At 43.8% G+C, this 72,089-nt stretch overlaps 1 protein-coding gene across 1 annotated transcript; it reads right to left on the bottom strand.

Moving 5' to 3' along the window:
• Positions 1-52,473: 52,473 nt before the first annotated feature.
• Positions 52,474-54,937, bottom strand: LOC128114077 (heterogeneous nuclear ribonucleoprotein R-like). Its single transcript, XM_052743944.1, has one exon. It carries the CDS (start codon positions 54,714-54,716, stop codon positions 53,118-53,120), a length of 1,599 nt encoding a protein of 532 aa, XP_052599904.1. The 5' UTR covers positions 54,717-54,937; the 3' UTR covers positions 52,474-53,117.
• Positions 54,938-72,089: the final 17,152 nt, after the last annotated feature.

The following is a 72,089-nucleotide window of genomic DNA, read 5'->3' as shown; positions in this document are numbered from 1 at the left end:
ATGTTCCGTCCCCCAAGGAGCCATCACCTGTCAATGGTTCCTCAGCTAGAGTTGGGGGTCTTTTGAGCATCTCCCGTCTCCAAGCTTAGAATGTTAACTGGCTTGATCTTGTGCAGACAACGACGGCTACTTTGAGATTATGCCCGAACTGGTCTTATCATGTCTAGAAGACACAGATTCACAACAGTCTTTCCTAGCCTATGGTTCTTAAAGTCTTTACATCACCTCTTCCGAGATGTTCCCAGAGTCTTGGGTGCTAGCAGGTAGTGGTGGTGACACAGATGTCCATTTAGAGTTGAGACTTGAGAAGTCTTTCTTGCTCACGAGCCACAGCGGCATCTCACAGGCTTGCTCAATCTCTTGGTCTGTAAGATCAAGGTGTGGTGGCTTTGAAGATTCTTCTAGCCCCATACTCTAGGACAGTAAAGGGGCACCACATTCAGCAGCTTTGAACTATTACACATTTGTAAGATATGATTGTCTTGTTACTGCCTGAAGCAATAAAGATTTCAGAGAGGCTGTGAATCTTTACTTAGACTTGAAGGAAGAGTAGGCCTTGAGCTGACGGGATAGTGTATAAAGGGCACAGACAGAAAAATACAGGAGAGCAAATAGGTCTGGGATTTGATGAGGGCCAATCAGCTTGGCCATGCTTAGGATTCATCGGTGACATATTCTAGGACTCAGGCAGAGACTAGTGTCCTGGAAATATCATGGGGACCTTGTGAGCAGAACAGGTTTGTCTGTCTATTGAGATAACACATGGGCTGAGAGCCAATGCTAAGCCCTCCACAACCAGGCAGTATAAGGCGAGACTAAGAGCCTTTGGTTAACTGTGCTTAAGATCCACCCTCGTACTGAGGATCCATCTGACTATCCCAGGGCCTCTTCTTTCTAGGAGTATGATTCCCAGGACAGCAGGCTATAGCCTAAATGGATACTTGGCAAAATTCAAGTTCTTGGCACATGCCCTGAAAATTCCACAGACCTCCTTGGCATTGCAGAAGTCACAGAGTTCAGAGTCAACAGTGCACCAGGAGTTTTCTCTTTTGGGGGGAAGCTGTCCTTGGTGAGGGAGTTAGCCACAGTTAATTACTACTCACGGACACTCCTCTGAACTGTTCCTGGATGCTCCAGCTATTATTATTCTGGTTGTTTCTAAAATAAAGTCTGCTGATGACTTTATGGTGTTTGCAGACTGCAAGGACTCCTATCTTGTCTTCATGAAGTCGGTTTTTCTAAAGAAAATTACAGAGCTCAGAGGGAAAGGGACACTTTTTCCAGATGAGCTCAGAGTATACTTGATGGTCAGGAGCAGGGACTATGTCTGGGTGAGTCATGTATAATTTCTGGGGCTACCAGTCAGCTTGTATCAACACCCATGGAGTATACTGTCATCCCTCAGAGGAAGTGGCCCAATTCTCATTCTTCGCAAGATTTCTTAAATGACCTTCTAAACTTGGGCTGTTTTGAGTTGCTGCTAGTATTGTCTTTGTAGGTTGTTCTGTTTTATGTTGTTACAACAAAATACTGGAAGCTGTACGATGTATTTTTTTTTGTTTTTTTTTTTTTTGTTTTTCGAGGCAGGGTTTCTCTGTGTAGCTTTGCGCCTTTCCTGGAACTCGCTTTGGAGACCAGGCTGGCCTCGAACTCACAGAGATCCGCCTGGCTCTGCCTCCCGAGTGCTGGGATTAAAGGCGTGCGCCACCACCGCCCGGCCTGTACGATGTATTTTAAAAGAAGAAAGAGGAGGAGGAAGAAGAGGAGAAGAAGGAGGAGGAGGAGGAAGAGGAGGAGGAGGAAGAGGAGGAGAAGAAGAAGAAGAAGAAGAAGAAGAAGAAGAAGAAGAAGAAGAAGAAGAAGAAGAAGAAGAAGAATTATTATTCTAGGGCAGGTAAGATGGCTCAGTAACTAAAAGTCTTTGTTAAACAAGCATGTGGTCTGAGTTTAATCCCTGGATTTTATATCACATTGGAAGCAGAAAAAAAAAATTCCAGAGTTGTCCTTTAAGCTCCACATACATACCACAGCACATACAAGCCCCACAACAAACATCACGCATACACACACACACACACACACACACACACACACACACACACACACACACACAAAAAGATAATAATACAAGGAGTTAATTTAGATCACAGTTCTGAAGGCTTCAGGTCTAGACTTAGGTGGCCCCCACTGTTCAGTCTCTGGTGATGGGTGCCCTGGGCTTGGTCACATTTTGACAGATGGCACCATGACAGGAGTACATTTCAGAGGGAGATGAAGAGACAGAGAAATTCAGGAGTCAAGTTTGCTCCTCCATAACACCTTGAGTTTGAGGGAACCAAGCTCCACGGGCACATGCTTATCCTCTCCAAAGAGCAGCTCCCCCTCTGACCTAACCACCTTCCACTAGGCTCCACTTCTGGGCCAGGAACCAGGAAGGAAACTGCCGATAAGGCAAGGATTCTGTGGCCAGCATCATGGACATGTGATGCATCTGGAACCCGGTGACAGCCAAAGAAGAATGCTGATAATATGGAAGAGGGGGATGCACTGGAATCAGACTTACCTAGCCTACAATTTTGCCTAAAGCCAGCCCTGCATTAAGGCCCCAAAATGAACGTGTCAGCAGACCAGGGAAGGACTGTGTGTTATTTGCTGGACTTGCAGAGGCCCAGGTGGGCAGAGCCGAACCTTTGCCCTGCCTGCCACCTGCTCTCAACTGAGTACATGGTGGGTTCAGGTGCCCTCTTGGGTGGGAGTGTGATGGCCAAGGGTGGAGTTGCAAGCCAGAAAAGACAGCTTTGGGTGGGATCCCACCTTCTCGGCAAAAAAAACACCTTAGTAGATGTTCCTTGAGGACTTGCTCATACCCAGAAAGCCTTTCCTGCATAGAATTACAATTTACTTTGCTACCTTCTTATCCAGTCTTATTTTGCAGAGGGAGAAGAAACCATTTATCAGGGCCTCACACACACAGCCACGAGTGAAGAAGCCAGATTCATTTCTGCCTTGTTGGTCATTCCACTGGAACTTCCAGTCTCCCCCACCCCACCCCATCCCTACCCCCGCCATGGCAGGGGTCCTGACTCTACTCACTGTTAAATTAAAGACTTGCCCTCCAGGAAGGCTCCAGAAGCTAAAACACAACAAAAACGAACCCCCACGAAGTGTGGAGTGGCCTAATTGATTGAGCTCTGGGTCTAATGACATCAGCCTCATTAGCTGAGGCTCTGTGGTCCCCTCCGGTCTGCCTGACTTCTCTGCATTTAGTGTCCTCGAGTATGAAATGAACACCATATATAACAAAGTAAAATGAGTTAAAAAAAAACAGCATGTCAAATTCACCCAGGTAACCTCTGGATTTAAGAAGAAAATTCAATAACTGCTTGATGTAAAAGAAGTGTACTTATTTATGGAATAACATGTGAGTTTTCAGTAGAGGTAAAGGTGGTGTATGGCATACATCTCTCCCTCACACACATCTCTTTTGGGTGAGAAAACTCAATTCGTCTCTTCTGAGCTAGACTTGGGGGTGCAATCTTGGGAGGTCAAGGAGGAAGAAAGAAAAGTTCTAGGCTGCACGTACATCCGTTCTTACTTTTTGAATATGCACAATATATTGTGCTTACCTACTGTCACCCTGTTGTGTAATAGAACACCAGGACTTGTTTCTTGAATTTATCTATGACTCCATGGCCGTTAGTCAGCCTTTCCCATCCTTCCCCCGTACTGGCCCCAACCTTGGGGACTCACCATTTGATTCTCAGCTTTTATGAGATCAATGTTCTTAGACTCCACATAGGAGGAGACAAATTGCATTGTCTTTCTGGGTTTTATTTCCCTTAAGAGAGTAAATTTTGATTTTTGCTACTCCAAATTCTTTAGATTCCATCTGTTGGAGATCACTGGCCATCCTGGACCATTTACAAATGGTTGATGAGGCCAGTCTCAGACAGATCTATCCACAAATCACCAATGAGACCTTCTGGATCCATGCTGCTCCTTCAGTTCAAGGCAGGATAACACCTGGAATATCTCAAACAGCATACAGTCAGTCCAATGTGAAATCCCAAAATACAATAGCTGCCAGGTGTGGCAGTGTACCCCTTTAATTCTAGCACTTGGGAGGCAGTGGCAGGAGGATCTCTGTGAGTTCCAGACCAGCCTGGTCAAGTTGCGGGTCAGTTTGGGCTATATAGTGAGACTCTGCTTCAAAAAAAAAAAAAAAAATCAATCATCCAATCAATCAATCTATCACCTATATCTATCTATAAATCATCTATCATCTTTCTGTTATCTCTATCTATCATGTGTTTCTATAAATCTATCATCTATCTACACTCCTGACTATACTCTTGGAGACCTGTAACTACAACCTTCCATAAATACCAAGGAAGGAAGGACAAGAAAAAAAAAAAAAGGAAGGGTTAAAAATCTCTCCAGAAGGATGCAGAAAAAAATACCTAAAGAAATTCTTCTAACTCTCCTCTGAAACAGACTTGAACAATGGGAGGCAGCCTTTGCAAGGCTGAGATGTAAAACATTGCCACATCTTTAAAAAATTGCTCCTTCAAAAATCTTTATTGCATTTTATATATTTATTTATATATGTCTATATGGTGTACTATGTATATGTATTTATTTAGTGTGTATGTGTGCACTCATATGCCAAGTGTCACAAACAAGGGTCAGACAAGCCTCCAATATACTAAAAATACCCTGCACCACACAGTGAAATGTATAGTATCACAGTGGAGGCTTATCGGTTGATTCCAGGCAACTTGCACGTACATGCTTCTTATCTAGTCACATAACAGGAACACATTCGGAGAGAGAGGCATCACTAGGTGATCTCATCACTATGAGGGTGTCCCTGCTGGGGACCGTGACTTTGATTATAAAGCAAAGCTCTGTCATAAAGGCTTCTTCACAATCGGTTCTCCTTCCAGGAAGAGTTGCTTGAGTCTGAGGGAGACAAAGTGGAGCTCACCTCTCTCTCACACAACTTCGCAGATGACATGGAAGTTTTGGGGAGGAATCTAAATGGTTCCATGGGCAACTGTAGCTCCTTTAACTGTGTGATAATCCGCTTTCCTCATCATCATCCCTGGACATGGACATCTAGGAGGCGTTTTCTCTCTAAACTCATTTCATATCTTCAGAGCGACTTCTGTTGACTTCCACTGGTGTGGCTGGTGAGGGAGGAGGACAGCGTGAGGCCCCATCTCATTCATTCCTTAACATTTTGGGTTTGGAAATTGGTCCTGGTTTGAAAATCCTTACAATCGAGGAAATACCTCAGAGCAAGTCTAATTTATCCAACGGAAAAGCAGAGAAGCTGTAAGTGGAGGGGAATAAGGGAATGACTGGCGGTCTGCAGGCTCCCCTGGACCACCACTGCAGCCCCTGTGAGTCTTTGGAAGTGTTCGGCAACTGCTGTGGGAATGGTTTGCCTTTGTACGAAAGCTGACAACTTGCTGTCTGGCGTTTTGTTTTGTTTTGTTTTCTTTTGTTTTGTTTTGTTGTGTAGTCTTGAAAAACATATGCATACAGACATACAAAAGCAACATTTTAAGGATTATATCAATATTTAAAAAATTCTGATTGGAGGCAGTCAAAAGGCAGATTCTGTTTCCATTGCCATTTGAAGGAAAGGCAGGGGGATGACTTTAACATAGCAGTGTGACAAGTCTCCTCACAGTGGCTGGTGAGAGCTGTGTGTTACATTTCTAGGAATTTTCCAAGAAGATTCTTAACTACATGTTAAATTAAATCACACACTTCAGTATTCAAAGTAGTTGAAAACTTAAGCCTGTGCAAAAGCCTACACATGGATATTTATAGAAGCCTTGTTCATAGGACTCAAAACCTGAAAGCAACCAAGATGGCCTTGAAAGAGCAACTAATGGATAGCTAATGGACTTTGGTACATCCAAACATCAAGATATTACACAGCAGCAAGAAAGAAGCTACCATGCCATGACAAACATCTGAAGAAATCTTAAAGTCAAATCACTAAGTGAAAGAAGCCAGTCATAAAAGGTGCCAAAGTAGTTGTTCGCAATTACATTGCATTCTGGAAAAAAAGGAAAATTACAGAAATGGTGATATCAGTGGTTGCCAGAGACAGAGAAGGAGAAGCGGGGGGTAAGCAGAGCACGGGTGATTTTTAGGAATTGAACATACTCTGTCTGATACTCAAATGGTGCAAGTATGTTATTACATCTTTATAAGATGCATGAACTGAGAAAAATCTGCATAAATCCTAACATAAACTGTGCACTGCATGGTCTGGGTGCATCTTCCAGAGCTCCTGTGCAGGGACCTCCTTTCCTCAATGCGGCATGTTGGAAGTGGAGGTCTACTGCATGTGTTAGGGACATGAGGTTGAGCTCACATGAATAGTAGAATGGGTAAGCTATCTTGGGGACTCAGCCACCTAGTTTCTGATAGCCAAGTTCCCTCTCTCCTTTTAATTGTCCCATCACAAGGCAGCTGGGCACCCTCCACAGAGGCTGAGTACATACTGACAAACATTGTAGACCTTCCATTATTCAGATCCATGCTTAAAACAAACCTATGATTAGACATTACCCAGGAACTGGTACTCTGTTGAGAGAATAGAAAACAGACAATGATGTGCATCCATTCTAATTACCACATGGTGTAGGGAATTGGTGATAAGATGGCTAGTAGCTGTGTGATGAGTACCAAGAAGGTTTATGAAGACTCTCTCTCTATATTTTCCACCCAGTTGTTCTGTGAACTTAAAACTGTTCTGAAAATTGGGGTTTGTTGAAGATTAAACTGCATTACTCTAAATTTAATAATCATATTAAAAACAGAAATTATTCATAGTCAAAATTCATTACCCCCTCTTTAAAAAAAAAAAGATTTGTTTATTATGTTTAAAGTGTTCTGCTTGCATGCCAGAAGAGGGCACCAGATCTCATTACAGATGGTTGTGAGCCACCATGTGGTTGCTGGGAATTAAACTCAGGACCTCTGGAAGAGCAGCCAGTGCTCTCAACCTCTGAAACATCTCTCCAGCCCCCACCATGCCCTCTTATTTTGTTACATTTAATGACTATCCATGCTCTGTGTGTTCATACAGAGGAACACAAGGAGTTGTGTTGTGGACCTCAGTTTAATAGCTGAAGTCATATCATCTATGGAGGGAATGTTGACACTCTGCAAGCACCCTGGCTCATTCTCCACAGAGAAACGGTTATCAAACATCTACAGGCACCTCTACGTTAGGTGCCTTTTTGCTACTATGGTTGATATATATGAGATAAACAGCTTACCAGAGGAAAGGCTTATACTGGCTCATAAAGGTTTCAGGGCAAAGTTGCAAGAGTCCATCACATGGAAGATATGACAGTGGCGTGTGAGAGAGGAGTCTGTTCATTTCACGCCTGAAAATGAAAGAGAGAGTATTGAGGTGAGCTTCCGACACCCCCTTCAGAGGTACACCCCCAAGGATCTAATTTCCTTCTGCTAGTCCCCACTTCTCAAAGGTCTCACCACCTTCTGGTAGTGCCAGAACAGGGTGATCAAGCCTGGCACGGCAGTCTCTGGGAGACATTCCAGATCCCAGGGAGATCACTAACAGTGGGTTTGGCTACTGAGTTCAGAAATTAGGATGTGATCAAGGTGCAGAGTAAAGTACGACTTCTGGAAAAAGATTACAGAAATGTGGGTCTTCGTATATGATTAAATTAATTCACCTGGCATTATCTCAAGACCTCATTAGACTGGTTCCGAGCATTCTCTCTTCTGGAAGCCAGGAACCTTCAACCAATCTAAAGTATTAAGTTGTTCAAGTTTTGAAGACGGAAAGTATGCCTCCAAAATAGCTCTCCTGCCATCAGAACTGCACACACCATGTTCTGGGTGATGGAGTTTAATTGCCAAACAGTTGTAATTAAATCTATCACCAGTTTTCTCCTGGCAAGGATAAAGTTTAGCATAATTACATCATTGCAAAAGACTCTCATCTCTCTAAAACTGTAAATCTGGTATCCCCAAAGAGTTCTTCTTGAATGTGCCTGCTCTCTCAAAGATATAAAGGAATATAATAAATCAATAATAGCCCCCAAGAGAGAAGCTGGTTGTTGATTCCTCATTTCACTCAGACGTTATTGTGTCCTGCTCCATCTTATCAAGAACGTGTAAGTGGGTCAGAAGAATATCCACTCTTCACCAACATTGACTTCCAGCAATGAACTACATCAGTTTGAAGTAGATTCTAGAGAGTCAGTGCGTCTTTCCAGTCAGTGTGCTAGTATTGCCATATGAATTGGAGCTGCGGGGAGAGGCTGACATGGAGGCAATTCACTTCTACTTCAGGATAGCACAAGTGCCTCCTTTCAGCCCCATGTCCTTCAGCATGGTCTGTCTACAGTGGCGTCATTGTGTGGAGGAAGGAAGCCTCAGGAGATGCCAAAAAATTGTTTTTAAGAGAGTGGACAGCATTGGCACATTTTGAAAGTGTCACGGGTAATTCTACTATACTGTTAGGATTAAAAATTGCTCTTTCAAGAAGTAGGGAGGTGACTCAGTGGTTAAGAGCACTGACTGATGTTCCAGAGGATCTGGGTTCAATTCCCAGGCCATCTGGTGCCTGATCATGCCAGGATTTAAAAAAAAAAAAAAAAAAAAGAATTGCTCTTTCAGTCTATATAAAACCCACTTGTAAAAGTTGATGTAAATGTGTTGTTTGTCCACTTGAGATATGGGGTCCAGTCAAATTAAATATCCTTATACTGACCAGCCTCAGTGCTTCCATGTCAAAATACTGTGTTTGTTGGGTAATTTCTAAGGTCAAGAAGGCTCATAAAGCCGTGTCTAATGAGGGTCCATTTGGCAGTCCATAAGCAAGGAGGAAAAGGTGACAGCAGCCCCTTGGCTGTCCCTGACTGTGTTTCGTGCTGCTCAGTCTCCTGGCACTGCCATGCCAGATCCCTTAGCCTTGCGCCAGTCCCACGCTATCCTGCCTGCTCATTCCATTAGCCTAAATTGGCCTGAAACACCTCTTGTTCCTTACAGGATGATTTCTGTTTCCTTAAAAGAAATGGAAGCTACTGATAATAGTGATTAGCTTTCATCAACATTTTGAATTTTATGAACAACAGCAACAAAAATTCAAGAAGAAAAGGTTAGGTGATATGTTCTTCAAAAACTATGGTATTTTCGGGTCCAGGAAGACAGCAAAGATACTTACTGCCTGTAGGAATCCCCAGGAAAAGCAGCCAGCTTCTAAGGGGTGTGCTGTCCAAAAGGCCCTGGAATTTCAGCAGCAACTAAAGGAAGACAGTTTTTGAAACAAGTGTTAACAGTGTTCTAGTGAGCTTTTCTGCTGCCGTGATAAACCGCTCTGAACAAAGGCAGCTTGGGGAGGAAAGGGTTCCTTTTGTCTTATAGATTATACCGCCCATCACTGAAGGAAACTGAGGAAGAGAGTCAAGGCAGGAGCTTGGAGCAGACACCGTTGAAGGAATGCTGCTCAGTGGCTTGCTCTCAGTCGCCTGTCCAGCTTTCTTTCTTTCTTTCTTTCTTTCTTTCTTTCTTTCTTTCTTTCTTTCTTTCTTTCTTTCTTTTTTTTTTTTTTTTTGGAGCTGAGAATCGAACCCAGGGCCTTGTGCCTGCTAGGCAAGCACTCTACCACTCAGCTAAATCCCCAACCCCCAGCTTTCTTCCTTACGTGGCCCAAAGAGACCGTGACTAAGAATGGTACCACCCTCCATGACATGCACACACTCATGAACATGGAAACATGTGCACACTACTTAATGAAGAAACCCAGAGGGAAATTTTTAAAAATCTAAAATCAAATGAAAATGAAAACACAAGATACAGAAACCTGCAGGCTATAATAAAAGGAACTCTGAAAGTTCATAGCTACAAATGCCTATGTTTAAAAAAAAATCAGAGTGAACTTAAATAAATAATGATGCACTTCAAGTTCTTAGAAAAACAAGAGAAAGCCAAACCAAAAATCAATAGATGGAAATAAATAATAAAAGATCAGGACAGAAAGTAATGAAATGGAATGAAAAGAGTAATAGAAGAGTCAATTTTAAAAAAGTGGGGGTGCTCTTTAAGACAATAAATGAGGTTAACGAATCCTTAACCAAAAGGATGTCAAGGTGGTCCCTAATTAACAAAAATTGGAGATGAAAATGGAGATTTTACAACAGGCATCAGCAAAACTCGGAGGGTCATTAGTGTACACTTTGAAAAAAAAAAACCTATGTTTTAATAAACTGGAACACCTAAAAAAAATGGGTAGATTTCTACACATACATAATCTATGAAAGTGAACAGACCTATTACAAGCAGTGAGATTACAGCGATAATAAAATGTCTCTCATCTACCAGAAGCCCATTGCCAGAATGAGTTCACCAGTGAACTTTCCAAGACCGTTAAAGAAAACTGGTCTGGCCATCCTCAATAAACACACACACACACACACACACACACACACACACACACACACACACACACACACCTCCAATAGAAATAGAAGAAAAGTGAGGTGCCTAATCTTGATCAAATCTTCATGGGGTTAGCTTTTGAAGCTTTAGCTAGAGCAATAAGACAAGAGAAATAAATAAAATGGGAAGGGAATATATATAGAAAAGGAACAAGCCAAATTATCCACATTTACAAATGATATGATCCTATACTTAAGAGATGCTAAAGACTGACAGAAAACTCTTAGAACTGATAAAAGTTTCAGCAAAGTATCAAGATACAAAATCAACACACACACACACACACACACACACACACACACACACACACACACACACACACAGTGTTTTTCCTATATACCAACAACAAAGAGAGAAATCAGGAATAAAATCTCCTTTACAATTGCTTCAAAAATACCTAGAAATAAACCTAACCAAGGTGAAAGACCTCAAGGATGAAAACTTTTAAAACACAAAGAAAGAAACTGAAAAGCCCAGAAGCTGGAATGACCTCCCATGCTCATGGAACAGCAAAATTAATATTATGAAAATACTTATATTACCAAAGTAATCTATAGATTCATTGCAATACCCACCAACATTCCAATGCCATCGGACTTGATAGATGGTTCAGCAGTTAACAGTCCATACATAGCCAGGCAGTGGTGGTACATGCCTTTAATTTAAGTGCTTGGGAGGAGTTCAAGGCCAGCCTGGTCTACAGAGCAAGTTCCAGGGCAACCAAGGCTACACAGAGAAACCTTGTCTCTTGAAAACAAACAAACAAGGAATCTATACTCCACTTCCAGAAGATGTGAGGGCAATCTCCAGTACCCACACGAGGTAGTTCCCAACCATCTGTAACTCCTGCTTCAGGAGATCCAATGAGCCTCCAGCTTCCAAGGACATTTACATTCATGTACGCATGAACACACACACACAATTAAAAATAAATCTTTAAAATTACAATGACATTCTTCACAGAGGAAAAATGTAAAATTAATATGAAAACACACTAGACCCTGAATTGCCAAAACTATTCTGGAAAGAACAATGCTGGCGTTATCAGCATATCTGATTTCAAATTCGACCCCAGAGCCAACATAATAAAAACTCCATTGTTCGGGCACAGAAGCAGACATGGGGACTAATGGAATAAGATAGAGGATCCTGATACAAACTCATGGAACTCCAGTCACCTGATTTTTGGCAGAGATTTCAAAACATACAGTGGACTAGCCTCTTACTAGTAGACTAGATAGACTAGATAGACTAGCCTCTTCATCAAATGATTCTGGGAAAACTAGATCGACATGCACAGAGGAAATTCCATGCCCAGTACAAAAATCAATTCCAAATGGAACCAGAACTTACTCTGAGACCCCCATACTCTGAAAGTGTTAGAGGAAAACATTACAAGGCACATGTCTAGCCACGGACTCCAATAGCTCAGGAAATGATATTAATTATTGGCTAATGGGATCATACCCTATAAAATTGAAAATTCTGCCCCACACAGGAAACAACCAGCTGAGAAAAGAGACTGGCTACAGAAAGGTAAACATTACCATCGCTAGCTCTACATCTGACAGAAGATTGAAGTGGAGAATATACTTTAAGAACTCAAAAAAAAAAACACCACCCCAAACCAAAAAATCAAATTAATAAATTGACAAATGAAATGGACAGTTCTCAAAAGATGAAGAACAAATAACTAATGAACATGAAGAGGTGTCCTCCATCCTCAGACATCAGAGAAATGCACATGAGAACTACAGTGGTTCTATTTCACCCCATCACAGTGACCACCACTAAAACCCAAGTAACATCAAATGTTGTCGAGGATACAGGGAGAAGAAACCTCTATAGGCTTCTGATGGGCGTGCACACTGGTGCAGCCACTGTGCAAAGCTGGAAAGCAGGTCTCTCAAGAAACTGAGAAAGGAAATGCCTTCTAACCCAGCTAAGCCACTTTTGATATATGACAAAAGGACTCTATGGAAACACACCTCAGAGGTATCTATGTTTATTGTAGCATTAGTCACAAAATCCAAGGTGTGGGATCAGCCAAGGTGTCCAAGAACCGAGAAATAGGTAGAAAAAAAATGTGGTGTAGACACACAATGGCCTTTCAGTCAGCCATAAAGAAAATTTGACACTCAGAAAGACAAATGTGTTCTATCTGATACGTGGAGTGTGTGTGTGTGTGTGTGTGTGTGTGTGTGTGTGTGTGTGTGTGAGAGAGAGAGAGAGAGAGAGAGAGAGAGAGAGAGAGAGAGAGTTGAAGCAAGGTTATTTGGCACAGAAAAGAAAAGGCAAAAAGAAAAAGAGACGAGTAAAGAAAAAGATGAGTTTTTTGATAGTTGGGGTACTGGCAAAGATGAAAAGAACTGCTTGGGTAGGGCGGCAGGGGGTGGTGGGGCAGGAGGGGGTGGGGGGCTATCATTGGCTGATTTTATTGTGTAGTTTATTATAGTGATGGAAAACTAACACATCCATAACAAAGCATGCATAGAAGTGCTCCTTGTGGTGTCGTTTATATCGGAAGGAGGCATCAAATGTTTGCTCTTGAGAGTAGAACCAATTCTAGCATGTTTACGCAGTGGGATATACACATACCGCATAGGTGTGAAAGTTAAAGAACTAAGACAATGTCATGAACTGTATTTAAATTAATTAAAAGAAAACATAACATCGAGCTGCAAAAAGCATCAGCTGTATCCATACCGATCATTTTAAACATTTTATCTGTAAGGAAAAGATGATTAGGATGCCGATTCACTCCCTCTGCTGTAGTTACCTCTAGTGAGGGAAAGAGTGAGTAGAACAGAGTTTCATTACATCCATAGTTTCTGTTCCTTAACAAATATCTCAATCCATTACAGTGAGTTTGGAGCTGGCACAGTGAGATTGTGTTTTCTGTGCTCACTTCTCAGAGTCTTCAGCATCTTATTTCTCTTGTTTTATTAACACATGTGAATTGTGCATGCTGGTGGGACTCATTGTGACAGTTCCATACATACAGTATGTATCAATCAATCCGAGGCAGGCTTTTCTTCCACCCGGACTATGCTTGAAGGCTTTTTGTCTCATGTCTCATACCCAAACACATCACTGTTTCAGTTAGCTTCCCTGTAGACCCTCATCATCATTGAGTTCATCACTCAGGTTATTAGGCCCCAGACAACAGGCCATGACAAACTCCGGCCTATATGGCAGGAGGGCAAAGCCAGTGATAGAATGACTAGCCTAGTCTCCTCTGCTCATTCCGGTAGCCAACCAATATATGTGACTCTCTTTGACTTGCAGACCCTGTTACTTCAACTGCCTGTCTTGTCGGTCTCTTCCGGATGTAGTTGCTCAGTTCAATGTTGGCCAGCTCATGTTTACGCGATTTGTGGGCACTCCCTCTTGGTTCTATTAATCTGCAGCTGACCCCACTGTTTCTGAACCTCTTCTGTCCTTTCCCTCTCCTGCATGCCGGCTTTAGGAACAGTTTTATGCTCTTGGATTATTGATGTGAGTGATAAAGTGGTTTCGATGCCACACCATCTCATCCCCAAATTATGCCCCATAGGCCAATAGCTACCAAATAGGAGAAAGTCCGTGGATCCACTCACCCAGCTCTTAGTGCCCTCACCACAGTTGTCCCTCAGCGTAGTCACAGAGGATTGGTGAGGACCGCTGAGGACACTAGGCTCCACAAATGCTCACATCGGGTAGAGGGTGCAGTGTTGACATGAGACCTGCGTACATTGTCCCGTATGTGTACAGCATCACTGTGCTGTTTGTGGCTCACACGCTCTGCGACAGCCGTGGCTGCTCTGCTGTACCGTCTAGGGAACGACAAGAAAAGAAATGTGTCCATGTTTGGGTCAGGCAACACGTTTCCTTCCTAAGGTTTTGGATCCACGGATGGTAGAGCTCATGGATGAAGAGCCCGTGGATACGAGCTCACTGTGCTGCGGTGTTTAGATCTCTACTGTTTATATTTCTGCATCTATTTTCGCATAACATTCCAGCAGCGAGAAAAATACTAATTATTGGGGGATTGTGTAGACAGTATAAATAACTTTATAATGGAGAAACCAAAGACCACAGATTTTTGCTGCACACATTTTATGATTTCCCAGTGTATTTTTTTTTTCTTAGCCAAAACTGGATTGTGCTGCTCATGGTACTTTTAAAACCTGCCATTTTCCTTTAAATTTTTTTTCCTTCTTCTCTCATATATTACATCCTGACTGCAGTTTCCCCTCCCTCCTCTCCTACTAGTCCCCCCACCCCCCTCTTTACCCCGCACTCACTTCTCCTCCATTTCCCTTCAGAAAAGGGCAGGCCTCCTAAAAATACCAACCAAACATGGCATATCAAGCTGCAATGAGACTAGGTACCTCTCCTCATATCAAGGCTGGACATGGTAACCCAGTAGGAGGAGAAGGGTCCCAAAAGCAGACAAAAGAGTCAGAGACAGCCCCTGATCCCACTGTTAGGAGTCCCAGAAGACTAAGCTATACAACCAGAATACATATGCAGAGTGCCTAGGTCAGTCAGTCCCAAGCAGGCTCCCTGATTGTCAGTTCAGTCTCTGTGGGCCCCTATGAGCCCATGTTAGTTGCCTCTGTGGGGTTTTTTGGGTGGTGTTCTTGACTCCTCTGGCTCCTATAATCCCTCTTCTCCTCTTTAGCAGGATTTCCTAATGTTTGACTGTGGATCTCTGCATCTGTTTCCATCAGTTGCTGGATGAAGGTTCTCTGATGGTGAATATGCTAGGCTCCTGTTTATGAGTATAGGAGAACATCATTAGGAGTCCTTTCATTGATTTTTTTTTTCCAGTCAGTCGTGCTTGGTTCTACCCTAGGTCTCTGGGCTACTCAACCTCTGGGTTGTGGCCCTCCAGGCAGATTCCGGGTGGGCGCCCTCTAGTGGCATGGGTCTCAAGCGGGACCAGTCATTGGTTGGCCACTCCCACACTTTCTGAGCCACCTTTATCCCCTCTTCGAGGTAGGTGGAAGATTTTGTGGCTGGGTTGGCGTCCCGATCCCTCCACTTAAAGTCTTGCCTGGTTACAGGAGATGGCTGGTACAGGCTCTGCATCCTCCATCTCTTGAAGGTTCCACCACCACATTGGGGACCAAGCTTCCAGTACGGCAACCTTTGAGGGACAAACCACACCAAATTACAACACTGTGTCATTCTCCCATTAACTCCCTTTTAGATCTACGGAAACATCTGGATGTGATTCTTCACTCGGGAATAGTTTACTCTGGAAATGGTGTCAGGTAGGGTGAGTACCTTTAACTTCTTCCCTGTCCCACATCAGTTTCTGTCTCCATTTAGAAGGGATGTAATTGTGCCTCACTTCAAAATTCAGGGATCTAATGGGCTACCTGCTCACACGGATCTAAGACTCTTGGATTGAACTCCTATTTTCTGGGATCAATCCCAAAGTCTTCAGTTCATGTCTGGCTTCTTTGGTCTAACTTGTATTTAGACTTTGTCTGTATACTGCTCACTTGAGTTTGTTTTCCATAGACACCATCATTGGAGCATCCTTGACTGCTAGCATCTACATCTTAGCCATGCATCTCCATAGCAGACCAAGCTTGTCTGTACCCTACAAACCAATTGTTCAGACAGAGATGTTTAATGGATATAGACTGGGCCAGTCAGCCAACCAGCCGTACCTTCATTTGCCATTTATTGGGTATTCTGGACATGTCCGGTACAGTGAATCAGACAAATGAAATTATAATCCTGAAATTCAAGGAAGTCAGTTCAGAAGTGAAGATCAGGGAACCAATGAATAATACCTGTAAGTTGAATAATTGTCATGTCAGTTTTGGAAATATTAAAGGGGGTGTCCTCAGCTCTACCAAGGATGAAAATGAGAAAAAATACAAAAGCCCAACACACACTCAAGGGTGACCAGAGGGTCACATCTGTGCCTGTGGTCTTGGAGGTAACTGACCGGGCAGTTGTTAAGACTCCCCTCATTGCAGGTGGGCTAAAGAGAAAATATCCCTCTGCCCTGAAGAGTCCCAAGAAATGTTCCAGAAGAACAATAGAACCCCTGTGTGGTGTGCAGACACCCTCTCAGTGGGCATCCTAGACAGACCTGGCAGGTACTGAATGGCTGCACAGCTTTTCCAAGCATGGCTAAGGAGCCAAGACCCTCTGAGGTAGGGACCTCTCTTTTGAGAAAGGCACAGTCTCCTCCCACAAGGACAGGGACACACTGCCCCCATCATCCCCACCCTGCCCCGCCCACGCCTTCGGCCTCTTCCATCCCCTCCTGGCCCCATCAGAAACTCTTGCAAACAACTGCTTCTGCACGTGCTTCCCTAAGAAGCCTGGAACGAGGATGTTGGAAACATGCAGGGGGTGAAGTTCAGGGGAGGATTGAGCTGGAAAGTGGCCAGAGTTCTGTGTGAGTGGATGCTGCTGACTGCTGAGCCACTTGACCTGTGACCCGAGGCCTGGGAAAGCTTGCTTCCTCTCTTTCATTTTATTTATGGATCCATGCAAGCTTCCTCTTTATACAAACATTCTGACAGGAGCAGGCTTTCACTTGGCCACAGCTCAAGGCTGGGCGGCTTTTCCCTCTGCCTGACGCGCTGCCTCTGCCCAGGGCCTGCTACTCAGCCTCCATGACAGTCAGGCTCCCACGTTCTTTCCATGTTAGCTTGCCCATGCGCTGAGATGTTCCATGCCCGGAACCTTCTGCAGCAGTGCGGTTTGGGAATATTCATGTTCTGCAGCATCCATTTGGCTATTGATAGCTGGGACGTTGTTAATTACCAGTTGTTAGATGGAGACACTTGTTCATCAGCGCTAATGGGTATTTACCCTCTGTTTGGATATTGTGTAAAATGAGAAAAGGCTTTAGATCATGCTGGTGCACGGTTGATTATGCGCCATGTTTGACTGGTCAAACTTTCACTTGTACGTAGATTTTCTGAAGGAGGAAGGGAAGCAGGTCAGAGACCAACATGCAGACCAGTGTCTCTCAGGACACAGAAGGGCAGCAAGAGACAAAATTCACCCAGCAAGGGTGAGGAGGCCCTCCACACTAATGAACTCAGCCTGACCTTTCTGGCGTGTTCCTATGGACAGCAAGGTATTGTATAGACCAACCCTGAACCTTCCAGAAGCGTGAGGACCAATGACAGGCTTTGCTTCCAAGCTACACGACACAGGGCAACCCTGTGAGACTGTCCTCTGACAAATGTCCAGGACAACAAACCAGAGATGTCCATTTTTAATCAGCAAAATGGAACAATTAAGCTTTCAGGAGCAGGAATTTGCTAATATAAGTCCAGTCATCATAAAAGGGCTGAAATCAGCCCTGGAGATGGAAGGCACCAAAAATAACTTTGGGGTCAGAAAGAGAAGACTCTCCACCACCACAGCAGCCACCCTCCATCAACTCTAGCCAAGAGTTCAAAGGATGGCTTCTTACTCCCAGAAAGAATTGTTCTGAGTTGGTTTTGTTTGTTCGGCTTAAATTCACGCAGCCCTCCGCGCAGGCTGTGGGGCAGTTTCTGATTATTCGTTTCTGCGTCTTTAAGGCTGGTGAGTCCACTTTTCAGAGGAAGTTGGGACCAGGAATGAAGGAGCCTGCCCAAGCATGAGTCACCTGGAATAGTAATTATAACTATACCACGATAGCCAGCACAGAGAGATCAGGAGGAGGGAGGATTTGCGTCCTCAGTGTCCCGGTGTCCTCATGGCTGGGCTTGGCCGCTAAGACCTTCCCTGGCCCTCAGCCCGCCCGCCCCCACTCTGGTCTGTCTCTGTCTTTGTCTCTCTGTCTCTGTCTGCCTATCTCTGTCTCTGTTTCTCTCCTCGCACTTCTTCTATGCATTGGACAAAAACCTGCTGTTTGGAAGCAATCTGGGAATCAAGACAAGCCTTGGGTCTGGACCCATTGGCCTAGATAAGGAGAAATATGGAAATCCGAAGTGAAGATGATAAGAGATGAGGAACAGTATTTTTAAAGATGAAATGAAGGTAGCCAAATGTTGGCCAATCTAGTTACTCCAAAGGCAGTGTGTCAGAATACTGCAGAAAAACCCTATTATTGTAGCCAAGTGGATGGGGTACACAGGTATGACAGACAACCGTGCAAGGGAAGCCTACACGTCACCAAAGACCCAAGACATTTTAAATGTTTTCAAAACATTTATTCACTGTCTAGAAATATTCAGTTTCTGAAAGACTTGTGTAACTCACTAGTGAACGATATTCCAATTTCCAGCCCCAGTTGATAGGTTTGAAATGAAGAATATTCAAGAAGTCCTTTTCAAAGCAAAAGAATGCTGTTCATTATTTGACCTGTACAATTTCCATGGATTTTAGTAATAATGTAATACAGAATCTCTTGAAGTCTGGCAAGATTCAAGGTGAACATATTATTCAGAGTTTTAGACAAATATATATTCTGTGTTATGTGTGTGAGTGCCTATGAGCCCATGACATAGCACATGTGTGGAAATCAAAGGAAAAATCTCAGATATCAATCTGGCCTTGCACCTTGTTTGAGACAGGGTCTCACGTTGCTCAGGTGTACAGCAGGCTAGTCCCCACCTCCTCTCTAACCATAAGATTTCTGGCTGGGCGGAGGTGGCACACGCCTTTAATCCCAGCACTTGGGAGGCAGAGGTAGGCGGATCTCAGTAAGATCGAGGCTAGCCTGGTCTACAAAGCAAGTTCCAGGACAGCTAGGACTGTTACACAGAGAAACCCTGTCTCGAAAAACCATTTTATATATATATATATATATATATATATATATATATATATATATATATATATATATTTCTGGAATTACAGATATATGCTATGATGCCTGGTTTTTATGTTGATTCTGGGGACTCGACCTCAGGTCCTCACATTTGCAAAGCTGAGCAATCTCCCCAGCCCTATAACTGTACATTTTTGAAAGCTATATTTTGGTGATTCGCTTTCTATTTCTTGGTATACCTGTCAGTTATAAAGATGAGTACCTCTGCCTGTCAGGTCCTTATGTGTCTAGGAACTTCCTGAAGGTGAGTTATGGCTTGTCCCACCCCTTGATCTTGAACCCTGATAAAGTCAAGACTTGAAGAGCCTTCAGAACTCATTCATCTATGCTTTGTCACTTGTACAAGTGATTTCAGGCTTCAAATTCAAGAGCCGGGGACCTATAGGAACACAACTCCAAATGAGACTTTAAAAGCTGGGTCTCAGAACACGACACATTGCTACCTTGTCTGTATGGCTTGGCTTGCTAGGAAACTTTCCCTCACAGAAGCAAGAAAAGAAATAAAGAATGAGTAAGCATTTATTTTTAAACTGGCCAGATCTCCTAATTGTAGAACTCATGGCAGATGAGCCATGGGGATGGGATGAGGATCTCCATTTAGAACATCACCTTCTATGTCATGAATCCCAGGAATCCCAGGCTGTGCTCTGTATAAATAGAGTGTGTGTCTTGCTCTTTACTGTGGCACCTAACACAGTCCATGGACCAAAACCATGTTCAAGAACTATTTATATGGCCCATTTAGAGAGCCCAGTTGTTTTAAAACTACTGGCCTCAAAACAACTTTCTTAACTAAAAAAAAATAGTTAATGAGGGGGCCTAGTGGCTCACAGTTGTAATTCTAGAACTCGGGGAGGGAGAGGGTGGGGGCAGGAAGGTAACAAGTCTGAAATCATCCTGAGGTCCAGTGTGGGAGCTTGTCTTAAAAAGCTGTCCCCTCACCAAGTTCTGTATCTCTGTGTCTAATGTCAAAATGCTCTTCAGATCTCTAACTCCTTTCAACTTTGTTGACTGCAATACACTTCTCTTTCTTGGGCTGGTTCCACTCCAACATATTGGGGTCTCCAAGGCAATCCAGGCTTCACTTTCACATCTTCATGCAATGGCCTTTCTAAGCCTCCATTCAGGCACACCCCTGACACATGCCTGGTCTCAGCAGCTTTCCTTCGTCACGGAGGAATACTCCATAGCCCTTTCTTCTGCCCCTAAAGCCAGAACCATGTGACTGAAGCTTCCAAGTTCTGCTGCTTACTGGGGCTGGAACATGGTCCCCTTGTTCAATTACATCTTTACCAACTTTAATTTTCAGTGGATTCCTTCACTGCCCAAGCTTGGGTGTTCTGAAACTTGCTCTGTAGACCAGGCTGGCCTCAACTCAGAGATCCACCAGCCTCTGCCTTCTGACTGCTGGGATTAAAGGCATGAACCTCCACACCTTGCTTTAAACTTTTCTTTAATTCCTTTTCATAAGTTGGAAGCTTAGCTGGGTGGGATCCTACCCTGAGGTCACCATTCCTTTTATTCCATTTCTTAATCTGTTTATCTCCTTGAATGCAGGACTTAGCTCCATTCCACTTCCTGGGGCTCCATTTCTCCTCAAATTGTACATTTAATATTTTTCCTTTCTCAGCTTTCTCCTTTTCATTATAAATCTGTATAAGAGGGACCAGTAGTAACCACACAACAGAGTCAATACTAAGCTGTTTTGAGATTACCAAACAAAAACATGGTCCAGCCTGTCACAGTAATACTACAGTCCCTAGTATCAACTTCTGTCTTAGTTAGGATTTCTGTTGTTCTGAGGGGACACCGCAGCTACAGCAACTCTTATAAAGGAAAAATATTTAATTGAAGTGGCTTACCGTTCAGGGGTTCAGTCCACTATCATAATGGCAGGACATGGTGGTGTTCAGGCAAACATGGTGTTGGAGAGATCACTGAGAGTTCTAAGTCTTGTGCAGGCAACAGTAAGTGGTCTCAGATACTGGGTGGTATCTTGAGCATATATGAGACCTCAAAGCCCGCCTCCACAGTGACACACTTCCTCCAACAAGACCACACCTCCTTTAGCAAGGCCACACCTCCTAATAGCGTCACTCCCTTTGGGGGCCATTTTCTTTCAAACCACTACAACACATGATGCTTAAGTTGAACACTCCACAAGCAAACACAATCTTGAACAAATCAACAAAGATAATGTTAAAAAGTGGTTCCTGAGAGGACATGGATGAGAAGGTCCACATGGTCTGTCTAGGTGAGCAGTGCTTTACAGTGGCCTATATGAATCCATGGGCTTCAGATCTGTGGGTTCAACCACCCACGGGTGGAAATATTTGAGAAGTGTCTATACTAGATTCAACTTCCTTCTACCCCTTCTTCATGGTGTCTGTGTTAGGTGCTACAACATGGAGATATAGAAAGTGGAAAACAGAGTGTATGGATTCTGTGACATTTACACAACAGATTTGAACACTGTAGTTACTGGTGTCCATGGGGGTCTCAGGACCAGTTATCTAGGGATACTGGGCAATGACTGCTTTGTTTAGATGATTGGGGAAGGTCATGGACACATATCATGTTTGAGTCTCAATTTTTCCCTGAATTTTATTAGAATTCCTAGCCACTACCACAGCTACATGACCACTCATGCCCTGGCAAAATACTTAGTCATCCCAGGGCCTTACTTCCTCGTAATCTGTGTGCTGTGTGATCACATACTTTGCGCTCAGAATGATCACATAATCTATGCACATATGTGGCATAGTTACTTAAGCCCGTATGCTCTTGTGCAGGATGGTGGGGTGGGGTGGGGGACATCTATAAAAGCAGGTTCCATTTATTCCTCCCCTCTCTTCCTGCACATCTTTCCTATTCCCTTCCCCTAATAAACTCTTATAGTGGGTTTTGTTGTACCTTGTGGCTTTTCTCAAATGGTAAACAGCACTGCTTAATGAATAACATTGCGCTGCTTAATAAATAACATATATACTTTTTTAAAAGACCTCGGTTTGCCTTCCTACCCTTCTGAGCGCTCCCTGGTGCTGAGGCCAGGAGCCCATATAGATGCTGGGCTATGCTCTAAAGTTTCTGCCTTGCTGTTTTGTGTTCTCTCTACAAGACTCTCACAAAGGGAAGGACACCACAGATCCAATGTCTCTATTCTCTACTGACCTTATTTAAAAAGACTGTTTCTGGGCCCATACCCTGGTTTCTTAAAAGACTATATATTTCAAAAGTGTGCAGGCCCCAAACTGTGGAAACTGCTTCTAAGAAGCCAGGTGTGAGGCCTTCTGCTTGCTTGCCTTCGCTCATGCTGGCAAGTTCATCTCTCCTGTTGCTGTTGTATTCCTTTTCAGTACTAGAACCACCTTTTCTCAGGGTTGCAATGTAGACTGAAGACCAGGGATTCTCCAGGAATCCTCCAGGACTCCAGCACCAGTTTGAGACTGCTGAGATATATCCGGCCTTGCTAACTGAACAACAGCTGCATCCTCAGCCTTGCTGGGATGAGAAATACATGGTTGCATTACCTAGATAGCAGTCTGCAAGCCAATCTAATAAATTCCTTTTGAGTAATAATAAAATAAAGACCGGATGCTCAGGGGCAGTGAGGCTTCCAAGGGCCTTCTCCCACTGCTTTATGCAGTGGCCTCGTGTATATTTGTTTGCTTTGGGTTTAGATGTAGGGAAAGTTGTACTTGGTTTTTGTTTTTTTTTTAACTCTTTGCTCTTTGGGGGGCCTGCCACCCAGTTCCTAAATAATCACACAAGGACTTATTTTTTCTTATAAATAAAGGCCCAGCCTTCACTTGCTTATTTCTAGCCAGCTTTTCTTAAATTATTCCATCTATCTTTTGCCTCTGGGCTTTTACCTTTCTCTATTTCTTTATGTCTTTTCTTTCCTTCTTATTCCATGTCTGGCTCTGTGGCTGGGTGGCTGGGTGGCTGACCTCTTGTATCCTCCTCTCCTTCTCTTGCTCCTCTCGCTTCTTTTTTATCCTTCTATCTATTCTTTCTACCTGGCAGCCCTGCCTATCCCTCTCCTGCCTACCTATTGGCCATTCAGCTCTTTATTAGACCAATCAGATGTTTTAGGCAGGCACAGTAACACAGCTTCACAGAGTTAAACAAATGCAACATAAAAGAATGCAGCACATCTTTGCGTCATTAAACAAATGTTCCCCCACATAAACAAATGCAACACATCTTAAAACAATATTCTGCAGCAGAAGGTGATGGCTATCTGCTCTCCTGCTCGTTCCTTGGTTAGCTGATGCAGCAGAGCTACTGAGCAGCAGGGGCGGTGATCCAAGGCAAAGACTATAAGAGGAGGTGCGGCCCAGTGGCTGCATCCCAGAAGCATTGTGTGCTTTTTAGCTTGAGCAGCCGACCAGACTGATGCTCTCAAAGGTCAGTCTTCAGGACTTTCTTTTTTATGTCTCATTTCCATTATGACTCAGCACTATCCATAGCCGCACACGGAGCAGAAGCCATGATCCCGTCTGAGTTGCTCTTGACCACAGGAGCCTTCACCACAGTAAACTTTCCCTTCTGCCTTACTGGAGAGTTGGCCCGTATTGATTTTTTTTCCCTTGGAGCTCAGTTTTAGCTCTTTGCTGTGACATGTCATCCCTTGTTGGGTTTGCAACTGCAACTTACAATCTATCCAGGGTGAGATGGCTTCTTGGAGGAGGGAACTTGGCATTTCTTCACTTAATAGTGTGCATGGTATCAGCAGACATTCAGTTGTGCTTACAGGATAAGTGTATCCATGGCCAGAATTCACCCCCAATTTTCCTCCTTTATCCTTATCACTTCTGCTATGTGCCTGGATAGCATTTTTCAAAACCATTTTGACCACAGTGACCTCTGTATAAATGCAATATATTAAGACTAATCTGGTAAGTGACAAATACAGTGACTAGTGTTCTCCAGGTCCCAGGGTTCATAATGCAAAGCCTGGCCACTCACTGGCTCCAGCTTCACCATTGCAACTGGCCTGGGAGAGCTCAGGTGTGTCCATCCTGCTGCCAGGAGTTTTCCCAAATGGGCCTATCCACTGACCAAGCAGGATTAGGAGAGAAGGGGACCGCTGTCAGCCAAGGGCATCCTCTCATTTCGGCTTTCAGAGCCACTGTTCAGAGTGCTCCATTCAGTTCCCAAACATGGCAGGACTTCACACCTGACACTGGGTCCTGTGCCTGGCACTATGACACAACCTCCCAACCTCAACCTTCCCTGCCTGGGTATCACCCCAAGGCTCAGACAGCTCTTCTTTTCAAGGCCATCAAATCCCAAAGCATAACTGACTTCATGTCCTCTCCTAATCCATAGCGCCCCCCCCACCATCCCTCTTCAAAGGGTAGCCCTCTCATCAGTGACCCCAGCATGACCAAGGAAAGGAAGTTGTTCACATATTGACTGGGACACCAGAAAGCCCAAAAAGCACAAACAAACCAAAGCCATCTGTAGAATTGGAATTGCTTGTAGCTATAGCTCTTTCTAGAAAATTCCACTCTTTATTGCTACTGGGGGAGTGCTGTAAACTTGACATCTTGACACAACACAGGGGGGTGGGGTGGGTGTCTGATGTGGAGCTCACCTGGCTAAGACCAAGGTGTTAGCAGTTCATACTGGAGACTAGAGGGGGAAACTCCCTTCCTGCCCTTTTTTAGCCACCTACAGTGTGGGAGCCCACAGAGGTTTCCTAGTGAGATCTGAGCTTGCTTTACATAGCAGGGCTGCATTAGGGGATGGCTTGACCACATGCATGGTCACCAGGTGTCTGCGATGGTCTGTACTTGGCTGTTCTGGGGAAAGGTCTTTTGCTCCACCCCTTGGCATTCCTTTAAAAGCCCTTTAGCAGAGGCAGAAGGGGCTGGTGGGTTTTGACCCAGGCTCTTCTGAGGCTATCCTGTGTTTCTATCTGTCTCTCTCCTTTCTATTTCTATCTAAATATTTCTCACTTCTCCCTGCTCAAGAGTACAATGGGGGAAAAAGTGGGGACAGGTCCCCGACACTACGTCCTTGATTCAGGGCTTTTCAGGGTCTCTAAAGCCATCAACATCTGTGGAACTCTTTACACCACTGTTTATCTGGCTCCATTCTTCTCTTGTCCTGCTCTTGTCTCAGACTAACTTCCAGCCTCATTGCTACTGATGCAAAGACTCGGTGATAATAGCAAGATCCAAGGCAGAATCACCTTCCTCTCTGTCACTCACTCAGTCGCAGCTGCAGGTCAAATGCTGTACAAACTACTCTTCAAAAGTTCTCAGTGTTAGCACACAGACATCTTTAGCATGGATGTTTGGACTCATGCTGTGTCTACCCACCACACGCCAAGCTTGAGGCATAAGCCTGTGCTTTCCTTGGGGTACACAGAAAGACGCAGGCCAGCTCCTTGGAATCCCTGCCTGGCATTGTAGCAGTGTGGGGAGAGCTACTCTATACTGGGGGCCCATTCTAGTTCCTGAGTAGACAAGTGGGTAGTGGAAACAGAAGGTGGTCACAGTCACTGTGATAAAAACATGTCATTTTAAGCTGGGCAGTGGTGGCACACCCTTTAATCCCAGCACTCGAGAGGCAGAGACAGGCGGATCTCTGTGAGTTCCAGGTCAGCCTGGGCTACAGAGTGAGTTCCAGGAAAGGCTCCAAAGCTACACAGAGAAACCTTGTCTCAAACAAACAAAAAATGTCATTTTAGTTCACATGCTTCTGCCAACAGGACAAGTGACATTTATCTGAAATTCCATTCCTCTTATGAATCCATAAGCTTGAGCACTTCTAACAGAGTGCCTAGTCCTTAGATCCAGTCTATGGCTCAAACATCACAAAGACTGGAACTCAAAGTAAATCATGACCCATCCCAGATGTCTTAGTTTTTTTCTACTGCTATAAGGAGACACCATAACCATGGTAACTCTTATAAAAGTAAGTATCTAACTGGGGACTTGTTTACAATTTCAGAAGGTTAGTCCATTATCACTATGGCAGGAAGCAAACAGGTGTGGCACTGGAGCAGTATCTGAGAGCTTTACATCCTGATCCTCAGGCAACAGGCTTGGGGTAGGGGGTTGCCATGGGCTTTTGAAACCTCAAAGCCCACCCCTAATGACACACCTTCTCCAACAGGAACACACCTCCTAATCATTCTCAAACAGTTCCAATAACTGTGAACAAAGCACTCAAACATATGAGCCTATTGGAGTGGGGGAGGGGTGTGTTGTCATTCAAACTATCACACTAGGCTTGCAGGTTCACTAATGAAAACAGACTGAAAATAGTGACAATGTGCCCCAGAGCTGAGAAATGACTTTGTAAGACTGTAGCTGGGAACCCTAAGCCATAGGTATTAGAAATAACTATTTCAGTTAGAAGCATCTGGGAGAATGAGAAGAAACGGAATTTGCTTTTCAAGCTGTTAACTTTTCATTCTGCGGCAATGTGCATGTCTCCTAATTTGCTTCATGATACTGTGACCTTACCTCATGAAAATCACCTCCCAAAGGCGCCACCTCTAGACACCGTAGTTGATTATATTTCCATACTCTCAGTGCCTCACAATAGGGGTTTAATTACAGCAGGTGAAACTTGGGGCACTGTCAAACCGCATCCAACCACAGCTCCCAGGAGGCCGATGTCACGGGAACGCACCAGATCCTCCTGAGGGAGTGCCGGACTGTGTTCAGCACAGCTTAGGGCCAAAACCTTAGAACCAAATACCGGTGTCAGGAGAGGAAGGACTGAAAAGAACAGCAGCAACATTAACATCTGGGCCCTGGGTGGGTGGCTCAGTGGGTAAAGGCACTTGCCACCAAATCTGACCAGCTGAGTTTAATCCCTGGGATGCACATGATGGAAGGAGAAACCCGATTTCCTCAGATTGTTCTGCAACATCCACATGCATGGGTGGCACAAGCATGCACACATGTAAAAGTAAATCGATCAATAAACAAAAGATTAACACGTGAAAGAAGCCAGTTGACAGAACAGACTAGGCTGGGCTACATGCAACAGAGCATACACTCAAAAAGCCCTCATGTAAGTGACCTACGAAGGACCATGATGTAAAGAGGGTCCCGGACACTTGCTGAAGGTCCCAGGTCCACTGTTGCTGTGCTTTGTGATCCATTAGCCCTTCCAACAGTCTGGAATTCCGTCACCCATATTTTATAGACAAGCAGGCTGAGGCTCACATGGGCTCCCAGCATGTTACACCTGGTCTACCTAGAGGTTGTAAACCTGAGGTTTGGGTTTTTGCACAGAGTGCCTATGGTTCCAGAGCTCACAGGACTTTCCAGTTCTCCTCTGTGGCCCAAGTGTCTCAGTGGCGGAGCAGAGACCAGCAGAACAGAGGGGTTCTAAGGTTCATGAGGCCGTCCTGAGCAAGTTGGCTTGCTTTGGAACCACAGAAAATCCTGTAGTAAGAAAGAGGAAATAAGTCTGGTTCACAGGCACCCTGTGGGGTGAGTTCCTTCTGCTACTTGGGTGTTATTCAAACACAGGATTATAGGCCACCTCGGCCACTTCCAAATGCAAAAGCAAAGAAGTGACCCAGTGTTAAGACAAGGGATTTGATATTTGACCATTAAAAAGAAGTCCTTCTTAATTCAAAACAATGGAAACTTGGGTTTGGAAAGCATTAGAGAGAACATTCTAGACTAATCCTTTTTCTTTGCTTCTCCTCCTACCCACACAAAAGCACAAATCCCTTCCCAGGTACCTCTGACAAGTGACCTTGCTCCTTCAGCGATGGGAACAGCTCTTTCCCAGAGGCATTGCTTCCCTTTGGTTTGATGGTTGAGCCAGCCTATCATGACTGTTTTAGCCATTTAGTTAGCCGGTAAAGCTAGTAGATTTGATGCCCTTACTTCCACTCTGCCCCTCTCCAGGAAAAGACACTCCCATTAGTCTCCTGTTGCTCTAGAAACAAATCAGCACACATTTGGCTTTAAAACAATCTTATACTTGAGGTCAGAAGTCTGAAACGGGTGTCAGCTGGCTGAAACTGAGGCATCAGCACAGCCATGGAGCCCTGTGGAGGTCTCAGGGAGAGTGTTTCCTGACTGTTTCTAGGCCCTCAAGAGCTGTTTGCAGTTTATAGTCTTGCTGACACCCGAGGTTCTCACTCCACACTCCATCCTAGGACCCGTTCTTGGCCTTGCTCTACAGCATGGATCGTCTAACCAGGGAGCCCTTTTCCTCTGTCTCTGCTCCCTGCTCTCAAACAGAGACCAAACTCTGCCCTACAAAAAAAAAAAAAGCCCAAGATCAGGCCATAGAATCCTGCCAATCCCTGAGCTTGTCCTAAGATCAGGCCACACAAAATCTCACCAATCCCAGGCCACTCTGGAAAGCTTTGCCCACCCCCACAAGAAACCCTCTATGAAGCCGGCCTCCTGCTCAGTCCTCTGCTGCTTCTCTACTGAGCAGAGGCAGCCACCTTCTTGTGTCTTTCCCAACAAATCTCTCGTGTGAGGTTTCTTGTGCGGTGTGACTTTGTGATAATCCTTGGCTCCTAACTGCCAGGATACCTCTCCCTTCTGAGCTGTAACACGTACACTTGCAACCCCACAACTTTGCATGCCACATATTTCCTCAGGATCATTCAGAACCCCCTTGTAGGGTGCACAGCCCCTCCTCTACATGTCACTAGCCCTAACCAGCATTCTTTGGACAGCTCAGTGAGTCCTGGAAACATTGTGTTACCATCAGACACCTAAGAGGTCAAGAGGTCTGGGACCACTGAGACTCTGTGTTTCTTTTCTGGATTTGATTTAATTAATTTATTTATTGAGATGGAGGTACATGCCTCAGGTCCCATACAGGGTCAGAGGAAAACTACCTGGAGCCCATTATCCCCTTCTACTGTGTAGGTTACAGGAATTGAACTCAGGTTGTCAACTACCACCGTTACCCACTACTACACCACCTCCCAGGTCCCACTCTGCCTTTCTAATGAGCTCTTGGCAGTGCAGTGCTGAAGGTCAAGGTGCACGATGAATTATCAGCCTCTGTAGATCAAACAGGGCCTTAGAGCTCTTCCCATCATGCATTTCTGTACAAACACGTCGAGGGTGCTTGATCTTGCTGTGCCAACTTGATTGGATCTGGAATCAGCTATGGAGCACATTTCTGGGGGGTTCCTGGATGGGTTACCTAGAAGAAGACTGTCCCTCAGTGTGGGCAGCACCTCTGGCAGCAGCCCTGATGTGAAGATGGAAAAGTGGTGCTCCTTGCTGCTGCCCGTGTCCCAGCCATCACAGCCATTGTCATCATTGGTGCCAGTGGAACCCAACTGCTTTGGCCTCCCAACGTGGACTGAAGGCCGGAGGCCCTCCAGGGATCCTCACGACTTCAGCACCCCATTGGGTGAGACTTGTAGACTGAGCAGCTACCAGGATCTCAGCCGCTCCTGCGGGCATCCAGCCATTGCCGGTGTTGCCAATCTAGAGAAGATCTTCACCTTTTGTAGTATACGGTCATTCTATTGACTCTGCTCTTCTACAGAACACTGACTATTCACTATTCTACCAGTATGAGAGACTCCATTGACAGAAAGCTGGATTTCCTGAAGTTCTCAGGGAATGTTTGTGAAGGAATTACAGTGTCTGAAACCTGGTAGCTAATCATTCGATATCTATTTAACAGATGAACACATGGACTCCTCAGGATTTTACAAACAGCTGCCTTAAAAATAGTTGGAATAGGGCTAGCTAGATGGCTCAATGGCTAAAGGTGACTGACCACAGTCCTCAAGACTTAAGTAAGGAGAGGATCAACTCCTGCAGAGGGTTCTCTCACCTGCAAATGTACTCCATGGAATTCGTGCCCACACACCTACACACAATAAGTAAACGAATAAAATGTAATTTCAATAAGATGTATTAAAAATAAAACAGCTGAGTTTCCTTCATCACTGCTTCTCAAATACAAGTGTCTGGGAAAACAGTCCTATGGGACAACATAAAACCTACTTGCCATTTCAAACACCACCATTAGCTCAACTAGCATATTTTATACTCACTTCTATCAGTGGATATTATAGCAGTTTTAAACCTCCAAGTGACAAGCATACTGGTAAATATGTGCACATTTCCCACAGTTTCATTTGAATGCTACATTCTTTGGCCCTGAAGGGTGGGATGATAGGATGCTCCCTTTCGGGGAAGCTTTGTCTGGTGCCTGACAAAGCATGATACAGTCAGAAAGGACACTGCTGAGGTTGTTGCTGCTCAGAATGAACCTCCTAGTATAGAGAGATTTTTCTTTGGGTTGCCAGCTCACAAAAAAAATGACACAGAGACTTATTATTAATTAGAAAAGCTTGTCTTAGCTTAGGCTTGTTTCTAGCTAGTTTTTTTTCCCTCTAACTTAAATTAACCCATTTCTATTCATCTGTGTGCTGTCATGTGGCTTATGGCTTTTACCTCTCCTCCTGTATGTCCTGCTTCCTCTGCTGATAACTCTGCCTTTCTTCCTCTCTGAGTCCTCTCTGTCCCCAGAAGTCCCACCTAACCTCTTCCTGACTAGCTATTGGTCATTCTGCTCTTTATTAAACCAATCACAGTGACACATCTTCACAAAGTGTAAAGGAATATTCTGCAACTCTTTAGGGCCCATATAGCGCTACTGGGAGGTTGTGGAATCTCTAAGAGGTGGGGCTGAATGACAGACTTTCGGGTCATTGGGGGTGTGGCCTTGAAGGGGCTGCTGGACTCTCAGCCTCTGCTTCCCCTCACTTTCTGGCAATGGGGGTGGGGGTGGGAGTATAACAGTTTTGCTGAGTCATGCTTCCCGACTGGATGCATTGCTTCACCCAAAGTGGTGGGCCAACCTTCCATTTCCATGAGTTGGTCACCTCAGACAGCTAGAATGGAAGCTGACTAACCGAGGGGCAATAGGTTCATCCCCCGATTAGGATACATGTTAGTTCAGACCTGTTGGTTCAAGCCAGAAGAAACTCTCCAGCTCACACCCACAGAGGATTAGGAAGTGCCTGATAATCTGGAAGGAAGGCGAATGGAAGTTGCCCATAGCAGATATGCGCCGCAGGACCCTGACCTTATCTGCTACCTGCCATTGCTGTTGAGAGTCAGCTTCAACCAGCTTCAACCTGGCATTGCCTAGCTTCATGTGCACATTCCACAGGCTCTCTGAGGGATTCAGCCTGGGTGGCACAACCATTGGCCAGCAGATAGCAGGATCTGTGACTGAAACACAGAATGCCCACTGTGAAGTTTGGGAGTGTCTCAATACATATATACACAAACCAACCAACCAACCAACCAACCAATCAATCAATAAGCAAGCTCGTCAGGAAATGGAAGGATGAAGGTGAAAGTCTTCCACTGAGAAAGTGTTTGCTTTTACCTGATATGCCTAGAAAAAAAGGCAATACCAAAGTAGAGTATCTAAAATGTGGCTTTTCCTCTTTATTTGTGGATTCTGTATGTGGGAATTTATTAACTCATTAAAATTTATGTGTAGCCCTCAAATTCATACTTCTTCAAGATTAAAATTAATATGTGTCTAAGGTCATTTGCACATATAAAATGGTGGAAATTTTAAGTTGCACATTCCAGGCTAAATGGGATGAGCTCTCTCTCTCTCTTTCTCTCTCTCTCTCTCCCTCTCTCCCTCTCTCCCTCTCTCTCTCTCCCCCACCCCCTCTCTTTTTATCTCTCTCCCCTTACTGTGTAGCCCTGACTGGCCTGGAACTGACTATGTATAACCAGGCTGGCCTTGAACTCACAGAGATCAGCCTGCCTCTGCGTCCCCAGTGCTGAGACTAAAGGTGTGTGCCACCATGCCTTTCATATTCTGTCTTCTTATTACACCTTTCATGCTGTAGAAAATGTTCCTCTTCACTAAATCATTCCTACCATTCACTGTTTTTGTTGTGGAATATTGTTTTAACTGGGCAAAGATGTGTTACATTTGTTTATGCTGTGAAATATTACTGTAACTATGTGAAGGTGTGTTACATTTGCTTCTGCTCCCTTTGTTAACAATGTAAAGACGTGTTACATTTGTTTGTGCTATATTTGTTTAGTTACAAAAAGTGTTGCTGTTTCACCTTGCCTGCCTAAGGCACCTGATTGGTCTAATAAAAAGCTGAAAGGCTCATAGCTAGGTAGGAGAGGAATAGGCGGGGCCTTCAGGCAGCGAGAATAAATAGGAGGAATCTAGAGGGAAGAGAAGGAGAGGAGGAGAGAAGGAGAAAGAAAGAGGGACACACCTGAGAGAGAGGGAGGCAGGGGGGAGGGAGGGAGGGAGGAAAGGAAGGAAGGAAGGAAGGAAGGAAGGAAGGAAGGAAGGAAGGAAGGAAGGAAGGAAGGAAAAAAGCCCCGAGGCAAAAGATAGGTGAAGAGAAACAGGTTAACTTATAAGAGCTAGTAAGAAATGAGCTTAAGCTAAGGCCGAGCATTCCAAACTAATAATAAGTCTCCGTGTCATGATTTGGGAGCTGGTTGGTGGCCCAAAAGGAAAAGCCTGGTACACTGTTTTAAGTGACCTCAAAGCATAGTGTTGAAATATTGTCTCTACACACAAGAAGGGTGCCATGAGCCTTACAAAGAAACTACGTGTTAGATAAGCCTTCTGTAGGCATGAATTATGACATTCTTGGCGATGACTCAACTATTAATGAATCAATGACAGGTTTTAAAGTAGGTCACTTTATGGAGAAACATATATAACATGCAGTTATATATTGATCAACTGACAAAACTATGATCAGAATTTCATAGGAACCTCTCCCTGTATTCCCTCAAGGAGCAGTATTCAGTATTTGCTAATGTAGTGTTGATGGTGGCTTTACAGAATTCAAGTACTATGAATTATGAAAATCAAATTTACATATGTTTAGATTCTTAGACTTTGGTCTTCTGATTTCTACATGGCATTTTTTTAAAATTCTGAAGTATTTCACTTTAAACCAGCCGTTGACTGCAGTTCTTACATGGTTGCGAACTTGTTGCCGTTTTATTAAATGTCTTGCCAATATCCTGAATCTTTTCACTGCAGTCTACAGAGGGGAAAGGTTGACTCTGAGCCAGGCCTGGTCTTCCTCGGAGAGCATGAGCCTTCCTATCAGACTCAGAAGATGACAATCTTTTTCCCATTTAAGGAAAGCAATCAACTCAGCCTGCGGAGGCACTGTATTTCCCTTGCAAATGAGCTTCATTACCAGCTTGTATTATGACTCTTCTCGTAGCTAGAATGAGAGGCTCATGGCTCTGCATCATAGTGGAAATTGTCTCAGCCCTGAATTATGTGCTTGTCTATAACCAGGTTTAATTATGAACGTCACCGTGAGGTTGTGTTGTGAATACTCTTGTGAGTGCTTAGGAAGCAGCTCTTGGGTACAGTGGGATTTGTCTCTGCTAAACACTTGTCCTGGGTTTACAGAAAATGTTCTTTTTGCATATTTTATTTATCTTCAGCATTAAACTGATTAATGCCAGTCTTATCATTATTAAGAAACATTATCTAGTGACGACTTGGCTCAAACTAAAATCAAAGCTCAAGTGAGTCTGAAACTTTGAATCCATGTAATTATCCCCTAGTGGCACCGTGTGACTTGCTTATTAATTCTCAATTGTGGCCTAAGGCCATCATACAGAGAACTTTGTTTGCTTGTGGGGAAATTTTCTCACAGTTCTGTTGACAGAAAATTTACTTAAATAACAATATTTAAAGTCAAATTATCTCATTCTACAAAAAGAACAGAAAAGACAACCTAGATGCATTAATAATTTGCAAAATAAGAAATATGAGTGATCAATAATCATACAAATGTGAGTGAACTCTTCAATAAAGAAATAGCATGCAAATTTAAACAAGTGATAATTGTCTGTCTATTAAGTTGATAGATACTGTTTATTAAGTAATATTAAACCAGCATCAATGGAAGTCCAAGCTAGAAGGCCGACTCTGGAGCTGTCAGGCAGTGACATGAGAGGAAACACATTAAAGCATTTTGAGCAATATCTTCACACATTTATCCCATAGAAGAGTCTTCAGCCATTCTATTAGAGAGTTTTCTTTCAGGATAGTCAGTGAATCTTTGTTCACGTGTTGAAAGTTTGGAAACATGTATGTATAACAATTAGGGGAGAGTCAATCAGCTGTGGCCTTTCCTTATGATGGCCTATCCCTATGATGGTCTATCCCTAAGATGGCCTATCCTTAGGACGGCCTATCCCTATGCCTCCATTAAAGACAGTGCTTTCACACAATGGGTAGATGCTAATTAGAACCACAGTAATGCACCGTTGAACCCCACCAGACTGGCGAGAGTTTCAAAGTCCAGCAGGCTCCTGAATTAATAAGGACTCTCAGTAATGGGAATTCTAGGCAATGCCTGTGGCAGTAAAACTGTAGAGTTTAGCACCGTGCAGGAGATGGAAGATGTCTCTGCTCCACAATTACTCTGCAGATTTACTCCCAAGAGAAACTCTCAAGTACGTGAAAATAGAAGACATATTCAAGAATGCTAGTAGCAATGGTGTTTGTTAAGGAAAAAAAGAGTTAGAAAAATAAATATGCCTAATTCAGTATATGCAGTACATTCATATAGTGGCGATTTGTGTACCAGTGGAGATGGCTGGCAGGGGTTGATCTGAATCCACAGGGACCAATTGCCCAAACCAAAGATGTATTGGGGAGACAAAATGCAAATTGAGGGCAAATATATGACAACCATACTTAAGGTTTTATTTTGCTTTGAGATGAGATCTCACTATATAGTTCATGATGGTCTGGAACACATGATCCTCCTGGTACATTCCCCCAAGTAGTGGAATTACAGGGTGGTACCACCATGCCTAACATATTATTTCAGTCAACTTATTTAAGTTTCAAAGTCTTTACTGTATGTTGCTTAAAAGCATAAATATGTGAGGGGCCAGTGAGATGGCTCAGTGGATAAGGGTGCCTGCCAATGAGCCTGGTGACCCGAGTTTGATCCCCAGGATCCACATGGGTGTAGGACAGATCAACTCCCACAGTTGAGTTATCCTCTGACCTCTGCAACATACACATATACATGTAAATAAATGTATGTGGGTTTTTTTTTAAAAAAACATGGCTATATGAGATAAATGTACAAATAAGATAAATGCACAAATAGGAAGATAAATGTACAAAGAATGTACATCATAGGGATAGGGATAGGAAAGCCACTCAAGTCCAAAAGAAAGTTGACGGCTTGGAGGGCCACATGTGGCATTCAAGCACTAGGAGACTATTTCCTTCCCAGGAGCAGGGGCAGGTATAAGGATGATGTTCTTGTCCCATTTTCAAGTGTGAGTGTGCATGCATACACTTATGTTTGTGTGGGTACGTGCATCGGTGTGCATGTGTGTATGCAGGGGTCAGAGGACAATGTTAGGTGTGAGTTCTCAGGTCTTTGTTTAAGATAGAGTCTGTCATTGACCTGGAATGTCATCATATAGGTCAGACTAGTTGGCCCGTGTGTGCCCCAGGATCCACCTATCTCTTGTTTCCTATCTTGCTGCAAGTATGTGCCACCATCATCTGCTTAGCCCATGGGTTCTGGGGATCAAACTCAGTGAAAAGAAAGCACTTTACCAATGGAGACACCTCCCATGTATGTTACAACAGCATGGGAGGTATCTCTCCTAAGTGTTAGGAATGCATAATATTGTTAAAGGAATAGATGGTCTTTTGAAAAGACCTAATGTAGAACCAACTGGACAGATACAAGGCAGCATAGAACCGTACACAAAGTAGAATTTCACAGTGCTTCCATTGGGCTCCCATAGCTCCTAACACCACTTTTTCACATAACCGCCCCACAAGGCACAGGGGCTGAGTACAAAAAGGAAGGACTCTGGGTCACTTGCTTCTCAACAAAATCGGCCTAACATGCACTCTGATCTTATCTGATGGGGGCTGAGGTGACTGGGCAGATTCACAGTCAATTCTCCGGGCTTGGCCCAGACCCTTTCTGCAGAATTCTGTTTCAGAATATGTAGGTCACACCACCCAGCTGAATAATAGCATTTGGTGAGCTCTGCGCATGCGCTACACAGTGTTTCCAGCCGCTGAAAGGATATCATGCATAATTGAGTGAGCTCTTCTCTGTTCTCAAAGCCAGCCTGGTGACATCTGAGCCCCTGAGCCCTGGATAACTGAGAGCATTTTATTCTCTTTGTCTGGGGTTTTCTCACCCTTTAACCTGGGGTTTGCTGTTTGCCAGGTGTACCACGGACTGGCAGCCACCTGTTTGGGCTCAGCTGGTGCTCTGGCTGTAAGGAGGGCCCAAGAGCCCCAGCCCCCTCATTCAGGAATGGAGACAGGCTGCTTCTTTGCCCTTCACAGCCTTAAGCTTCCAAATGAAGATCAACCAGGGAAGAATAAAGAAGAATTTCACAAACACTGGTGATGTTCTGATGGTAGCGCCTGCCCTCCCCCGGCCCCATGTGTATTTTAAACAAAGACAATTGCTCAAACCATGCATGGGCTCAATGTATGGGCTCCAAGTAACACCGGGTCTTGCCTGGAAGACAATGGCTCATCTGTCCTTTTGTTTACAAAGGGAAATGCTGATTCCTTAAAATCACTCCCATGGAGCTAACATGTCACAAAGCAAAGTCAAATACCAAGTGTCTCCATCCCAGACAGCCCATCACAACCCATGTGAAACTGTAGAAACGCAGAGTCTTATCCCTGAGTTCTGGGACAGCTGAAGCAGCCACTACCCCTGGAGAGGTGCATCGGTAACCCGATGGTGGCAACCCCCCAAAGAAGCCCCATGTCTCTACTTTGTCTCCAGCTTGGAAATCTCTGAGAGATATCAACACTGTAAGTGAAGCCACCTGCCCAGGGATGGGGAGTGAGGGGTGACAAACTGTGGGAAGGTACCCATTCAGATCCTCCTGAGTCTGCATGCTGTCTGTGGCTTCCTCACAGTTGTTTTCCTCCTCCCTAGTGAGGAGGCTTCTGGGCCTATAAGGGAAGTTTGGCGGGGGATGGAGGGGGCACGGATGGGGGTGAGGGGTGGTGGGTAAGGCGAAAACTATTTCGTTTCTTTTTATTTCTGAACTCAGATTCAAGTGAATAAAAGTGGTAGGAAGATGGGAAGGTGGGCGAACGGTAGGACTATCGTAAAAGAATGAATGAAGGAATGAACTCACGATCTACTCGGTCTCGGAATATCATGGGAGAGGGGTACCTGTGACGTGATTTTTCTCATGTTCAATTAGCCTCTGGTGGGTACTGTATGTGCCCCATGCTTATCACTGGAACCCCTATGCCCCAAAGGCTGCCCAGAGGTGAACACTTCTAGACAATGGCTGGCAGCCCTGAGTATGGAAACATGGGAGCTCTTTTGCATCCTGGTTAGAGCATCCTGGGGCTTCACCATCCAGAGATCCCCGGGGGACTTACAACTACTACCGTCCAGCATTTTCTCTCGGTACGGTGACATTGTTAGGCCATCATTCCTCCCTGCTCCGTGAAATTCCTTTGCTGTCTCGTGTCCAGGACTGCTTCTGAGGGATCCAAACTAAGACACTGCCATTATGACCCATAGAAGTCAGAAAAAGAGTTCTTAGGGGGACCTTAGAGAGGGCTCAGTGGTTAGGAGCACTTGCTACACTTAAAGAGGACTAGAGTTCGGCTCCCACCATCCACATCAGGTGACTCACAGCCATGTGTAACTCTGGCTCCACTTCTAGACTCTGAGAGCATCCCCACTCACATGCACAAACCCACGCACGCACACACACACACGCACACACACACACACACACACATACACACACACACATAATTTTAAAATCATAAAAATAAGTCTTTAAAAAATTAATCTTAAATCAATTCCCATGACTGTCGGGCGACAGTGTTCCCCCAGCTACAGTAGAAAAGGTCAACCATGCGTTTTGCTTAATGACTTTCACAAAAAAACCTGCTTCGAAGCAAAGCTAGAGAGATTGGTAATATTGAAAAGAAGAAAATCTGTTATGCTTGTAACCCCTTTTTATGAAACTCTCTTTCTTCCCTCGATTTCCAGTAAGAAACTAAATTCTCTGCAACACTGGTGAGCTCACTGAATTCCCAAAGGAAAACAGAGAGTAGGGGGACCAGCAATGAGGCTGCCCTCTGCAGTGATCCCTCACTGGTGACAACGCAGTGAGTTGTTTTTCTGTCTTGTGCCCCTGTGGACCCAGCCGTCTTCTTCATATATATACATATTCTTTCCGAGACAGGGTTTCTCTGTGTAACAGCCCTAGGCTGTCCTGGAACTCTATGTAGATCAGGCTGACCTCAAACTCACAGAGATCTACCTGCCTCTGCCTCCTAAGATTAAAGGCATGTGCCACCACTGCCCAGCCACATCCATCTTCTTTACCAGACTGAAAGTGAGGACCAGAGGTAAATGGCCCCTTCATGGATGCTGTCCAACTCTGTGCTTTTTTTTTTTTTTTTAACCATCCCTCAGACCACCTAGGAGCTCACAAGGACCCAGAAAATGACTGCTTTTTCATTGGCAGGTGTCTCTTTGGTACAACGGTCCACTCCATTTGTAAGATTTGTGTTTTTTTTTTTTCTTTAAAGCAGGGTTAAATAAGAAAGACTTTACTGAAATCTTTATACCTTAGCAGACATTAGTTTTGGTGTTGCCAAGGAAGAGTAAGTTAGGGTTTGTGGTGATCTCTGGAAGTCAACTTGGGGAAGGTGAAGCCCAGAACCATTCTGCTGCCAATACAAGTAGAAATCATACCAAGAAAAGAGAGTAGCCTAAGCATGTCCCGAGTTTTAGAATACACAGACCAGGCCCCCTCTTGTAAGCTGGAGTTTTTATAAGAAAGAACATATAAGCTAACAGAACAGAATAATCCTATCCCTCCCCCCACCCCTTGTCTCACGAAAGAGCATGGCAAAACATGACCTATTAACTCTCCCTGGTTCCCCCATACATGAGAGGTCAGTGAGCAGACAGAGAACGGCCCCTTGGGTGTCTGATTAGGTTACTCCACTGTTCCATATGCTATTTTAAGTGACAACTCACTCTGCCAAATGTTTATCACATGACTGATGGCATTTTAGGACTAATTTATCCTATTTGCAGTGGCCAGCCCCCCTCTGAACCAGATGATGCTAGGGACGGCAGAGTCCACACTGCAGAAGGCCACAGCTGTGTGGCAACCGAGGACTCAGGAAGTAAGCAAGGATCCTCTATCAAAGTCAGGACAGCTGTGCCTGCCTCATACTGTGTGAGGCCGTGCTGGGAGGCAGCTGTGCAGCCAGAGAAGACGCTCCTATTTCCTTCACATCTGGAGAGGCTGTGGGACTAGTTCCTCACCAATGGAGTAAGCAGAAGCCAGGCATGCTCCTTCTTCCCTCTTTCCTCTGAGTCTCCGGGCTGCCTTGTGTTGAAGGTGGCATACCTCTACCAGACTAACTTCACAGATCCAGACTGCCTGTCAGTGCAGCATATTTGATCTTGGTACGGAAGCCTCCCACTTCTCAGAAGCTCTTGGCCTTCCCACACTTTATAACTGTATCCACAACAGACACACATCTGGCCTGTGGTAGTGCTCAGTAACACCGGGGGAAGTTGTGGTCCTGAAGACTTGCTGCTCAAAATGTGGTCCATACACCACCAGCAGCAGCAGTGTCCCCTGAGCTTTCAAAGACACCGTATTTCAGGCCTGCACTTTCAACACTGCTGAATCAAAAGCTGCCTTTCCGTAAGGTCCTTGGCCCATCACATTCTTGTACACATTAGAGTTGGTGAAATGACCAAGACAGGGTTATCCTTGCTGACAACTTACACACCTCCTAGTCATTCATATGCTTTTCAACATATACTATCTCCTTGAGGTAGCTAGAGGAACTGATTGCAGATGCCACAGTCCATAAATACTCAAGTTCTTTTTGCAAGAAGGCATGGCGTTTGCATATATTTTATGTATAGTCTCAATAAAATTAACATCGTCTGTAGGTGCCTTACCAACTTCAATGTCATATGAATGCTGAGTAAAAGTTGTTTTGTTGTGTTATTTTGGAGATGGTGACAGGGGAAAAAAAAAGACATCAACACGTTCCTAAGGGGTGCAGCATTTTCTTACATTGGTGCTGGTTGATCTTATAAATGTAGAATCTTTAGGTCTGGAGACTGTGAGTACAGTTCTGTGAACTGTTGGAGTTTGTGGCTGATGCCTGCATGGATGTGATTTCATGGGCTTTGGTCTAGAGGTAGGTGGGAGGCAGGAGTTTGAGACCAATCAATCATAGTTGATAAGCGAGTTACACACCTAATGCTGTGATTTCACGCTTGGGAACTTCCTGCTGAGTTTTACCTTCAGGCCCCATGATTTAAGTACATAGAGAAATTCTCTATACGTGTTTTGTGTATGTTTGTGTGACACTTACTGAAACGCTCGCTTTGAGGAAAGTGTAACCTTGCTCTGTGACCCATACTCACTGCCTGGAGGCATGTATTCTCTCACTTGATTATCAAAATAGGCTGGGACTGGGTTTTAAACAACAGTTGACATGATGCTCAGGGAGCATTATGGTTTTTGTTTGTTGTCTTCAGACATGTGCCTGTTTTAAAAGGCATTAAAGCACTTTTCTTGGTATGTATAAGTTGCTTTATATTTTTAAACTCTGTTCTTCCACTTTCTTCCTTTTGATACTAGTATCTGCATTATCAAAACTCTTCATCATAATTATCTACTGACATTGCAACTCAACACACAACCCCTTGCTCTCTTAGCCACCAAACACCCATGGTAACAGAGCCCTGGTACCCATCCCTTTCCTGTGTCTCAGCTGTTATTCTGTAGGTTTATAAAGAGCCTCTGAGAAAGATGCTTCTTTTACAGAAGGAAGCCCTTCTCGCTGGCGTACCCTGAGCTTCAGTCTTTAGGCAGGAACTGCTGTGGGTTTTCTGATGAACACATTCAGCGGCTCATCCAAATTATAATTTGCTGTTGTCCGTGGAGCAGACCTTCATGAGTTTCTTATGTCATTAATAGACTTTACTAATGGCTGTCAAAACCGCAAGAAGTCTTACATAAAGAGCCAGTAGGAAAATAAAGGAGGAAGTCGTTTTACCCACACTCGGGGGTGAAGCAGAGAGAAGCGAAAAATGTAAAAAGCAATCTAGATCAAAGTACTCTTCGAATCTAATACACAGGTGCTTGGTTCTCTTAGCACATTTCTACTCAACAGGCTGACTGTTTAGAGGTCAGCTTTCCCTCTCCATTGTCCTAAAAATTATTGACTGGGATTCAGTAGTTGAGATTTTTTTCAATTAATTAATTAATTAATTAATTAATTAAATGTGTGAGTGTCTTTAGTCTGCATTTTGTATGTGCACTATCTGTGTGCTTGGTGCCTATGGAGACCAGAAGAGGGCATTGAATCCTCTGGAACGGCAATTACAGCTGGCTGTTACATGCCATGTGGGTGCTTGGCATTGAACCCAGGTCCTATGGAAGATCAGCAAGTACTCTTAACTGCTGAGTCGACTTTCCACCTCCCAAGGGCCGAGGTTTTGCCTTGATAATTTCAATAGCAGACCCAGGCCCATCAGGTCCTGGCAGCAGAATCCTTACGTGTCTTAGAAGAAAGTCATGTTTTTCCAACTGGCTTATGTCCCTCCTCACAAGCTAGGAAATTATCTCTATTGCTATGTAACTCACCTATAAGTCATCCAGCTCAGGAAATAGGAATTCTTAAAGGAAGATAAGAGCTATTTGAAAAGAAATTAAGCTCAGTACTTATGGAGGAATCACTAGCTCTATTTCTCCACTAATTTACCTTTTCACATGTAACACATTACAAATAAACACAGCACCTTTTAAAGGTCCAGCTGCCAAAATTTGTTAAAGGGGCAGGGTTAGGATAAAGGCTTATAAAATTCACAATGTAGGTGAGCAATGATCGGATGTGGTTTGTAAAAGAAACCTCTCTCTATAACACCTAGAGAAGGTATACAGTATAAACACTGTATGCCTTGACTTTAAAATGCAAATGAAAACCAGAATGTACTGTGTCATGCAAATGGGCAAATGATGAATAAATAAGACTCAGTGCTATAAAGGATAATGGGTGCCACTCTCACTGACTCCTGAAATGAGACTGCTGCTTAAGGCAATTAAAAGCTTTAAAAGAAATTGGCCCATATGTGTCAAGAGCCCTAAAAACAATCAATGCCTTTAAAACCAATGATCCGGCTTCTACTAATTTATCTTAAATAAGTAATCAGGTACTTGGGTTGGGATCGTGTGGCTCAGTAGTGTGACACTTGTCTATCATGCATCAGGCTGTGGGTTTCATTCTCTAGATTCCCTGTCTCAAAATATAGCGGATTTTGGACATGTGGCCAGGTTAGGGAGATAGCACAGTGATACAGGCCTTGCCTAGCATGCCTGAGTTCCATCCCCAGAACAGAAGGGCAGGGGCCGCTAAGACAGTATTATTGCAGCAAACAATTTTAAATCAAGCAAATATGCTAAATTAGGACACACACACACACACACACACACACACATCCTATATATCTGAGATATATAATGTCAGTGCACTATGTGTGTGACTGGTGCCCAAGGAGATCAGAAGAGGGCATTGCATCCTCTGGAACTGGAATTACAGTCAGTTGTTACAGGTGATGGGATTGAACATAAACTTCGTGGAAGGGCAGCAAATGTTCTTAACTGCTGAGCCATCTCTCCATTCCCCAAGGGCTGAATTTTTGGCTTAATGGTCCCAGTGTGTGTGTGTGTGTGTGTGTGTGTGTGTGTGTGTGTGTGTAATATGTATGTATGTAATGCATATATATATATGGACTGGGATTTGTTTATATTTCTATCTCTCTCACACATGGATGGTCAGCCTTTCAGATCCATGAATTCCATATCTGTGGATTTTACCAAGTGCAGACTAAAAGTCCTCCTCCTCCTCCTCCCCACTCCCTGCTTTCTTTGGTACTATGTATTGAATCCAGAGCCTGTATATCGCACAAGGGCTCTACCACTGACCTATAGCCCCATTCAGACTGAAAACATTCTTTAAAAAATTATATCTGTACTGAACTTATGGCAGGATTTTTTGGTTGCCATTATTCTCTAAAATATGGCACCTATTTATGCAACTCACATTGTACCAGATAGTATAAACAATCTAGAGCAGATTTAAAGTATATGAGAGGATGTGTGTAGGTTATATGCAAATATTACTCTATTTTGTGTGAAGGACTTTAGCATTCACAGATATTGATATCTATGGGAATCCTAGAATAATTAGAATGCTGAAGGACACACACACAAACACACGGACATGGACACACACACACACACACACACACACACACACACACACACACACACACTAAGAAAAAGAGAGAGAGAGAGAGAGAGAGAGAGAGAGAGAGAAGCTGTTGTAAAGACTGAACACAACAACAGGAAATGATACATGGAGCTTCCCACTCTATAATCTGAAGAAAAAAAGGAAGCTTACGAAATTGTATCTATACACAAATGATGCCATTTTGTTTATAAATTATAGGCTCATAGTGATAAATGTAAGACAATAGGGAAATATATCAGAATGTAGTCAAAGATTTGGGAGTTTAGTTTTCTTCTACGTTTTCATTTACCTTTCTCATTTTCTGCAATGAATATGGGAATTGCATTTATTAGGAAAATGTTCATTTTAAAATGTGCCAACAAGAGGCAAACACACACACACACACACACACACACACACACACACACACACACTCACACACACACACACACACACACACACACACACACCAATGGTTAAAAATGCCGACTTCTGAAGGCAAAGTTCACTTACACGTTAGGAAAAATGCATGTAGCTGAGTCTCAATGACCACATGGTGTCACAAAGATTCCCCAAGGCCTGCCTATCTCCACATTACTTTCACTCTGTATAAAGAACAATGTGTCTGAGTTTTCAGACGGTGGACCTGTTAATGCTGGTGCGACCTTCTCTTTTGTTAGTGTTCCAGTCTTTAATTCTTCTGGGTTCTTCTAGTAGATGTTGTGAAACACCCTCTCTGCTTCTAATACTGTCATCTATAAATCAAAATGAAAAACTAAATCCAGCCTAGTGTTCATAAAGTATAGTGCCAGGATGGTCTGTTCCCACTCTAGCATCAACACATCCTCAAACAGGAAGTGTACTGAGTGCAGATGCATTCCAAAATGTCTGCAGATTCAATAACCGCCAACCTTCTTCCGTGGATGTCATAATTAATTTTGTTCCCAATTAAATAACATGCCAACAACAGGTGACTGTTCATCTAGTCAACACCACTTAAGCAGTTCCTTTGTTCAGCTCCCCTGGTCTTTCCAAACATATGTGTGATGTAGTTGGAATATTCCACAGAGGAGAGATTGGGAACTGGGTGAACAGACCACATCCAAATTTCTAAGAAAAATACGTTGTTCTTACAAATGAAAACATTAGAAAATTGCCCCTTTTGTTAAGCTGAAATATTATGTGAGGAATACAATAGTGAAAAATATTCAAAAGCTTAAGATCTCACATACAAAAATAACCTTCCTTTTAATTAAAAAAAATCAGTAAAAAGCTAGTAAATGTTATCTAATAAAATTAGATAAAATTAAAGAACAATGTCTGTTAATGGAACTGGGGAAACAACTTGGCTTTTTTCTCTAAGAAGAGCATTTGGTCTTTTAATAACCATATGTTTATTTGGATTTTTTTAAAAAAAATGGGTCATAGATGCCAAAGAAAACCCGGGTGCTGTTAGGCTGTATTAAATAAGAGGACAGTGTCCAGGAGGAGGATGACAATAGGCCCATTGTTCATTCCCTTGTTGGAGTGCAGCCCATCCATAACCAGCTGACAAATGAGGCCTGCCAGGAGCAGGACCCACTGGAGCATGTCAAGAGAGGAGCAGATGCTGCGGGTTGAGTCTAGAATCCTCCTCAGACACCCTAGTCCATGGGTGTGTGAGTCCCCAGTACAAAATGGTGTGGTGTTTAGATGTGACCCATTTGTGTCTCCCCCATAAGCTTTAAGTTGTCTATAGAGCACAGAGATATTTAATCTCATGTGAATTCTGTGTCAGCAGTTGATATGCTGCTTCTCACTTTGGGAGTCAAGAGAAGCCAACTGTCCAGTAGAAATGTGGTTTTCTTTCACTTGTTTTTATTCTGGGCTTGGTTGAACCTGTGAGTTCAAACCTGCAGAGAAGGAGATCTAAGGGCATGACGGTTATTAGCAGGAGGTTAGTGATGGTAGGTTAGTGATGGTAGGTTAGTGATGGTAGGGGCCTTTGCAAACCTTCGGAGGCAACCCTCCCTCCAGCTTACCAATCATTGGCTTAGCCCGGAGCAAGACTTTAGGAGTAGGAAGACCACAGACCCTCCTCTCCTGTTTGCTAATGTAACCCTACATGAACACACAGCTTTACTGCTTCGTTCTCATTGGAAAGAGACATCTCTGCTCCTGGAGTGTCGACGTGGGTCGAATTGAGGGATAAAAATTCTTTTAAGTCCCTATTATTTGAAAAGCATATTTGACCACAACTATGAACAAAAGATAAAATAATACCAATCCCTGGCCCTACAGAGTTGGTTGTGTGGTTAGGAAGAAAACAGACTATATACAAGTTTCCCCTTTGTCTGTTTTTCAAATCTCTGTGGTTTTAGTTCCCATGTGGTCTGTCATGGACGAAACATACAGTACACAATAAAATGTAAGAGGAATGCCCCATTCACATCATTTTTATTGTACTATGTTATTATAATTGTTGTCATTGATTATTATTGATGTTACTATCTTACTACCCATAACTTATCAAGCAGGTTTTATCACAGGCATGCAAACACGGGAAGGTGCATGGTATATAGAGGGTTCAGTCCTATGTGTGGTTTCAGGAATTCATCAGAGTGGAGTGTCTTTGAATATGTTCCTCATGGGCAGGGAGACTACTGCAGAAATGAACAGAATCCCAATGTAAGGTAATTTATAAGAGTCTTTGAGGTGGTTTGAACCTTAAGTACCTCAGGAATTTCAAGGTGGGGGCAACTGGCTGGAGTGATAGGACACAGAAAACTTGAAGCTTGCACAATGTGCAAAGAACAGGTGTGAAGAAGAAAAAGATTTGCCAAGCAGAAGACTGGACTAAGCAGGGAAGGTAAGCTATCAATCAGGCTCCATACCAAATTCTTTGGTCAATGATCCTTACAGGGTCCTGGGTTACTGGGCGATAGATTCATTAGTAAGGAGTTGACTCTCAATATCAATGGTAAGGAAGGGCATGAAGCTCGGTGACACCAATATATAACCCCAGTACGTGGAGGTTTGAATGGGAAGGTCAATGAATTCAAGGCCAGCCTTCTCGAAATAGAGAGATGGCATCTAGAAAGAAAGAAAGAAAGAAAGAAAGAAAGAAAGAAAGAAAGAAAGAAAGAAAGAAAGAAAGAAAGAAAGAAAGAAAGAGAGGGAGGGAGGGAGGGAGGAAGGAAAAGAAGAGAGAAAAGATAGAAAGAGAACAGGGAAGGGACACCTCACACTGATCAGGTGTGCTCTGAGGTGACCTTGGCAGAGGAGCTCAGGCTTCAGGAGCTGCTCATGTTTCTCAATGGTTTGACTGTTGTCATGCTAGGACTCCAGGAAACAAGTCCAGCTGAAGAAAGGGACTGGTACACAAAGAATACCCAAAGGCCTAGTGACAGGCTGCCTGCTGTGTGCATCACTAAGGAGTCTCTTCAGTGTGTGAACTCCCTAGATTACAACCCCCACTAGCCCAGGGCCTGGATGGAGCAGTCTACCACACACCCGGGCCCTTCAGGCAGTCAGTCCATTCTCCTAAGCCACAAACCTACATGACCCGGTGGCATTTGGTAATGTGGACAATGGTACACAATAGTGAGTATCTATGTATCTGAATATAGGAGGGACCAGTCCTAGGCAATAGGGAGTTTTCAGAGCCTTTGGTATCTTGTGGGACTGCTGCCATACATGTGAGCTGATGTTAGCTGGAATGCTTAGGTGCGAGATTGTTTTTTCCCTCCACATGAGCTCAATCAGCTGAGAGAGAAAGGTTGTAGCTATCTGACAAAAATCTCTGAAGGACTTTTACGGACCTTCAGAAACTGGAATTGGCACCCTTGACTAATTCTAACAACAACAAAAAAGGTAGAACCTTGAGAGCATGGCGTTCAGTTACACTGTGTGCTTCACACGGCCACGAGAACATTTTCCTTCCCATCAAGCAGAACTGAAAAGAAAGGATACAGTCTGAAGGTCACAGTCCATCAAGTGACCGACGACAGATCCTCTCTGCACCCCTCATCCTCACTCCCCCACCTACCTCCCACTCCCACCCCCCCCACCCCCTCCCACCCCCAGCTCCCCGACTGTGCGTAAGGGCTGTACAAACTACATCTCTAGGATGTTTTCTGTTTTCTCAGCTGAGAGAACGAAGGGAACAATGGCCATCCACAGCCCTTCATCACCCAGCAGCTGAACAAGGATGGCCGCGTGTAAACCTTCAGCGCATTTCCAGGCGGAGACATCTGAACTGTCTGTGAGGTAGCCGTGAACTGGGAGGAAATACTTACTAGTGAATTAACAGCACTGGCTGTTCAGGAGTGCCCCACCTTCAGACGCTGCCACCAGCCAAGCTCAGCGACTTTTCTAGACCACAAGGTTCTGAAACCACTTTTTTTTTTTTTTTTTTTTTTTTTTAAGAAAGGACCGTTTGTCCCCACAGGGCTGTGGGCTGGCTCCTGGAAGGGCCACGGTGACAGCTGTACTGTTAGGCACCCTGGACACAACACTTTCCTTCTGGTCTCTATTTATCCCCAAACAGCACAGTGGCGGTTTATCCAGTGACAATCAAATCGCAGTTTCTAAACATCCTGACTCCGGGGGAGAGAGAGAGTCTATTGTAGTCCCTGTCCACATGCCTGCTGCTCACAAAGGAAATTAATGACTTTGGAGACTGACATCTCTGCGACCCTGGAGAGCAGAGGCCGCTTCCTGGTTTTTCTGCTGGTCAGAAAACTCCGCTGTAAGATTTCTGTGTTGTAAACGATGTTGTTCGGCCTCCAGGGATGCTCTTTTGCCTCTTAGATAAGCCCAGAGGCAGAGGGTTGAAACTTCTGCTAAGTATTTGCCGGGTGGTACTTTCACCTAAAGTAAAGGACAAGCCACCCCAATTATGGTTCCTCAGGTTCAGAAAGACATATGCCACCTGCGCACACTTAAGGACCTGGAGCAACTTTTAAATCAGAGGCAAACTTCACATCGGGTACTTCCCAGACCGAACTGAGGCGTGAGAGAATGGAGGGGATGAGAGCCAGACAACCGCTTAAGACAGCTGTGCCCAAATCAAGAGATGTCGTGTGAGAAAACCTGAGTGGGAAACAGTGACTAGCTCACGGTAGATGTTCAATTTAAACAAAATAATGTCAACAACAAGGCACGGAACAACACATTCCTACAGAAAAACAAATAGAATACCAAACAGTCTTGACTCAGCTTCCTTCTGATTCAGGGCTTCCCATTTTGAAAACACAGCACTGATCCTCCAGCCCGCCCCTTCTCGTTTCTGGTTTGGGGTGGGGGGTGGCGGTGGGGGGGATTCCGAAGTTAACTGCTTGGTGTTTCAGTTGGTTTCATTAGGTATAAACAGCATTCACACTGGGTCTCTGCCATCTTCCAGCAGTGAGTGACCTGGGAATGCTCACTTCCCAAGGCCAAATGGAAAGACCTCCTCAGAACACTGGGCAGGAAAGGGGATGAACTTCTTACTCATGCCTGGAACTAGAGGGCCAACCCCTGTCCCACCCTGCCCCGCCCTGCCCCACTCCACCCTGCCTGTACCTTTATTCTGACAGCGTTCATTTTCCTAGGGCTCATCACTCAACCCACAAGGCTTGCAGATGTAAGCTGTATTATACATGAGGCCGTGGCAGAAAGATCCCACTATAGTATGTTCAAGGACTCCCATCCCACGTCCCCCGACACCCCCAGAGAATCTGAGCAAAGGACCCCTGGCTTCCTCCTCTCTTCTCCCAACCCACTCTGCCTCTCCCATCGTTGTTCTCCTCTGTCTCCGGCATCACCACAAAGTCCCGACAAGGTCTCATCTGAAAGCCACAAGCCCACTAGGCTTTTAGTATGCTGAGCTGCCCACATCAGCAAACATACTCGACACCCTCAGCATCTCCATGAACCTGTTCCTCAGCAGGTTATCGATGGGGGCAGAGAGAGAACCTGTTCAGAAAGCAAAGCTCTCACAGTTTCTAAGAGATGCTGTGGAGGTTTCTTTTTCATTGGAGAGCTTTCTGTTTCTCTTCTTTCAAAGCCACATCAAAGTCTTGACTTCCTCATTCACAAGATGTCATGGGTATTAAGTGAGAGGCATGGGTGTGCCTGGAGACGGCAAGGCGCTGAGTAGATGACCCCATTACTCTCCTTGACAGACGCCAGGCTTCCCGGCTGGTCTCCCTCTGTAGATGATCAGTTCCTGGAAGGCAAAGCAGGCGGTGTGGGGCAGGCGGGTATGTGTGTGTGTGTGTGTGTGTGTGTGTGTGTGTTGGAAGATGCTTCTGTATCCTTTGGCTTCCATTTTCTAGTACATGCCTGCTTCCAAGGGACAAAGAAAGAAAGAAAGAAAGAAAGAAAGAAAGAAAGAAAGAAAGAAAGAAAGAAAGAAAGAAAGAAAGAAAGAAAGAAAGAAAGAGAGAGAAAGAATAAGCAAGGGATATATGAGTGAAGTGGACTGTTAGAGAAGCCACATAGCCAACAAGCTGAACTCCTTATTAGTTAAAAAAAAAAAAAAAAAGACAGTCCCTGGGGATTTTTGGAACTATTAAACAGGAAGGACAAAGTACACTGTGTACCACACAGATTTGTTCAACCGATAGAGCAATGGTCCTGGTGGCAACAAGGATCCCACATATTCCCAAAGGGACAACAAGTAGAGGGATGTACAGAAATGGGAGGACCTTGTCCTACTCTGACTTTCTGATTTAGCAGGGCTAACAATTCGTAGTTCTAGCAAGTTCCATGGGTGAAGGAAGCTGTTGATCTGGGACAATGCTTTAGACACCTCAAGTCTAAGGCTGTGAGGTGACAGTGTACCCAGCCTGCGTACGCTCTGGGTTCGGTCCCAGGCACTGATAAAAGAGCAATAGTCACAGAATGACTGATGTCCCAGCTCTTCTTCTGGGGGAGGGGATGTCGGCCAACTCCCTTGTCTTCTCCAAGGGTCAGCTTCATCATCTATAAGTTTTCCACATGCCACCCAGAGTGATTATGAAACTACAGTGAGAAATTCTGAGTAAATTATAGTGTTCAGGAATATTCAGAGCACAAAGGCATTTTCAGTTTCTGTTTATCATTCCAATGACTAGCTAGAAGGCCAGGGACTTTACTTCTATGCCCCCAGTGAAGTTCAAGCATGACTCCAGACTACTGTGAATGAGGAGTGAAAAGGAACCAAAGTCAGGATCGCCTCATCTGGGATGGTTAGGTTGGCAGGAGAGCAGATGCGGGATAGGGCGATGCAGAAAATGCAATTCTCTAAGATCCTCAGGATGAACCACAAATTAGCAAAGGACCATTGCGCCAAAGTCTGGAGGCTGGGCTCTGGTCCCAGATTTGGTCCTGACCAGTGTTGTGACCTCAGCTTCCCATAATGTCTGCAGGACTTAATTTCCTCATGCGCTAACCACTTAGGGATGAGCTCTGAGCCTGTGGAGTCCAAGGAAGCAAATGGAGAGAGTCTCAGGCTAGGGTGCCAAGAGCAAGGTAGGAGGTGACCAATTCCTGAGAGGTGGAAGGAGATGCCAAGCCACTTTGGGGGGAGAGAGGATGTTCTGGGGGGTGGGGGAGTGAATGGAACTCAGGAAGGGAGACATCCGTCCTTGACAATTTGCCCAGGCGCCCTCCAGGGCAAATTCCGGGGAGGAAGAGCATGCTGTCTTGTCTCAAATCTAAATTGGACTGAATTCTACAAACAGCTCCCAAGTTTAGTGGGTAGGTGCTCAGGCCTATCATGGTTAACCCAGGAAAAGCTGAAGGTTCCAGGTTACTGGAAAATGAGAGGGGTCACTGGGACCACACATCAAGGCCAATTTCAAGGAGAGGCTAATTTTTATGCCAAAACAACTGAGGGAAAGAATCAAGGCCCTGAGAGATAGTCATCAAAGACTAACTTGATTCCTGTAGAGCCTGATCCAGCTCAACAGGTCCTGAGAACTCAATTAACTGCATTCAGAGACTACTAACCGTTCAGATATATAGCCTTGAGAGAAATGTCAGGGTTTAGTTAAAAAAGAATATGGATTCACCCTGGACCTTTCACTAATATAGAAAAGAGTACAGAGAATGAAGTACTAATGTGTGCCCAGCTCCTGTTTCCAGGGGACTGAGTTCTTGCTAATTTTGCTATCATTGACTCTCCCCGACCCAACATTACAGGTAGACATAATAAAGGATCTCTGTAGTGGAAAAGGACTAAAGAAGGGTTCTTGTCTATTTCAATGGGAACCAGTCTTAGGAGAGGCTGAGTGTGAAGGGCTCCCCACTGCTACCCGGAGGAGTGAAAGAATATCTTTTGTGTTGCTGTTATTAAAAAAAAAAAAAAAAAAAAAAAAATCCCTGACAAAAACCAGTGCAAGGAAGAAGAGCATCTTTTGGCTTGCAGTTCCAGAGGGACAGAGCCCATCGTGGAAGGGAAGGCAAGAAAGCAGGATTGGATTATGAGGAGGCCAGCTTGGCAGTCAGGGGGCAGACAGGTCACATTTCATCCACACACAGGAAGCAGAGAAAGGGAACAGGAAGTGGGGTGGGACTATAAAAACCTCAAAGCCTGTCCCCAACGGATGGAATCTCCTAAATGTTCCATAACCTTCACAAGCAGTATCACACACAGGGAGGGGGACCAAGAGTTCAAATGCATGGACCACAGGGAGGGAGACAATGGCACTGAGGAAGACAGTTGGGGTTGCTGCCAACAAGCAACAGACAGGACATCACCAGGAGGAGAGGACGCCTGAGCTTTAGATCAAAGACTTCCTATGACCTAACACTGGGGTGAGCAGGAGGAAGGTTGGTTGCCCTAAACCATTGCTCCCACAGTTCACCCTAGACCAGTGGTTCTCAACCAATACTTTTTTTTGTTTTGTTTTGAATAGATTTTTGAGTTTTATTGAAATCTTACATGAACAAGAAATTGGAAATACAATCACATCAAAGAACAAATTGTCACGGCTTTGACGTTTAAGCCAAACAAATTTTGTAGGGCAGATTTCAAAAAGGTGTGAAGTTATAACAATTTAAAAACACAGTTAACCTGCTTCTAGGAATGCAAAACATACAGTCATAGGTTATTTTCAATACAAGGAAACTTAAATCTGTTTGCTTTAATTTCTTAAAACTACTAAGACAGAGCACTAGCTTGTACTTTTATTTACAGCATACTTCATACTCCTATGTAATCTATTCCAAATCCAAAAAAATAGAACTGTCCAAACCAAAGGTTCTGCAAAATCATGATTTAACAGTTTGTTCTGAAGCTTAAATGAAGCCTGGAACGATAAAAGCATTGTAACCCCAGAATAAGGGAACTCTGCAAGCCCAATAATGTCCAAGAGCATTTAGAAAAGAAGAAAAATAAAAAGACTTGAGTATATACACATAGTGATTTCTTCAGCTGAATACAAATGGCAGCAAACTGCTACTTAAAGATGAAACAGTTAAGCCAATTTTGTTTTGAAGAATGTAGATCTAGAGCCAATCGTATCTTGCCAGTATCGTTTTTCAAACCCTCACTTGTCTATTTCCACTGTTGCCCATAAGTATCCTGATAAAATTCTTGGTTGTCATTATTGTAACCATAGTTACCAGAATAGTCACCACCTTGTTGAAGCGGCTGCTGAGCGATGGGTTGGGAACCCCAGTTCTGTTGGTTGTTGGTCTGACGACGTTTGGAATCAGGCTGGTTGTACCCATCTGCCTTTCTCTTGCCTCCTACATTGCCCCCTCGATTGCCCCGAGCTCCACGAGAACCACGGCCTCTCTGCTGCTGTGCAGGACCCCCTCTGCCACCCCTTGAGCCTCTTGGTGGTCCCAAAGGTGCCCCCCTCTGTGAATAGCCAGCTCTACCTCTTGGAGGTGGTGCTCCCCGCCCCCTTGGTGGTGGTGGAGCACCTCGCCCTCCCCTTCCTCCTCCTCTTCCTCTTACTGCATAGCCATCATCATAGCCGTAGTAGGGATCTTCATAGCCTCCACGATAGTCATGATAATCATAACCATAGTAATCATCATAGTAGTCTTCATAGCCATAATAATCTGGAGGGTAGCCATATCCACCTCTCCCTCCACCACGACCTCGACCTCTCATTGGAGGTGGCATTCGGGGAGGAGGGTGATAATAATAATCTTCATACGCAGTGCTTCTGGAGGCCTGTCTAGCAGCTTGACGCTCTTTCCTTTTCTTGTCTGGTGGCTTAGCTAAGACAATTTCAATTTCTTCCCCTTCTATTTCTTTTCCATTCATTTCATCCATAGCCTTAACAGCAACTCCTCTATCTTCAAAATGAACGAAGGCATAATCTTTCAACTTTTTCACCCTCTCCAGTTTTCCCAATTCAGAAAATGACTTTTCTAATATTTCTTCTGTCACCGTAGTAGCCAAGTTTCTCACAAATAAAACTTTCACCTTCGCCATGACTTCCGGATCTGGTTCCTCCACAGGGTCAGCCCATTCAACTGTAACTACATTTCCCCACACTTTTACTTTTCCACTCATCAGCCGGCGTCTGGCTTGTGCTGCTGACTTGTGATCCTCATATTCAAGGAAGCAGAACCCCCGATTCTTCTTTTTGTCATCGGGTTGATGATAGAGAATAACGTCCACCAAACCCTCTGTGACTTTACTGAACTCTTCCAGAATGTTTTCTTTTGTCTTATTCTTTGGAATGGATCCAACAAAAAGTCTGTTGTTTGCCACAGAAATGCACACTCCCAGGTGTTTACCAGGGCGAATCTCATAGCTGTCACACAGTTTAACTGCTTCCTGGGCTGCTTCCTTTCCACAGAAGGTGATAAATGCATATCCTCTATTTTGACCAGAGAGCGGATCCATCATGAGGCGCAGATCCCAGATAGGACCAGCCTTTTCAAAAAGGGGTACCAACTCATCCTCATATAAGTCTCTTGGGATCTTACCTACAAAGACCTCTGTTCCAATTCCAGGTTGCACACCCGAGTACACATTGTCTGGTGGAGGACCACCATACTTCCTCTGTCCTGTGGTTACATCCAGAGTATAACCAGTCCTCTCAAGCAAGGCCTTGATCTTTGCCTCATCTGGCCCTTTTGTGGACTCCTGCACCTTGCTGCCCTGTTTCTCTCTCTGCCTGTAGGTCTTCATAACTCCACATAAAAATGCACTTTTGTTCTGAACATGAGATAAGTCACTTTCCTTGAACTGCTGTAGTACAGAGAGAGCTCCTTCTTCATTAAATTCCCTGAGAGCATCAATTGCTCTTTCATCAAGATCGACATAAGCTACCAACCCAGGGCAGAGCGGGGGGGGCCGGCGGCCTGGCCCGTGAGAATCAGCGCGAGGCGCTTTGAAAACGACTAGAAATGGCGCGCACGCCACCCCCCTCAACCAATACTTTGACCCTTTAATATAGTTCCTCATGTCATGGTAACCCCTGGCCATAAAAGTTGCTACTTCATAACTGTAATTTTGCTACTCTTGTGAATCATAATGTAAATATTTATGTTTTCCAATAGTCTTAGGTGACCCCTGGGAAAGGGCCATTTGAGCTCCTAGAAGGATCACAACCCACAGATTGAGAACCACTGCCCTAGACTGACCTTACTTTGAGATCAACATCTCGTCTTTTGTATGATATTGCACATATATTTTTAGTTCGTTAGATCCTTAGTATGGCTTCCTCTCTATTCTCTTGATTTTCTGGACAAGGCAGATGCAGTGAAGTTTGGGTACACGTTGAATGCCGTAGGAACCCTGCCTTAAATCAACAAGCACAACTCAGTGTCCCTTGAGGTCGAACATTGAGATCATCAGATCAGGGCTTGGAAGCTGCCCAAAGAGAAGAAAGATAATTCCAGCTATGGACTTCTGTCTACCTCTCTTTATCTTTCAAGGAGATGAAGCCCCTAAAAGGAGCCTCGGAGATGAGTTAAGGTGTATATATCTGGGATTATCCCCACAGTTGCTTTGACTACAGGTTCATTTCTTTATAGGTTGGTGGAGTTCACAGAAGAGGGGGGTCATCTGGACCGCAGAGTCTACTGTGACTGAATCCTTCCTGTGAGATCTGGATTAGGGCGTGGAGAAGGGTGCAGCAGAGGCAATGTAAATGGGTTATCATACCCCCAGGGAAGGACGTACTAGGACTGGATATATCACCAAACAGACCGAGCAGGATGCTCCCCTGGTGAGTACCAGGGAAGAGGACTCCACTGAGCTAGCCTTTACTAGGGAAGGAGAAGGGCACACTAGAAAAGAGTGACAAGAAGTGAAGCTGAACCCAGATCCCTTTCATTTGCCCTTTAAGTCCAGCCTGCAGAAGCATAGCACTCACTCTTCTAGCCCTGGAGTTTGTAATCAGCCTGTCTTCGCTTCTGGAAGGATCCAGAGTGTGTAGATATGGATCGTGGACAGGTGTGTGTGTGTGTGTGTGTGTGTGTGTGTGTGTGTGTGTGTGTTCTGTATGTCTATCTTTCTTACTATTACTATCATCCCCTCTCTGCCAATATAACGGAAGTTAAGATGCTCCCATCCCTCACTTTCTGTCATATTCCTTCTACAATATTAATTCCTACAGCTATAAATACCTCAGACCAATTTGTCATGAATAACTCCACCTCCAAGTGTTTGAAACTGTGGTAGTTTAAGAGAAAATGGCCCCCAAAGGGAGTGGTACTATTAGGAGGTGTGGCCTTGTTAAAGTAGAGGTGGCCTTGTTGGAGGAAGTGTGTCGCTTTAGGGGCAGGCTTTGAGGTCTTTTTCTCAAGCTTCACTCAGTGTGATAGTCAGTTGACTTCCTGCCTCTGAGTCAAGACGTAAGACTCTCGGCTCCAGCACCACATCTGCCTGCATGCCGCCATGCTCCCCGCCATGATGATAATGGGCTGAACCTCTGAAACTAAGTGAGCCCCCTCAATTAAATGTTTTCATTCATGAGAGTTGCCATGATCGTGGTGTCTCCTCACAGCAATAGAAATCCTAACTAAGACAGAGTCAAATCCTGTTAATCGCTACCTGCTAAAATCTTCTCCAAACTCCACCCTCCATTTAGCTCCCTAAAGCAGTTTCCTTCTCCCTCTTAGGATGGGCCTCCTCCTCAAGCCTTGGGACCCTCCACCACCCCAGCAAGACCATGACTACCCTCTTTATCTGCTGCCCTCATGGTAGCAAGACAGTCCCACCCATCCCCATCTTTCTCACCTCACACTGCCCTCTGCCCGAGTGTTCAGTTGGAGGAAATGATTGAGTCCCCCGTCTGCTGTGTCAGGAGCCTATTCCTCGGCTCTGACTCGCATCTCTGTTCCTCTGTCATTGTCCTACCCTCCACTGTTTCTCTGTCACCATCTGCCTCACTTTGCATCTCATCGTCTCTGCCCACCTTACCATCTAGGGGCCTAGCAGCCAGCCCCACTCCTCTCTCCCTACAGTTGTGTTCTCCATAGTAACCATGTGCTCCTGGTCATACATTGTCCTATATTCTCTGCCTGTCATAGCAGGCTGTCTTAGCCAGCTAGTCAATTTGCATAATAGCACTAAGGAGAATGATTGCCTCCCATCTTACTGCATAGTTATCTCCCCCATTGTGTGTGTGAGTGTGTGCGTGTGTGTGTGTGCGTGTGTGTGTGTGTGTGTGTGTGTGTGTGTGTGTGTGTGTGTGTGTGTGTGTGTGTTAGCTGATTCCTTCAGGGTTCCCTTTTCTAAGAACTAGTACAACTATGAAAAATAATAACACCCAAAATAATAAAACCAGACAATGGTATATTGCTCAATGTCAAAAAAAAAAATCAGCTCAGCTCTTAAGCTTTGAAAAGAAATGGAGGAAACTTAAACATATAATACTAAGTGGAAAGGCTGAGCTGAGGAAGTGCCAGGCTGTATTAGCCAATCTATATGACATTCTGGAAAATGCAAACCACTGCAGACAGTGAAAAGACCAGCAACCAGAGGCAAGAGGCATGAGATATAGGTGCAATGTGGAGGGTTTTTCATGGCATAAATCTTGTGTGATGAAGCTGCTATACGGCATTGTAGTGGTGGGCATATATCAATGTACATTTTGCAAGTCCCTAAAACGTTGCACCAAAAGTAACTCCTAATGCAAACTATGGCCCAGGTAGTGACACCAATATGTCTTGTGAGTTCATTGATTATGATAAGTACACCACTGTGGTGGGAGCATTGAGAAAGGGGATATAGTATGTGGAAGGTGGGCTATCTCAGTACCTGCTACTCAGTTTGCTATGGGCCTGAACCTGCTCTGAAAAAATAATACGCATACAATGGTTACTGTTTGTGGTGTTATTGTGTTCCCCAAAATATTGTGCATGCTAATAAACTTATCTGGGGTCAGAGAAGAGAACAGCCACAATATTAAACATAGAGGATAGGCAGTAGTAGCACACGCCTTTAATCCTAGCATTCCAGAGGCAGAAATCCCTCTGGATCTCTGTGAGTTCAAGACCACATCGGACACAGCCAAGCATGGTGACTCATGCCTTTAATCTCAGGGAGTGATGACAGAAAGCAGAAAGATATATAAGGCGTGAAGACCAGAAACTAGAAGCTTTTAGCTGGTTAAACTTTTAGGCTTTTGAGCAGCGGTTCAGCTGAGAATCATTCTGGATGAGGACTCAGAGGCTTCCAGTCTGAGGAAACAGGATCAGCTGAGGAATTGGTGAGGTGAGGAAGCTGTGGCTTGTTCTGTTTCTCTGATCTTCCAGCATACCTGGCTCCAGGTTTGATTTTATTAATACAACCTGTTAAGATTCGTGCTACAACGGTTTCCATAGCAGCTACCTTGTACTGAGAACTTTCTTATATCCTTATCTAAAGCCACAATCCTATCAACTATTTGTACAAAAAACAAAAAAACAAAAAACAAAACAAAAAACCCGAGGCTCGGAAATTTAGAGATAGTCCAGACAGCACTAGCTTTACAAGCTAGGAGAAAGGGCCTTTAAAAATAAGCTATCTGGGCCAGCAGTTTTCAGAAGACTACATGTGAGATAAGCCCCTAAGAGCGATGGGACTGAGTTAATTACAGAAGCCTCTGCTTCTCTCCATCAGCAGACAGTGAGTCACTGGCAGGCTGGGAAGCAAGCTGACCAGGTACTCTGTAAACAAATGCACTCACCCTCTCCACAGGAGAAGGACTCAGACAGGGAGCTAGAATTTCTATTCCCACCAGATCTAACCTGTATTTGATGTCCCTGTCTGTCTGCTTTGTGCCTGGCCTTTCGGGCGCACAGCATCTTGGGTGATTTAAGACTGCACCTAGTGATTACTGAGAGGCGTTTTCTTCAGTGCACTGGACTTTCAAGTTTTTCAGGAGAGTTATTTTCCATTGTTCCAGTGATTCAAGAGAAATGGCTCAGCAGTCGAGTGTCTACTGCTCTTGAAAGAGGACCGGAGTTTGGTTCCTAAGGACCCAAATCAGAGGCTCCAACCACCTGTAACTCCAGCTCCAGGGAAAATCTAACACCTCTGTCCTCCTTGGTCATCTTCACTCACCTGTGCACACACACACACTTAAACATAAAATAAATATTTAAAAAGCGTGGTCTTTCAAGTCATAAAGATAAATGAATAAAATATGGCATGTATAAGAAAATAGGTATAATATGTATAAGACTCCAAAATTCCAAAAGGCAAATATAACAGGTTTTCTTTTGTGTGTGAAACCCAGATTTAAAACAAACCAACCAACCATAGGAGAAAAATCCAGGAATAAGAGGGGGTGAATGTGATCCAAACTCATTATATACGCTTGTAAACACGTCCTAAGGAAACCCCTTATTTTGGAAAATTATTACATGCTAATTTTAAAGGGGAAAGAGGAACATAGTCCTGTTGGTGACCTAGCTGCTCTCATGATAACCACCATGACCAAAAGTAACTTGGTGAAGAAAAGAGTTTATTTGGTTTACACCTTCACATCACAGCGCATCACTGGGGGAAGTCAGGGCAAGAACTCAACCAGGAACTTAAAAACAGGAACTGAAGCAGAGGCCATGGAGGAACACGGCCTACTGGCTTGTTCTACAAGGCTTTCTCAGCCCACTGCCTTCCCGGAAGTGACACCGCTCACAGTGGGCTATGCCCTCCCACTTCAATCATCAATCAAGAAAATATCCCCGTGGGCCAATCGGATGCAGGCATTCTCTCCATTGAGATTGTCGCTTCCCAGATGTCCCCAAGTTGTGTTAAACTGATACACAAACTAACCAGTGCAGTTGTTTTCTGTCCTGGTTCACCCTCTTGATGCCAATCAGATGTGAATAGCAAGCCCAGGCTGGAAAGCCACCAGGTGAGCGTGTTAGATGAGGTCCTGAGGCTGGGAAGCACGGGATGGAGGGGTGTGTCTACTGTGAGCATCTTATTTCTCAGTGCAAATCCAGAGGTCCAGTGAAGCTTTCTAACTTGCACTCACCAACTCACTGAAGGACAGAGGCAAGCTTAAACCTAGGCTTCTGACTCCCTGGCCATGTCCTTCCCTCTAAATTATGTTCTGAATCTGTTCTGCTTCCTATCACTGGAGTGGTTAAAATGCCTGCCCTTCCCTCTCATAGGCCTGCAAAATCCCAGAGAGCTACAGGAAGTCAAGGAGAGCTGTTATTTGAAATATCAGCTAAGCAGTTGATACCTGCATGGGAAGGCTTGGAAAGATCCTGTATTGGTACGTTTTGTGTTTCTGTAAGAGAAAATACATGAAGCTGGGGGATTTTTATAAGCAAGCAGGTTTATTTGGTTCATCATTCTGGTTGTTGGAAGTTCACAGCAGCATGGCTTCATGGTTGTTTCCCAGCATGACTGAGAAGCAGAGGGGGGAATGGTCCAATGCAGAAGCAAGCATGTGGGTGCTTTTGCTTTGTAGCAATCTGCCCGAGGGAGAGCTAACCCTACCGAAGCCAGTTAGCCTTGACTGTAAATTTGATTGGATGAAGAAGTGCCCAGGAGGCTAGTGAAGGAAACCTCTGGCTGTGTCTGTGAGAGCATTTCCAGGGCTGACTGGATCATCAGTGCTCTGAGCAGGTATGATTTAACCCACGGTATTCAGTGTGTGTGAACTGTGAAGGCAGAGGCTAGGTGGCGGGAGTAGATCCTGAGGGAGCTTATCCTTAAGGCTTACGTCTTGCCCTGACTCCTCCCTGCCCCAGGTCTTCTTTGTCTCCTGGCCACCCTGTGAGCTCCTCCACCCTTCTTCCTATCTGCTATGAGGTGAACAACTTCTGCTTCACCTTCTGGATGCCATGATGCACTGTTTCACTAGGAGCCAGAAACACGGAGTCACATGACCATGGAGTGAACCATGTGAAATCCCTATCAATCGTTTCAGTTATGTATATGATCATAGTCACACAAAATAAACTGATCCTTCAAGACCCCATCCACTTTGCACTCCCAGAGTGACATGGCCACACACTTTTAGCACCTTCCACTAGGCTTCTCCTCTCATGTCCCCCCAGGGGACATGCACACAAGGGCCAAGCTTCCTCCACCTCAGCATGTGCTTCCAGCCACATCGAAACCACACACATCACATCAAACCACAGCAGATCCCTAGTTGTCAGGAGCAGTTTGGCTTTAGAGTCTCAGCTGTTCCTTAGGACTGGCTAAAAGGACTTGAATTCTGCAGGACCTCTCACTCTTGCCAGTCCCCTTCCTGAACACTTCAAATGTGGGATCTCCACAGGTTGGTTCTGCATCAGTGTGACTCTCTCCACAGCATAAGCCTGGGGAGTTCTTAAAGGCTCCTTGAGCTAGGCCCCCACTCCTTTATCACCAAAGCTTTGCCGTCTGAATACCATCCGCTTCCCACCTTCCCATGGATATCAGCATCAATTTGAATCAGGAGGGCTGGGGAGATGATGGCTCCACTGATAAAGAACTTAGCCACTTTCACAATCTGTGAATTGCAGTTCAGACCCAAACACCTGCATAAAAGCCACCAGGCAAGGCAGCTGTCTGTAATTTCAGTACTTGGGAGGGGTTCCCTGGAGTTGGCTGGCTACATAAACTAACCAGAATTGTCAAGTTTCAGGCCCGTTGAGAGACCGTGCTTCAGTTAGATAAAATGGAGACCAATTGAGAAAGACCCGGGACATCAACTTTGGGTCTACACACACACACACACACACACACACACACACACAGAGAGAGAGAGAGAGAGAGAGAGAGAGAGAGAGAGAGAGAGAGAGACACATATACACACATGCAAGCATACCCAATACATCCACATACTAAAAAAAAAATATATACAAAATAAAAAAAAGTCAAAAAGTAGGGCTGGCATGTAACTTAGTAGAGCATTTACCTATCACATGGTGAGCCCTAGGTTCAATGCCCTCTATAGTCAATCAATCAGTAAAGAAAAAGGCTCTCCTATGATTTGTTCATCTTCAGTCATATGTGCATTCGAGAGTGTGGTACCCAAGTTGATTGGGAGGTGAGGGTATAAGGTCAGTATTCTCAGATCTAAAAAATGGCTCTTAGTAACTGAGAGCAGATTCCAGACAGAAACCTAAGACTGGCATCAGCCAAAAGTTCCAATAACCTAAGGCCTGAAGACATTTGCAGTGCACACTATATGCTCTTGGGGTGGCCAACTGCAGAGAAGCCCCCGTGGTTTATGTAGTAATAGGAGGCAAGATCTTGACAAGATGACCTCCTGGGATAATTGGCCAGGGAGAATGAATTAGCATTGAAAAGCAGCTTCAAAGGTATTTGAGAGTTTGAGGCCCCGTGGAGGCAATGGTAAACTAGGGAGTTAAAATTTTGCCTTGGGAGTCAACGTTTTAAGTAGTACCCCCAACATCCAAAACCGTATCATTATCAAAAGCAAGGCTGAATTTAAATTGTGAGGACATCTCTGCAAAAATACACAGTCCCACAAGGAGTCATTACTGTAGGCTTGGGCCTTGTTTTCTTTTCCAGAGTATGCTTGTGGACAGATTCCTGCAGCTTTCCACATGGATGACCAATGAGTGCCCAAATCTGCCCTCAGTAACGCATGTCTGAGAAATCTAGCTGGCGAAACTAAAGCGTTCATGGAGGAGCCATAGGACTAGGTTCACAGAACGAGCGTGTAAAGCCTTGTTGTTTCCATCCAAGGCCTTCCAGCTTCTGAGACAGTCACGTGACACAATGACCATGGGCTGCAAGCTCAATTTTTAGGATCTAACCTCTTGTCCATATCTTAGTGTTTAGAGAACATCTTTGTGACTATTCAAAGGAGAGAATCTCCTTGTTTTCATTATGAATAGGAAGAGAGTTTTGACATAAAAACTGTTTATTGCTTTGCATCAAACTTGGTTTTAGGGTAAGGGAAGGGGCTCATTTTAGCCGAACTTCTGGATTCTCTAATTTAATAAAGTTTGCCTTTGTTTTAAGCTTTTTGGTTTGTTTGTTTGTTTTTGGATTTTGGTTTTTCAAGACAAGGTTTCTCTGTGTAGCCCTGGCTGTCCTGGAACTAATTCTGTAGACCAACCAGACTGGCCTCGAACTCACAGAGATCTGCCTGCCTCTGCCTCCCAAGTGCTGGGATTAAAGGCATGTGCCACACACACCCCCTTAGCCGTTCTAAAGTCTTGATCATGTTTAGGTAGATACTTAGGTCACAATATTACCTGAAAATTGCAGTGCACCCTTTCAAATGTCAATTAAGTATGTATCTTTTGGGTAAATATATAATTAAATATCTGGAAAAGATGTATAACTCACAAAAATAGCCAAAACAATTGTCTTCCTAGATGTCCTTCCACATTCTCCACGAGAGCCCTTCGAAAGAGGTACCCTGTTTTAATTCAACAGGGGAATGAATACAGAAAGCATTTCAACAAAAGAAATCTCTGTGATCTCTAATTTAATATATTTTAAAGGCAACTTCTCCGATCTACTTTATATGAATTTATTTGAATAAACTTTCATGGCAAGACTATTCTATTACTTTCTCCTCGCTTAAGTATGTTTACTCCAACATTGTAATTAAAACTCTAAATGAATTTATTTGAATAAACTTTCATGGCAAGACTATTCTATTACTTTCTCCTCGCTTAAGTATGTTTACTCCAACATTGTAATTAAAACTCTAAGGAGCCGGGCGGTGGTGGCGCACGCCTTTAATCCCAGCACTCGGGAGGCAGAGTCAGGCGGATCTCTGTGAGTTCGAGGCCAGCCTGGGCTACCAAGTGAGTTCCAGGAAAGGCGCAAAGCTACACAGAGAAACCCTGTCTCGAAAAACCAAAAAGAAAAAAAAAAAAAAAAACTCTAAGGAGGCAAAAACAAACCAAAAAACCCACATAATTACAGAAAATCTTTGTCACAAGCAGAATGACTCATGCTTGCAGGACAACAATTGAGTGAACTGATAAGTCACATAATGTTATGCACACAGAGATGGATGGCAACCATGTGTTTCTGTTGGTCTGGAAGAGGCACATCATCTGAGGTTACTTAGGGGTTTCATATTATTATGCTAGAGAGATGGCTCAGTGGTTATGAGTATATTCTGCTCTTTCAGGGAACCCAAGGTCAATTTCTAGCACTCACATCAGGCAACTCACAGCTACAGAAGATCCACTACCCCTGGTCTCCTAGAGTCCTGCACTCAAGTGCTCATACCCACACATAAACACACACACACATCAGACACCATTAAAAATAAATCTTTTTTTAAGACAAAGTTTGTATTGTTAAGGAACACTGGATACCTGTCTTGTATTGGTTAGTATCCAATGGCATTACCCCAGGTTCCCCTTGGAGCTTTGAGTTTTTCTGTGCGATGAAGAAGAACCACAGGCAGGTATATAAGGACTTTCAACCTCGTCCCCAGCTAGGGCAAAGAACAAGAGGGAGTGGAGGATAGAGTTGGGAGGGACTCTGGGAGTATAAAATGTATGTGGTCTTGGCCAGCTTCTTCCACTGCAGAAGGGTGTGTTGTGGAGCTAACACATGGACAGTAGCCATCTGTAGATGGAAGACCAGTCAGAAGCCAGGCTCCTTCCTGGTGCTTCTTCAGACCTTACAGACACATGACTGGGCAAGAACCTAACTCATTAAGAACGCTGGCTTTTTCATTTGTGAAATGGGATGATAAATCTTGATAGACCTGAGAATCTCTTCTGTTGCACTCTACGTTAAAATAACCAGCATCTAAACCTCTGTTATAGAGAAGGCCCTACAATGGACCAGTCCCTGTGTGGTCAATTCTAAGCCATTAATTTATATCTGCATCATACTTCTTCAATAATAGCTTTCTCAACTGGAAGGGAAGATTGGAAGGCTAGGAGTTAATGAAAGGAGACATTAATTATATGCAGAGAAAGTTAAAGGAGACAGCCATGCCAGGTGTTAGTACTGGGGACATAGCTGTGTTTTGGGATATAGTATATGTTTTTATTGTAGAATTAGAGGCTTTGAGTTAAAATAAAAGAGATGTTTTTCTTGTTTCCAGAATCTGGCTTTTTTAAGCACTATTTTCAAGAAATTATTTCTTCGAAAAACATGATTTTAAAAGAATTATACACAATGACTGGGTAAGATTTATTTATGGAATGCAAGAGGAAGTGGAGGATAGAGCTGGGACCCCAAACTGTAAATGTATGTGGTCTTGGCTATCTTCCTCTGCAGACGGGGAACAATATACAGAACTCCATTCTGATAGAGCATTAACAGAATGAAAGGAATCCACAAGGCCATCTTGATTATGCAAAACCAGAAGACCTGACAATATTTTATACCCATAAATAATTAAACAAAATCAACAAGCTAATAATAGACAGATTAACCCTAACTAACCACCAAACAATAGAGACTGGCTGGCAGCTTTTCCTTATTTCTTCGAAAAACATGATTTTAAAAGAATTATACACAATGACTGGGTAAGAGAACAAAGATGACCACTCTCAACACTGGTAGTCACCGCCATCGCCAATGTCCTGCCAGAGTGAAAAGAAAGAACATGGATTCAAATTGGTCAGGAAGAAGTAAAGGAATCCTTTTGAAAGACTACATGGTCTTATATGAAGAGATTCCCAAAGAGAACTCTCTCTCTCTCTCTCTCTCTCTCTCTCTCTCTCTGTCTCTCTCTCTCTCTGTCTCTATCTCTCTCTGTCTCTCTGTCTCTCTGTCTCTCTGTCTCTCTCTCTCTCTCTCTCTCTCTCTCTCTCACCCCTTATCCCTTTTCTCTGACACACACGCACGCACGCACGCACGCACGGCAAATTTAAACCTCAAATTCACCAAAGTCGCAGAGCACAAAACAAGCACACAAAACTCAACTGTGTTTTAAATGCTAACAATGAACAATCCAAAAATAAAAAAAAATAATAAAAACCTTCCATTTATAGTAGTCTGAAAATTCCAAACCAAGGTGACAAGAGACCTGTGAACACCAGGTGTAAAGAAGTCCAAGACAACAACAGAAAAAGGCCATGGCATGAACTGCACGAAAGGATCTGCAGAGTGAGTGCAATCCATACCAAACCCAGCGGCAGTTTTTTTGTTTGTTTTGCAGAGATGGAGACCCTTATCTCAAAACTCATATGGAACCCCAGGGACCAGGCATACAGAGAGCCACAGAGGCACAGATCACACATGAGAAAATTCAAAGCAGAATTCTGTCAGGGACTGAGGCTGATTTTAACCTCACTGTTGTTAAAACTACTTTCTTTCTAAAGGACTAATTAGTCTCTGAGTAAATTGTTTTGACACATTTATTAAAATTCAATGGACTACATAATTGTGTCTAATTATGTCCCATTGATCTACCTATCTGTCGGCATGCCAATATTACACTGTCTTGGTCAATGTAGCTTTATGGGAGTCTCAAGATGAGATCAGAGCTCCAACATTAGTCTTCTTTCAAGGATTTGGTGACTCTGGTTACTGTGTCTGGAATCACCTTTTAAACTCTGGAATGAAGTCTGCTGGATTTTTACAGAGATTGAGTTGAATTTGCAGATTAAAATGCAGATACTGTTCCAATCCATTTAAGTAATTGATTTAACTCACCTCTCTAAATTGTCACTAAAGTATTTCGATGATATTTCTGTGCAGAGAAGTCTTACATACCTCCTGTTAAATTGCTGAGAGCATTTTCTATTGTGGTGGAATTTAGTAGAGAAATAAAATGGACTATAGATGAGAAAATGAAGAAAATTGGTTTGGGTATATCAACTTTATGTATTAGCGATTACTGAACTCGCTTTCTTGTCTAGCAGCTTTTGGAGATTTCATGTGTTTTCTGCATGAACAGTCACATCATCTGTGATTACAGTCAATTTTATACTTCCTCCTCAGTCTCGGCTTCTTGTTTCTGATTCTTGGAGTCCCACCCTGACAAAGACCTACAGCACAAAGGCTGCCGTTCCCAGCATTCCCTGGCTCACCATTAAGCAGGAATTTTCCTGGAAGCCAATTATCAGTCGAATGAAGTTCTTTTGTATTCCTACTTTGCTGAGGATTTTTATGATGTGGTGTGTTTTGGTAACTGTTTGCTCAGCCTCTGTTGGAATGAGTCTGATTGTTCTCCTCTATCTCAGTGTTATGATAAATTACCTTGGTTGATTTTTTTAAATGGTAAGCACAGATAGGACATGTACCAGTCAAGCATGACATGTTTTTTATTCTTTTTATACATTGCTGGCATTTTTAAAAGACTATATTTTTATTTTATGTGTATGAGGGTTTTGCACCACAGGCATGCAACCTGAATGTCTATCTGTGGACCACATACATGCAATCCCATGGAGGTCAGAGAAGGACACTGGATTTCCCTGGAACTGGAATTACAAATGGATGTGGGCAATGAGAACCAAACCCCACTCCTCTGTAATAGCAGCAAGTGCTCTGCACTCCAGAGCACTCTCTCCAGCCAGACATTGCTGGCATTTTGTCTATGAGCATTTAAAAAGTTTTCATGAAAGATACTAGTTTGTGATTCCTTTTCATGTAATCTCTGTGCCCTGTTGGTGTCTGTATTATACTGACCCATGACTTTGTATAAGATTGGCACCACTTCTTCCTTAACCATTTGACAGAATTCCTCAATGAATTATCCGAGCTTGGAAGGTGTCTTTGAGCATGTGTTTGATTATGAGTTCAAGTTCTTGAGCTGTAAAGCTAGTCAGATTTTGCTATTTGGTTATATGGCTCTTCTTTCAAGTTATGTTTTTCCAAGAAATTTGGACATTGCACACAAGCTATCAGAATTCATTAGCATTCAGCTACTTACAGTTCCCTTATCTCCCTTCAGGGTCAGCGGGATCTGCCATGCTCCTGGAAGTTGTACTCTGTCTCATGCCATTTCATCATCATTAGCCTTGCTAGGAGCCAACCATGCTTACAGAATTTTTTTTAGATAATTAACTTGTGACTTTCACTGCCATATTTATGGGTCCTGTTTCATTGACTTTCACTATTGATTGATTAGTTGATTGATTCACATTCACTATCATGGGATTCATGCATGCTAAACAAGTACTCTTCCACTGGACTACATCCCTTCGTTTTAATTTATTTATCTGTTTTATTTTTTACCTTGAGACAGGCTGGTCTTGAACTTGTGGCCATGGCTGGCCCTGAACTATTGATCCTCCTGCTGTAACTGGACTTACAGACCTGTCCTGTACTTCTAGGCTTAGCTTACTTGCTCTCTTAGTATGGCTGTTGGCACTGCAAACTTAGTCAATGTTAAGCCTTTCCTCTTTTCTATCACCATCAACATTGAGCCTATTCATTTGCTCTAAAGCACTGTGTTAGCTGAATCCCCACAATTTGACACATCAAGGCATTATCAACATTATCAACACCAAGGCAAAGTTCTTTCTAATTTCTCTGACATGTGGGTGGTATGGAAATGTGTCACATTTAATCTCAAGGTAATTGCAGACTTTTTTGTATTTTCATATTCTATTAATTCTATTATGATTAGGGAAAATAATTCTAATCTTTTGAAGTTTGTTGAATCCTAATGAATACCCCAGCATACAATGTGTTATGAATGTAAAAAGAAAGTATATCACACAGCCACTGTCAACTCAAGAGAGGTTGATTGATGTTTAAAACTTCTGTGTTTGTATTGATTCTTGTCTAGTTCTCTTAGTCTCAGAGAGAAAGATGTTCAGGTTTCCAAATAAGATTCTGCACCTTCCAAGTCTCTCTTCAGTCACATCGTGTTTTTGATGCTTGACTTAGAGTTTCTAGTGCTGTGACAAAACACCACAACCAAAAGCAACTTGAGGAAGAAAGGGTTTATTTCATCTTACAGCCTACAGTCCATCTTCCAAAGAAGTTATGACAGGAACTCAAGACAGGAACCTGGAGGCAGGAACTGAAGCAGAGGCCATGAAGGAATGCTATGTAATGGTTTATTCCTTAGGAACTGAAGCAGAGGCCATGAAGGAATGCTATGTAATGGTTTATTCCTTATGCCTTGCTCAGCATGATTTCATATAACACCCAGGAACACTTGTCCAGGGGTAGCACTGCCCACCACAGTGAGCTGGGCCCTCCCACATCAATTACTAATTGAGAAAATGAGTCCTAGGACAATCTGGTGGGGGCATTTTTTTTTTCAGTTAGAGATTTCCTCTTCCCTAATGACTCTAGCTAGGTCAAGTTGACAGAAAACTAGCCAGCACTATACTCTATTATCAAAAGCATGCATATTCATCAAATGTGCTCTTTATCTCTGGAAATACCCTCTGTGATGGCTGCTCCATCTGCTGTCCAATGCTAACTCCACTTCCTCATATTTCTGGTTGGTGGTGAACTGTCTTCCTTCTCTTTCAGCCTACTGGTGTCTTCACCACACTAGAAACTACGTAGATGTATCTGTTTTTGTATTGGAGCCTGTCAATCTCCACATTTAATTGTTCTGTTCACATCAAATGAAATTAGGTATATGGGCTGGCTAATTTTATGTCAACTTGATAAAAGCTATATTCATCAGAGATGAGGAAGCCTCAATTGGGAAAACACCTCCACAAGATTGGGCTGTATGCAAGCTTGTAGGGCATTTCCTTAATTAATGGTTGGTGATGGAGTTCCTTGGTGGTCCTGGGTTCTGTAAGAAAGCAGAATGAGTGAGCCATGAGGATCAAGTCAGTAAGTAGCATTCCTCTATGGCCTTTGCATCAGCTCCTGCCTCCAGGTTCCTGCCCTGCTTGAGTTCCTGTCTTGATATCCTTGAATAATGAACAGCGATGTGGAAGTATAACGTCAAATAAACCCTTTCCTCTCCAATTTGATTTTGTTCATGATGTTTCATCACAGCAATAGAAACCCTGACTAGGACAGTGTATGGCAGGACTTAAGTTTACTCTTTTGCTACATTCACTTGTTCCTGGTGAATTTATTTCCCTTTCTCATTCTCTCATTCTTACCTTCTTCTGGTTTTAATTTCTTCTTCTTCTCCTCCTCCTCCTCCTCCTCCTCCTCCTCCTCCTCCTTCTTCTTCCTCTTCTTCCTCTTCTTCCTCTTCTTCTCTTCCTCCTCCTCCTCCTCCACCTCTTTTTCTTTTTTGGTTTTTCAAGACAGGGTTTCTGTATATTTGTGTCTGGCCAGAGCCTGTAGAGAGCAAATGCTGGGCCATGTTTCAGGAAACCAGGGGGAAGTTGAACAGCATCTTCCATTTGCCCCTCCTTCCTGGTAAACCACTCATGTTGTACACATCAGTGAGCTGTATCTTAAACAGGTTTTTGTTGTTGTTGTTGTTATCAGTAGAAAACAAAATGTAGTCTTTTTATTTTATTTATTTGTTTTTTAATGCACCCACACCTTTACATTTTTATTCTTCTCTGTGAATGTGACACCAGCGTCATGTGGAGCCAACTTCCCCTCAGCCCACAAGGTCCTTCTGCTTCTCTTCTGGGCGAATTAATTAGCAGCAAGCTATCTTGGCTTTCAGTTGTCTGAAAATATTTTTTATTCATTATGATTTGTAAAAACTGATCTTTGCTGGAACAGATCTGAGTTCATTCACATTTCACATCTGTTTTCTTTCTCCTGACCACTGAAGCTTGTGGTGACAAGCCCATGACGTGGAACACATTCTAGTCGGATGATCCCAAGGCTTTCTTTTGCTTTTTTGTTTTCAGCTGATCAACTATGTACGTAGGTTATGTTTTGTTGTGGGTTTTTTGCTTGTTTGTTTTTTGTTTATTTTTGGAGGGGGTGTGCTACAATATCTTATCAAAATTCTTTGAACTCCAAGAGGAGTTTTTGTCAAATTTGAGATTTTTTTTCATTATTTCTTCAAGTCCTCTTCCTGTTCCATTTTCTTTCTTTATCCTTTTGAAACCTCAAAGATATGTATGATTAAGTTGCTTGGTTATGCCCCATGGATCATTGTAATTCTGCTCATTAGCTTCAGTCCTTCATGTTTCTGAATTAGATTAGATACTTATTACTTGTCTATAGAACTTGTATTTTGGATGAAATTTTCAGTTTTGGAATTTCCTTTTAATTCTACTAGGTTTTTGAGTAGAATTTCTCTGCTGAGATTGTCCATCTTTTACTCTCAAAGACCAACCCTTCCTCTAAGTTCATGAGCATCTTTAGACTAGCAGGTCCAAAGTCCCTCACTCAGTGTCTAGCTCATCTCAGGTTCATTTCCTGTTGGCTGTTTTTGTTCTTGAATGTGGTTCACACTCTACTTTTGGTCATGAACCTAGAACATTTTATGCTAAACATTTTAGATGGCATATTGTGTGTAGATTCTGTATGTTTTGCTTTGAAGACATGTTTTGTTGTTTCAATAAGCAATTAAGTTACTGGCTGATTGTCCTGAACTTGTTGAAACTTGTTTTCATGCTTTCTTAGAGTAAGTCAGCTGTTGCTCTCCTCTTGACTTAGAGTGAGTCCTAACATCTCTGGAAAAGTGTTTAATTCCAAGGCATGGCCTTCCTAGGGTCTCAGTGGGAAACTCCAGGTCTTTAACAAATTCCTCCAATTTGTTATTACGTCTTACTACAGTTTGGATATTAAGTGTCCACCAAGATATTGGTCTGCCAAAGGCTTGGTTATCAGCCGGATCCAAATCCTGGGAGATAACTGGACCGTGGACTGATGATAACTCCTCTCCACACTCAGGAGGAGCGGGTGATACAGTTTGTGTGACAAGGGTGGGAACCTTGGGAAGCATGATGTACTTCCAGTGGATTACTCTACTGATGGAGGTACAGCCTGATGGCATGGCTGGAAGGTGATGGGTAGTGAGGCCTGATTGGAAGGATGCTACTCAAGGTGTAGCCTTGAATGATGTGTCTTGTCCCTTGATCTCTCTCTCCTCTCTCTCTCTCTCTCTCTCTCTCTCTCTCTCTCTCTCTCTCTCTCTCTCTCTGTCTCTGTCTCTCTCAAACACACACACACACACACACACACACACACACACACACACACACACACACACAAACACAATATGTGTTCAATGGTCAGCCAAGGAGTTTATAGGTAGAACTGGGACCATCCGTTCGTGGCTCCTTCTTTTCCAAGTTTCTTCCTTCAGTTCCAGCTACA

The sequence above is a fragment of the Peromyscus californicus genome, unplaced genomic scaffold (genome assembly GCF_007827085.1).
Source record: "Peromyscus californicus insignis strain IS unplaced genomic scaffold, ASM782708v3 Scaffold_19__1_contigs__length_69161282, whole genome shotgun sequence".
In the NCBI taxonomy this organism is placed as follows: Eukaryota; Metazoa; Chordata; class Mammalia; order Rodentia; family Cricetidae; genus Peromyscus; species Peromyscus californicus.
The sequence above is the reverse complement of the archived record's forward strand: the minus strand, read 5'-3'. Positions and strand labels throughout refer to the sequence as shown.

What these genes read in the sequence shown, in the direction of transcription:
- LOC128114077 (XM_052743944.1), bottom strand. Translation starts at nt 54,716, where the DNA reads ATGAAGACCTACAGGCAGAGAGAGAAACAGGGCAGCAAGGTGCAGGAG.